Here is a 72,089-nt window from a genome sequence, read left to right on the forward strand (position 1 = left end):
TTCAGGAACTGTTCATGGTGGATCTGCCACCTGCATTTTCTTCTGCTTGCTCAGTGGAGGAGGCAAAGGTAGGCCAGACATAGATCCCACCCTCAGGGAGCCCATGGCACCACCATAAGGAGGAGTCTATTTTGATGAGTGTGGGGGTAGGAAGACGGAAATGGCATGACCTGGCTGCCTGCTTGATTGTGGCACCCAGGAGCAGCAGGGGAAGCTGAGACTCTGGCAGCCAGCCTTGGCAGAAAGTGGAGCACCATCCATGATGGTGCGGAGTGAGGGGAATAAGTCTCCCTTTACGAGTCGGCAAATGACTGATCTTGCTCGGGAAGGTGAGCAGAGAGAGTAAGTTGGATTGTGTTATTAGAGATCATCTTCCTTCTTATCTTCACAAGTTTCCTCAGCACTCGTGAATAAGAATCTATTGAGTGCTGAGCATGATGGTTCACGCCTATTATCCTCATCACTTGGGAGGCTGAGGTAGGAGGATCAGAAGTTCAAAGGCAACCTCAGTAATTTAGTGAGGCTGTAAGCAACCTGGTAAGACCTTGCCTCAAAGTAAAAAATGAAAAGGGATGGGGCTATGGCTGTGGTTAAGCATCCTTGGGTTCAATCCCTGGTTTCCTGGTACCAAGCAACAATAACAACAGAAACTACTGAGTTCTGTAGAATTTTTTCTTTTCTTTTTTCCTTTCTGGTGGAGTGTGTCCAGGAGGGCTGTCCAGGATGGGGTGAGGGGAGCTTTGGATGCATAGAAGCAGGTAGAACTCTAAGGAAGAACTACGGAGGACCCCTGATTTTTAGTAAATAGGAATAGACCATACTCTTCATTTTATAACCAAGCTTAGGAACGAAGTTGATCACCTTGGGTCTGTTAATCACTGTGTCCAGAGTTAACAGTTCCATCTTTGCCAAGAGTCCTATTTTAGAAAATTAAGTAAGGGCAAAGTTCAAAACACCTCCTCCCTCATCTCCCTTAGTACCTTCAGTCTCTCCCAAGCTCAGTTCCGGCTTAACCAGCAATACATTAACTTGGTTTTCCTGTTTATTTATTCTCACTTACTGCCTCTGAGTCATGGTCTCTTCTCTAATGGTTACTGCCTTTGTTACGCATGACCCTTGATAACCATGTCCTGACCCACAAGCAGTTCTTTTTTGTTCCAGTTCCTTTATCCCTGCTGAGGACCAAAGGCAGAGCTAGATGAATCTGGAGGCAAACTTCCCCAAGAGTTCAGGAACTACATGAAGATATTTAAATGCCCAAGCACAGAAAAGATGACAGCATTCGCCTCCCTCAATTATCCAAAGTAAAGGCAACATGAAACCAGACAGGAAGTGTAAGGAAGCGAGTCTTCTCACAATGTCTTCTACTATGATGCTGGTTTGGCAATAGCAAATTCTTCCTGCTCAGACTTCTAAGTCCTTGTCTCCTGGTCCTGGGTTCTGCCTATCTGTTGGGCAGATAACTTTAAATTATATATCTGTGTACATCTGAGGGCAGGTCTATGAGTTTCAATTGTAAGGAAAAGAGAAATCAAGCCGGGGTCATCAGGATGAATCTAAGGGAAGCCAGCATGAAGTTGGTGTCAACCTTAAGAGATTCAGAGGACCCAATAGTCCCAAAAGGGTCAGAGGAGGAGCCAGACAGCAAGGATCTAATCATTTTAAGCTGAATTTACTAAATGTACCTTTTTACTTATTTTGTTATTATAGTCTTTAACTCTGTGAGGTCAGCTTCCAGGTCGTGTTCTTTATCCTTGTTCCCTCTTAGCACATACAGTCATAGGCACTAGAATTCTAGTCTTCCCAGAACATCTGCCAAGTCCCTCCTATGTATTATCTTCTTTACTCTTCATAACAATACTCCAGAATAGGTATTAGTTTAGCTCCTAATTATTAGCTCGTGATTTAGTCACAGATTGACCTAAGAATATTCTCAAGATCACACATTTAGGAAAAACAAAAAAACACAGAGCCAGGATTCAGATCCACCTTTATTCTGCCAAACCCACACTTATCTCTACTAACATGCACCTGGTGTTACTAACATTTAGTTTTAGTTTAGTTTTAAAAAATATTTCCACAAATTGTTAGTTATACTACCATGTATTTTACAAATAAGAGTGAATTCCTATTTTGGTTATCTTAAAAATAAAATAATCAAAGAGCATTCTCTTTTTATTGAAGGACTCTTGGTGCAGTTTTTATAGGAAAGAAGGTGGAATTCGAGGGGACCATCAAAGAAAAGTCAGATCCAAAGATACTGGAGGGATCTTCCTAGACCTGAATTCTGGAGACGGTGCTTACCTTTAATCAAGCTTGCCCAGGGATTTTGTGGTTCAGTCATGGAGAGTGACGGAGGATCTGAATATTGGCTGTTGGCTGGAGCCAGTGAAGAATAGAGGCGTCCATGACCCTACGTGAGTCCCTTGTCCTCGCCGTGGTTCATCTACAGTTAGGAACGGGCAAAGGACACAAAACAAAACAGACCAACGGAAGTTCCTACATGGAGAGTACCAGGGGTGGTGTGAACAAGTCACTTAGGAAGAAGGAACTCTCACCTCCATTACTGCAGTCTTGTCTTCAGACGAAGCGCTGAAGCACGTCTCTCTGGGTTCTATTTCGAGGGGAACCTGAAAACCATTCGACTTTGCCAATGGCGCCTTAACAAGTCAGTCTACAGGGGGCGCTGCGAGGGAGACTGCCAAGCTGGAGGAGGGACTTCTGGCCCCAGCTACTTCCGGTGTCTCTGAGCAGCCTTGTCAACGGTGCTCTTGGTTAGTTTGTATCTGCTCCAAAGTCGGTTTATAGTAACGACACCAGCGACCTCCCAGAGGCCTGGATCTCAGTTCAGGGGCCCTCAGCACTAGTTGAGCAGAGTAACCTCCTCAGATGTCTGAGTTTCTGCTTTTGGGGACTCTCCTACTCAAATTTTAAATTTGGTAATTTCCAACTTGTCCCTAACTCCAATCTGAGTGGTAGCTACTTCCAACAGTTGCTATTGCCCAAATAACTGAATGTTGTCACCTCTTCCTACTTTTGCAGTTATCTACTTTATACCTGGTCAAGTTCTTTAAAATAAATTCTTCAATTCAGGTATCTGGCCAAGGATGCAGCTTTTGTGGAGTGGTAGTTGGAGGAAATGGGGCAGGTGGTGGTGGGGGAACAATATCAACAGCTTTGAAGAAAGTATTTTCCACACTCTGTTGCCAAAACTACCCCATAGGGTTCTCACTGAATCCAGCAACCCATAGTGTAATCCATTGTTTAAATGGCCAAGAACCTCAGGCCCCCAGACCTCAGACCTCAGAAATTAGTGAGGGAGAGCCACATTCTGGACTCTGTAGGTATGTCTACAACATGCAGATTATTAACAGTCATCTTAGGTAAATGGGATTTTTTTTCTTAATGAAGCAATTTTGAAGGACTCTGGTTTTCATTGATTTTTTAAAAGTTTTAGTAAAATAACAATAGAAAAAAGTCCTTGAAGGTTTTTTTTTTTTTAGTGTCTCAATCATGCACTCCTAACATGAGGAGTGACACTCCCTAACAAAAGAAGGCTGGGGCACACCTGTGTGTTTCTATGGTTCCTTGTTGGGTGAGGAGGGAAATGCTTTTAAGTTCTTGTATGAGCAGTGATAGGTTCTTTGGAATAGTTTCATGACAGGAGAGCACAGGTAAAAACTGGGTTGTTCTGATCAAAATGCTTGCTTTCTCAGATATTGCTAACATTTTTTTCCTGCCTTACTCACATGCCTAGATGATTCCTGATTGAGAATTTGCTCTTGACTGATTTATGTAAGCTTCTTTCCTTATCTGAGAGTAGGAAGCCAAAAGGTGAGTGATAGAGTCACCTGCTGCTCTACTTTGCAGAGATCCTAGAGGAATTTGCATCAGTCTTGGACATCTTGTGAATATCAGAAAACATATTTTGGAGGTTAGAAAAAGACCAGGGAATATGGTGTCTACATTTGCTTCCATGGAATCCAACCTGTCTTCACTTGAAAACAGGATCACATCCTTGCTTAAGGAGGAAAGAAGCTGTTAAAGGTGAGCTTTTCTTTTAATTTTTCCTTTCTTTAGCTTCCCATAAAAGTTACTTCTAAACAGGGTAAAATCTTGTGCTTAGAGATGCAACAAAGAAAAAAGGATGCATCACATTTTGTTTCTATCCTTTCAGAGATTTTCCCCCTGCAATATCTGGTTTTCTTTAGTGGTACTCAGTGCCCTATATTATATTAAAAAGGTAGCTGTGATTTGGTTGAGAAAATATTAGACTTGCAGACAAAAATACTAAGGAAGTCCCATATTTGCTTCTTATAGCATGTATGCTATTTATTTTCTGTTTTTCCATTTAAAAAGAGGCCTATTAATATTACATTTTTAAGTTAGTTGTGAAGATTAAATAGGACAATGTAAAGAGATTTCTGGTTCATCGAGGAGATTCATTAAATATTGTATATACACAGCTATGTTTGTCCCTGTGTATAGATATATTTTAAATTTGATGGACTACCTGAAAGGTTACATACCATTTTTGGGATAATATGAAATTGTATTACTTTAAGCACATTTTTAAAAAGGTTGCCTAGGTTCAATATGTGGCCAATGAAGTACATATGGTGAAAAGTATCTTAATATACAGATTGCCAAATAGAAACAAGAAATGTAGTTTTTACTTTTAAAAGGACTTTCAGATATCTAGAACTGGGGCTATGAGTCTGAATTTCATGGATTTTTGTCTCCAGACTTACTGGAAATTCTAGACCTCAGATAAGAGCTACATTCTAGGGTAGTCAGGGGTGGGAGGAAGAATAAGGAATGAAAGATGGGACTTCCTTCTACTAATTATACCTTTATGTCAGCGAATGCTTAGTTCTCTTTCCTTTTCTCTCTCCTGAAGTGGAGGTGGAGCTGGATCCTGATCCTGGTGTGGTCAGCTAGTTGTGGGATCAGGATATAGGTCTCCACAAGAAGCCAGTTGTAAGAGGCTCCTAGGCATGTGTGTAATGAGGATATTTGACCAGAGAAGAAATATATTTTTGCCATCAGTTTGGAGTTGCACTTGACATTGCTGGGAACATGTTCATGATTCATTTATAATTGGAGGCATTTTGTTTTGTCCAAGGAGTCCTCTCTCCTCCACCTCCTCCTCCATTGTACACAAACTCTGTCTCTCATCCTGTGAAAATGATTTCATGGAGGAAACTCTCCCGGCATTATCACTTATGGGCCCTTGGCGGTTATATGCTGCTGGCCGTTGTTGCTCTGAGACTTTCTTTCAGATTGAAGTGTGGTCTGGACTCCAAAGAATTTCAAAGCCAATACTGTAGGGATAAGTTGTACAAGTCCCTAAAGCTGCCAGCAAGGAGGTCCATCAACTGTTCTGGGATCATCCGAGGGGACCGGGAAGCAGTGATCCAGGCTATTCTGAATAATCTGGAGATCAAGAAGAAACGGGAGCCTTTCAATGATATTGACTACCTTCGCCTGACCAGAGACTGTGAGCACTTTAAGGCTACAAGGAAGTTCATACAGTTCCCATTGAGCAAAGAAGAGTTAGATTTCCCTATTGCATACTCTATGGTAGTTCATGAGAAGATTGAAAACTTTGAAAGGCTGCTGCGGGCTGTGTATGCCCCTCAGAATATATACTGTGTCCACGTGGATCAGAAGTCCCCAGAAACTTTCAAAGAGGCAATCCATGCGATTACTTCATGCTTCCCAAATGTCTTCGTAGCCAGTAAGCTGGTTCGGGTGGTTTATGCCTCATGGTCCAGGGTTCAGGCTGACCTGAACTGTATGGAAGATTTGCTCCAGAGCCCAGTGCCATGGAAATACTTCCTAAATACATGTGGGACAGACTTTCCTATAAAGACCAATGCTGAGATGGTCCAGGCCCTCAAGATGTTGAATGGGAAGAACAGTATGGAGTCAGAGATACCTACTGAGTTTAAAAAAAGACGCTGGAAATATCACTATGTGGTGAAAGACATATTGTATATAACTAATGAGAAAAAGGATCCTCCTCCTAATAATTTAACCATGTTCACTGGGAATGCTTATATTGTGGCTTCTAGAGACTTCATTCAGCATGTCTTAACGAACCCTAAATCCCAACAACTGATCGAATGGGTAAAAGACACCTATAGCCCTGATGAACACCTTTGGGCCACCCTTCAGCGGGCCTCATGGATGCCTGGCTCTGTTCCCGTAAACCACAAGTATGACATTTCTGACATGATTTCCATTGCCAGGCTAATCAAGTGGCAGTCACATGAGGGAGATATCAATAAGGGGGCATCTTATGAACCTTGCTCTGGAATCCACCAGCGGACTATCTGTATTTATGGTGCTGGGGATCTGCATTGGATGCTTCAAAACCATCACCTGTTGGCCAACAAGTTTGACCCAAAGGTAGATGATAATGTTCTTCAGTGTTTAGAAGAATATCTACGTTTTAAGGCCATTTATGGGACAGAACTGTAAGATACACTGTTGTGCTACCTGTGAGGCAGGAACATGTGCAAACATGCTATAATTGCTGGGACAATGAAGGGTGGGAATCCAGGGCTTGGGAATCTATGGCATCCCTTAGGATAAGGGGACTACTGTTGGAGTGTAGGTATGTAGACCTGTTCCCTTGCAAATTGCTGCCTTAGGTGAAAGCTGACTCTTCTCCAACAGTTCCTATACTGATTCTAACACAGGGAGGATAAGAACCAGTGTTATTTGGAGATAAAGGAGGAGTGTGTCAGGGGACTGTGGATTTCAGCTGAATACCTGGTGTCAGGTTTTGAACTTTAAGGAAAGGCTGTTCCTAATAAGTCTAGGCTTGGGGGGTGTTAATGGAAAGATAACTTTCCCTTTGGTACTGTTAATTTAAAAATAAATAGCTCCTGATTCAGAGCATTTCCTCTATTTTTTGTCTAAGAAGCCAGAAGTAATGTAAACAGATAAAATGTGTGAGAATTTTCTCATAACTGTTGGTGTCATTTAAAATTTCTAGTGGCTGGCAAGAGAGCCTCCATTAATTATCCCAAAACGGTCCTGGCAACAAGCTGTTTGAATAGCATATTCAAAAGAATGTGGAGAAAGAAAAAAAAAAATAGAGGAACAGAGCTATTCTTTCATTATTGTGACCACTTGTTTTGTTTACATTACCAAATTCATAACTTCTCTACCAGGGAAAAGGTGGGGCAATTTTTAAATGGTTTGACCACTCATGTCTTATGAGAAAATCATGGCACTAATTTTGCCAGCTTCACAGTCAAAATTTATCTGTTTCATAACAGATAATAGTCATTTAGATAAAGTTGCATATAATTTATTGTTACACATTTTTAGTAGGGGGGGGCACTGCACTGTTAATTATATTGGGAAGCAAAAATAAATAAGGACAATCAAGCTAAACAAGGATATCTGACTATTCCATGTGTAAGCCTCTTCAGTCAAAACTCCCTTTTTTTACTATGTGAATGGAAGTGTTCTTTTTGTGGGGAGATAACAATGATGTGTGAAAATGTTACTTAGGGAAACGGTTTCCTTTCTGAAACTCTGGAGATAATTGCTGGCTATGTGTCATTGTAATGGGCAAGGGGTACTACAAAAATATAGTGATACTATAAAAAGACAGTGGCCTTTGAAGATAACACAGCTGATCTGCATACAGTATGTTCCAAAAAGGCTTTTTATATACAAGTTAATTTGTGTAATTTGAATACTCCCATTAATATGTCATAACGTCATCAATGTGTTTCTACACTTCTGATTGTGATTTAAATAAGGTTTCTCTTAATCAGCAGTCAGCTTCGTCTATAGCCCATGTACCTCTCACGTAGTTCCTGTGTGTGACTCTGAAATTTTGATGTATGTTAGTGATTCCTTTTTGTAAGGTGGTTCTCCATTGGTAGTGGGCATCATCATCCCCAACTTACCTGCTTTGCAATACTGAGTCCTCTTTACCTGCTCCCAGTCTCACTGTGGATATGCTGAAGGATAGTTACAAGTGCAGTGTTTGTGCCCTGTGAGGTCTGTTGCCAGCAGTGGTAACTACTGGCATGTATGATGTTCCTCAGCCCTCCTCTGAGGTGGATGGAAGTACCACTGTGGGAAGTGGACAGAAAAGCATCCTTAAGTACACTTATTCTGAGAAAAAGAACTCAAGTCTTTGGCCACATAGTCAACTTAAAACTTTCATGTGAAATGTTATAATTATATAAATAAATTTTAAAAATCAACATGTGAACTTGTCATTTGGATTGTGTGTGCGTGTGTGGCAGGGCGGGGGGGGGGGGGGGGTGGTGGTGCAGGGTACAGGGAGTTGTAGCAATTTTCCAAGCACTGAAATTTTCTCTAAAAATATATTCAGGTGAATAGAAAGTGCTCTTCATTTAATAATATAAGGTCTTCATATTATAAGACTTACATTTCTCTGTTTGCTTAGTGTATTTTGGAATTCCTACAGTTAAACCAGCACATATGTTGATTTTTTTCCTTCCTGTGGAATCATACCTGCTTCTTTTAATCTTTCTCTGAAAGGACAAATATTGTAATGAATTGAGCAAGTAGGTTTATATCATCGTTAAAGGTTTAAATTGATTTGTACCTTTCTTCCTTTCCTTTTTTTTTTTTTTTTTTGTTGGTACTAGAGACTGGGGATTAAACCCAAGGGGGCATTTTAACACTTTGCCACATCCCCAGTCCTTTTTATTTTGAGACAGGGTCTTGCTAAGTAGCCTAGGCTGGACTGAAATGTAGAATTCTCCTGCCTCAGCCTCTAAGTTACTGGGGTTACAAGTGTGTGCCACCACATCTAGTTTTAATAACTATAGTCTTCTTTTCATAACTCTTATTTTTGTTGCACACACTGATCACTGTAATCTTTGCTCTCTTTGTGAAGTAAAAAAATTTTAACAGGAAGAAAAGACAGTTGATAACTTTGGGCCACATGACATAGTTGGAGAAGTCAAGCCATTTTGATTAAAAATGGAGAGAATACTAAACACCTTGCCCACTTATCTTAATTGACCCAAAGATCTATTCTTATTCTTCCATTTAGGCTGTCATTTACCATGAAGATGAATAAGATACGGGTTTTGCCTTTATGAAGCTTAGTGTACTGACAAGCAATGAAATAATTTATTCATGCATTCATTCCACAGATATGAATTGAACTCTTATTATATACCACACCTAGTTTTTGACACAGGGGATACAGCAGTCAACAAAACATGAAAATTCCCACACTCATGTCATTCACATATGAGCAGTAAACCGAGTATAAATAAATAATTATTAGAAGAGAAGTGTAGAGAGAAATTAAAGAAGTGTTAGGGACTTTGGGAAGGTAAGGTGGGAAGAAAGGATGCTTAAAATTTTAAATAAGGTGGTCAAAGGGGACCTCAATAAAAAAGTGACATTCGAGCAAAGTTCTGAAGGAGATGAAGGGAATGATCCTTGAGGATAAAGGAGGGAAGAGCATTCTTGGCCAAGAAGAAAGATTTATAAGGCCCTAAAGCAGGAACAGACCTGCCATGTTTCAGGAACAGCAAGAAAGCCAATGTAAATGGAACAGAGTGAAGGAAGAGTTAAGAGGGTGGTACAGTGGAGGGACACTGTGAAGGCCTCTGTAAATCATGTGGACTTTTTATCTTCTCCAAGTGAAACAGGACCCAATGGAGGGTTTTGATCAGAGGATATAATTAACATTTTAAGGGGATGACTGACTAGCTGTTGCACTAATAATCTGGTTGGGAGTGAAGAGTGGAAGCAAGGAGACAATCTGGAGTTTGTGGCCATAATACAGGAACTATACAAGTGTCCTGGACCAAAGGAGTAGCAGAAATTATGGAAGTGGTCAGATTTTGAAAATATTTTTGAAGGTTTAGTTTGAGGATTTGCTGGCAGATTGAGTTTGTTTATGAGAGATGGAGGAGTCAAAAATAACTCAAAGGGTTTTGTCTTGTTTCAAGTTGCCATTAACTAAGATGGGAATTTTGTGAAGAAAGAGTAGCTTTTTAGGGGGAAGATAAGGATTTTGATTTTGAACATGTGAAATTGGAGATGTCCATCAGACATTCAAGTAGAGATGTATAGAGGAATATGAATTCAGGAAAGTCTGGTTTGTAGTGCTTATGTGATATTTATCAGCTTACAGAGCACGTGAAGTCATGAAACTGGATGAGTGCCTATATTAGTCCATTCTCTGTTGCTATAATAAAATATCTGAAACTGGATACTTTATAAAGGGGTTAATTTAGCTCACAGTTTTAGAGTTATAAAGAACAAAATTAGATGGCCCCATAAATGCAGCCTCTGATGAGGGTCCCCTTGGCTATATCACATCATGGTGGATGGCATCATGCTGGGAACACAAGTGAGAATGAGAGGTCACACAGTAAGACAGGAAGGCCAGAGAGGGGAGGGCCTAATCTTATACTTTTAAAACAACCCTCTAGTAGGAACTAACAGAAGGTCTCACAAGAACCACATTAATTCTGGGGGGAGTGCCCCCAGTGACCTCCCATTATGCTCACTTCTTAAAGATTGTACCACCCACTGCAATAGGGATCAAGCTTCCAACATGTTAACACTTAGAGGACACACTCAAACCATATCCAAACCATAGCTGAGCCACAAAGAAGTCAACATAGAAGAGGCCCTCAGATGAATTCTGGCACTTTCCAAAATGCAGAGGTCAGAGAGATGAGAATCCAACAAAAGAAAGTTGAAAAGGAGCAGCTATTGAGGGTGGCATTCTGGGTTGAGGAGACAGTGTTTCAGAGAAAAGGGAGTGATGACTAAAACAGAACATGCTGGGAATCACTTAAGGTAAGGATGAAACGATTATTATCTTGAATAATGTGGAGGTGACCTTGATAACATCACCTGATTGGAGGTGATTCAAAGAGAATGTTGGAATAAAACTGGATTCAGTGAGTACAGATAAATCATTTGAGGAGTATTACTTTCAGGAAGAAAAGGAGAAAAATAAAGTACCATAATAGAAGGTTAAGACAAAGTTGTCTTGACAATTAGAAAAGTGGTAACATGTCTGTATGTTGATGGGAAAGATACAGTTGGAGGAAAAGATGGGGAATGAGATGAGAGGCTTGCCATGTTAACACCCTTATAAAAGAGAGGGATGATCAATGCACAGGAAGAAATCCTTTTCTTCGATGGAAGCACAAAGAGTCGGCCCACATTAATAGGATGGAAAGCAAAGTGAATGAGCTCAGTTGTATGTGGTGGTGTGGATGTGGCAGTGGAATTTAGTTCTTTTGCTTTTTTATTAAAGGAATTTTTTGGTACTAGGGATTGAATCCAAGGGTTCTTAATTACTGAGCCACATCCCAGTACTTTTTGAGATAGAGCCTCACTAAGTTGCTTTGATTTTGAACAAGCTGCTGAGATTGACTTTGAACTTGTGATCTACCTGCCTCAGCCCCCACATCCCAGTCCCTGGGATTACAGGTGTGTGCATGCCACCATGCCCACCTTTTTCAATTAACATGTTATCTGATATATAATATACATGTGAAAAAAGTACAAAATCCCAAACGTATGGCACAGTTTTATGAACACAGCAGCATAACCAGTCCCCTAGAGAACAGCACCAGTACCCAAGGTGCCTCTTCTGTGGTGGAAGTTGCATTTTACATCACCTGAAATAGTGAACAAGGGTTCTAACTGCTCTACATTCTCACCAGCATTTTTACTTTTCTTCTTTTTTGATAGTAGCTATCATAATGGGAGTGAGGTGGAGGTTAACACTCTTAAAGATGGTTTTATTGTCCCAGGCTGTGTAATTTTTAACAAGTCTAAGATCCATTATCTTTGTTTCTGTAAGTACAAGTGTCTTTTACCTCTCTTTTGGTTTTGGTACTGGGGACTGAACACAGGGCACTTATCACGGAGCTACATTCCCCATTCCTTTTTTTTTTTTTTTGGCAATAGGGTCTTGCTAAATTGCTGAGGCTGACCTTGAATGATCCTCTTGTCTTCCACATCACTGGGGTCATGAGAGGATAACTTTATTCTTTATCTATAAAAATGGAACAAACTTTTTTCCAAAGTAATAGTTAAGACTACTCAGAAGAATATATGAAATACATATAGCACTTAGTCTCTTATAGAACAGTAATGCTGGCTACTATTTTATAAAGAAGTCCCATTTCTGTGCAGCCAAATGTTAGCTTTGGGTATTTAAGAATGACATTATAAATAATCTACTTTTTCCCATCTGAAAAAAGGGAACTATGTGTAGAATAAAGAACTGTTTAACATTTAAATAGGTAAAAAAACTATTTTGCCAAATATTACTACCAACTCTTCTCAAAAGGTGACTTTTTATCCCTATACAACTGGTTAAACAAATATTTAATTACAGATGAAATGGGGTCAACCACAGAATAGAGAACATCAAAATCCTATTCTTAAAAAATAATAGATAGCCAAGACTTTTAAAATTTAAAATAGTTGGTCTTGATTCATCTATAGTCAGCTGCTAAATTTCAGTCACTCATACCTGGAGCCTGATTTTTTTTTTAAGAAATACCCCATTCTTCATTGTATTTTCCTACTTTGACTAACAAGGGAAACTTCGTTCCTTCACATAAACAAAGATATAAAAAAACAAATGCCACACATTTTAGTAGACTTTTTATTTGAAGTCTAATAGTTGGTCAGATGTAGTTCATTTAAAAATGTACGAAACTTGATCAATTTGGCCAGTTCCAAGAAATAATTTAGAAACTAATTTATGTTGTTTGGAATAGGTTTTTGAGATCATTTAACTTTTCCAAATCTAATTGTATTTAAGTTTCTCTCATCAATGATTAGTTTTATACTTTTAAAAAAGGGAAGTTTCAGGCTGGGGTTGTGGCTTAGTAGTAGAGTGCTTGCCTTCCATGTGTGAGGTACTGGGTTCGATCCTCAGTACCACATAAAAATAAACAAAATAAAGGTATTGTGCCCATCTACAACTAAAAAATATTAAAAAAAAAGAAAAAAGAAAAAAAGTTTCAGCTGGGTGCCATGATGCACATCTGTAATCCCTGCGACTCAGGTGGATGAGAAAGGAGAAACTCAGATTTGAGGCCAACTCAGCAACTTGGTGAGGCATTGAGCAACTTAGTGAGACCCTGTCTCAAAACTAAAAAAGAAAAGCTATCAGTGGTAGATACCCTTGGATTCAATCCCCAGTACCAAAAGGAAAAGACAAAAAAAAAGGGGATTTTCTTAGTAAAATTCCATTCATATTTTAGTTTTGCCCCGCTAATGCATCAGATAAATTTACAACTGACAAAACTAATATGACTTTATTGAAATGACTATATTTTCTAAGTTATTTGTAAGGAATATGGTGCTTTTTAAAAATGTTTGTCTAATAACTTCGCAATGTCTATTTGAAACAGCTCCACCACTAATTATTCACATTGAGTTTTAAAATGAGTTTATTAAAGAATGTTCTTAAGAAGGCAACAATTTTTGATTTGTCATTAAAAAAAAGGTATGTTTCTTCATGCTGTATAATAAAGGTAATGTAAGAGAATATAGTTATAAGCTTCTTTTTGCTGGAATTCTCTGATAGTACAGTACAGTGTAGTCATTTATGCAATGCTAGAATAAATTAAAAAAAAAGTCTCTTCTTTGCTTCTCTTCAAAAAGTGATGAATAATAACAGAAGATGGCCTGAAAAAGTCAATTTTTTTTCTATTCATTCTGTAGTATTGGAGCCAGTATCTAGGAAACAGAGAGAAAGAGTAAATTCAAGAAAGAACTTACTTTTAAATTTAAATATTTTAAGAATACTGATTTAAAAAACAAAAAAGAACTAATGGTGGTGGTAGTTTGGGGGCAAAGAGAAGGAGGCTAAGCTGAAGAGGGAAGCTGACAACGGAAGTGCCTTGAAAACGTCAACAATTTTCTTTTTAAGACAGAGAAAAAGACAACATTTTGCTCTCCATGTTTATGCTAGAGAGAAAGGCAAGCTGTACTATATTTGGTTCACATAGCTGTTATATAACCACATATTTTTCAGGTCCTCTATCTTCCCAGTGAGCAGCAGATCAAAATTCTAGCTATTTTTTTTTCTGTTTCTGTATTAGAAACTCAGCTTTATTTCAGAAAGCTAACTTTAAGAATAAAATGGACTTACTTTATAGTAGCACCTTATTTATCTGGCATTACTGAAGAACAGCATTTTATTAATTACTTAAATGTACACAGCTACCTGTAAATGCCAAACTATATTTTAATTTGGGTAAAAAAAAATATTTATTTTCTGTTGATATACAGCAAAGGGAATACAATCTAAGCTTCTCATAAGTGCTCACTTTTTTATTGTTGTTGAAGATAATTACTACACTTTGCTGTGAGGGAAGCTCCTCAGAAGTCACTGTGATAAAATGAGGGTGATTTGCTGCTTTTTATCCATTGAAGTTTGGAGAAACAAATAATCTTGCATTTTTAAGCAAGACTAACACATTCTTAGGACCACCAGACAGAAGTGCCTGTGAACAAAACACATACCTATATACATGGATTCTTTGATATTAATTCTTCTCAGATGCGTTTTTTACTTTTTTGGTTCTAAGCTATGGTGTTACTTACTATGTTGTTACTCTATTAGTTTACCTTCATGCTGTTCAATAGGATAGCCACTGGCTAGCTATATATGACTATTTACATGTAAATTAACTCAAGTTAGCTAATAAAATTAAAATATGAAGCTGCTTATTTGTGCCAATTACATTTTAAATGCTCAACAGCCAAGTGGGGCTATTAGAAAATGGAGACATAGAACATCTTCATCATTAGTTCTACTGAGCAGTGCTGGTATACATCAACTCCTTTTGACAAAGGCCTAGGAATTACAAAATTAATTGCCAAATTCCATAGTCAAGTAAAATATGAAAAATTACACATTATCTGAAATGTAGAAACATATTTATCTTGTGATCTAGAAGATAATAAATCAGAAAAAGAAAAAAAAATCAAATATATAATATCAAACATACAATAACACTGCTCCTAGCAACAAAAAATCTTAATTATCTGATGACTGAATTAAGAGGTCAACTATGTCCTTAGTTCTTAGAATGATTATTCCTAGTTAACCTGAACAGTACAAGTCAATGTAACATTGCTAGTTTCAGAGATTTTCTGACATCCAGAGGCTATTTTTAAAAAACAGGGCTGAAGGTATAATTTTATGCAGCCATCAGATATCAGGTTGAAGAGAACAGTTAACATGTGTGAAAAATGTTAAATTTACAAATGTATCTATAGTGCATACATGCATTATTATAAAAGAAGGTGATGTTATTGATGTTTTTCTTTGATGTGCTTATGTGGATTCTCTACATTTCTTTTCAGTGATTAGGTACTTCTTTTGAAATCTAAAGTATGTAAAATGAAAATCCCAACCCATAACCCGAGAAATGAGGCTATTACTTTCTACATTTCTGTTTTTTTTGCTTCTCAACTACCTGTCTTGCACCGAGTGTGGTGGCACATGCCTGTAATACCAGTGACTTGGGAGGCTGAGACATGAGGATTGCAAGTGTGAGGCTAGTCTCAGCAACTTAGTGAGGCTCTAAGCAGTTGAGCAAGACCCTGTCTCAAAATAAAAAAAATAAAAAGGGTTGGGTATGTGAATCAGTGGTTAAAAACTCCTGGGTTATATCCCTAGTACCAAAATAAAAACAAATACATACACAAATAAAATAAAAACGCCCCCATTTTTGGAGAGTGCTAGTCTTTTCTATTTAATTTCAGGAACAGTTAGCTGCTTTATTTTTTATTTTTTTGAGTGTTGAGATTTATTAATAGTTGGGGGGCACTGACATAACAAAAAATATTACAAAAAACACCCCAAAACCTATTTTTGATTAACATTAAGCACGTTAACAAACATCATGAAATGTATGTCCATTTCATGGACAAAAGTTTTCCTTGGTAGACTGAGAATTCATAGAAGACAATATAATTTACTAGTCAGTCTACACCCTACCTTGATTATGAAAACATTATTCTTCTAAAAATTTGCATATTTGTTTATGCAATTTTTTTCATTTTTAAAATTTGTTCTTTTTAGATATCCATGACAGTAGTATATTTTGACATACATACATGGAGCAGCTAAATGCTTTAAACACAAATGATTATAAGTATGTACATATTTAAAATACAATTAGCAAAAAGGAAATATGTAATCATAGAACAGAGAGCAGAGATATACAGCTTCTGAAATATTTAAGAATCAGAACAAGTACCTAGGTCTGCAGTGGAACATTTACTTGCATAGACATAAACAGATAAGAGGAATGGATTTACCATTATAGCTGCAAGGTTCTTAAATGTGCTTTAAATAATCCACTTCTAAAATACAAAGTGTATGGGTATCTAGCAACATAGAAATCCTAGGACAAATTGTCAACATTAAATAATACATCCTTAAAGAGAAAGGTGGTTTTGAAAACCTGATAATTACTTAAAATTTGCTACTGAAGTGAAGAAGAAAAACTTAATAATTTGTTTCTTTTTCCTTAAATTTTATCTGTGTAAGTAGTCTGTCATGTGAAATGTATACACACACCTAAAATCAGTAAGAGGACTGAGATCTGGAATCCAGAACCTAACTGAGACAGAAGCCAGGTCTTTAATGGGAGTTGATTAGTTTGCTGTTTTCCTTTATAAACTTTTTGAGTATGTTAAGATTGTCTAAAGACTCATAAAAACAAGATTTCAAATAGCAATTAGTTAAACACTTACTTTTACCATCACAGGCTACAATTTTCACTTTATCCACTTTAATAAGTTCTGTCACCTCTCTGAATTCAACATCATTCAATACAAAAGTCCACACATTATCGCAGAATCTGTATGTATTTAGAGAGCCCTTTAAAACAAAACACACAGGGAAGTGTCATTTTTTTTTCCCTTCATATTTTTCTCCAAAGCAATTTAAGAGAACTTAGCTACTAAGAACATAATATGTTTAATGCTTAGCTGCTTAAGATTTTCCTTAATTTTAAACCTATCTATCTAAAAACAAGTAAATGAAAGGAAAACCTAGATAAATTTGCTAAGAGTTAAAAATCATTTTAATTGGACTATTTCTGGCACTATAAAAAGGTCTGCAAATTACCTGAAATGTAAATAAGTGGTATGAAAATCTAAATTTGTATTTCTACTGCCCTCATGTGGCTAAATTATGAAAGTCCATGTGAATTTTTTGGTAAATATTTTTTAAAACCTATTTTACTGTGTATATTAATTCTTCTAATTTGTACAAAAGCAAGGATTTCTTAGAGACACTAAATAAATTTTAATCCTGTGACTTAGCTCATATATGTATCACTGTATTAGCCACTATGAATTCAACATTGTCTTATGCAACTGATACTCTACAAAGTTTTTTTTGTCTCGTAAAGGTATACCTGAATATTAAAAAAACAAACAAACAAACAAAAAAAACATTTCTTATAGAGTGTGGTCAAACTGCAATAGACATCAAACATGCCTGTAATCTCAGTGGCTAGGGAGGCTAAGGCAGGAGAATCATGAGTTCAAAGCAAGCCTCAGCAAAGGCCAGAAGCTAATCAATTGTCTCTAAATAAAATACAAAACAAGGCTGGGGATATGGTTCAGTGGTCAAGTACCCCTGAGTTCAATGCTCAATACCATAAACAAAACAAAACAAAAATCACCCTCACCCAACCCTGATGTATACAGACATGCACACCCATTAAAATTTAGTATGAAACAAGACACTTAAATTCCTAAAATCTTTAGTTCAGGAAAAGCATTAAACATAAAAAAATGTTCTTTGAGGTATTATTTTTAATAGCTGGATTCAATTTAAAATGTGTTATGTATGAAGTGAGAATGGTCAATTCACTCACAGTGATGGCTGTGAGTGAATTAGTTAAGAAATTAAATAAATCTGAATAATCACTGTTACTACACTCTGCTGGAGCTCTGAGATTATAATGATAAGCATTGGTCCCTGCCATCAGTGAGTTTAGCAGGGAGATCATTAAAACAAATATATAGTGTAACAGTGCTATGAAAGAGTAAGTTACTGGGTATGATGGGAGCAAAGCAGAGATGCTCAAGAATATGGAAGACACAGGGCAGAGAAAGTTTCTCTCACAAGGTAGAGGGTAAGTTGAATCTTGAAGAATGAGTAAGAGCTACTGAGGAGAGGTGGGGAAATGGAAAGAAGACTGACACTTGGAATGAGGTGGGAGATTCCAGAAAACAATGGTTTAGGAGGTACTAAGGGGAAGGAGACCATGAAGATCACTTAAATAAAGCCTTTGCTCTATTCCAATTTTGCTTTTTCATTGCTTTGAGGTCAATCAATGAAGGACTTGAAGAAGAATCATATGATTAAATCTTTTTGGCCATGACAAGAATGGGTTGAGGGGAATATAGCTGGAGGCTAGAAGACTAGAAGCCAATGCCTCTTAGAGGCAGCTGAATCAGAGAGGTAAAAGTAGCTTTACTACAGTAGTATCAAGTGGGACCAAAAGAAATGGAGAGATTTTGAAAGGTAGAACTGACAGAACTCAACAATTATGGATATGATGGAGGGACATAAATCTATGGTAATTCCCAAGTTTCTGACTTGAGCAATTCACAGAAAAAGCCAGTTTGGTAGGAAAGTTAAATTTGGAACTTACTGAGTTTGAAACTTATTGATGTTCAGCAAGGGGACATTAAGGGGCAGCAAGAGACAGTAAAGAAGCATGAGCATATTAATTTTACTAAGGCCACATGACTAGATGAGATCATTCAAGGACAGTATTTGGAGGTTGTGTATAATACTGAGGAATACCTATTATTGTGGCGACCGGAAGAAAACTACAAAGAAATCTGAAAGAAAGAGGGTAGGGAATAGAAGAAAGTGTAAGTAAAAATTCTAGGAAGTATAGGTTTCAAAAAACCAAAAACAAATCAAAATAATCAATGGTTATCACAAAGTATGTTATTAAATTTATGAAAAAAAACTCATCAAGAGCAGTTTCAGTGGGGTGGTAAGAAATGGATGGAAAATCATTTATGACATAATATAAGGTAAAAGTCATCGCTGGGTATGGCGGTGCATACCTATAATCCTAGCAACTCAGGAGGTTGAGACAGGAGCATTGTGAGTTCCAGGCCAGCCCTAAGCAACTTAGTGAGACCCTGTCTCAAAATAAAAAATAAAAGGGAGGGCTGGGGATATAGCTCAGTGGTAAAGAGCCTCTTGGTTTGATCCCCAGTACAAAAAAAAAAAAAAAAGTAAATGTGACAAAATATATCTAAGTTGGCTGTGTCAATAACTTGAACAAAGCATATTACTAGGATTTAAAATTAATATATGAATACTCATTTTCAAATATAAACAGAATTTTAAATGTAGTGTGGAATGAAAAACTTAGATAATTATATGTTGAAATTTCTATTAGTTGTAATATAAATACACGTACTTCATTTGGTTTGATAAAGTAAAATGCTATAAAATTTGATGGTGAAACAATTTTATTACGAGCTCTCCTATAATTAGATTAAAATAACACAATTAAGCTAGCATATTAGCTAGATAACCTTTGAACCAATAAGTGTTTTAAAAAACTTCAACAGCCAGGAGTGGTGCTGCATGGCTATAATCCCAGCAGCTCAGGAGGCTGAGGCAAGAGGATCATAAGTTCAAAGCCCACCTCAGCAACTTAGTGACTCTAAACAACTTAGCGAGACCCTGTCTCAAAAAATAAAAAAGGGGCTTGGGATGTAGTTCAGTGGTTAATCACCCCTGAGTTCAATCACTGGTACCAACCAAACAAAACCCAAAACAAACCAAACAAAAGCCCCCCAAATTTAAAACATAAGCCAAGTATGGTGATGCATGCCTATAATCCCAACAACTCAGAAAGCTGGGGCAGGAGGATTGCCAAGTTCAAGCCATCTGCAGCAACTCAGCAGGGCCTTCAGTAACTCAGTGAGACTTTGTCTCAAAATAAAAAATAAAAAATACTGGTGATGTGGCTCAGTGGTTAAACACCTCCTGTGTTCAATCCCCAGTGCCAAAACAAAACAAACAAACACAACAACAACAACAAAAAACAAACCCACAAGATTAGGTAACATAATGTAATTTTTTTAGAATAATTTGGTGAACTAAAATCCCTAACATGAAATAACCTTTACTGCATAGAATTTTAAATATTTTTCTTTTTCATTGTTTTTGAGAATCAATCTATTTAGAATCTCAAGTATAGTATAAAAACTAAAATATTAAATTCATTCTTTATATTAAAAATATTACATCTATCAAATAATATTTGGCTTTGGTCAAATATTAATTTTAGCAGTCATTCAGCCAAATTGTACCCTCAATGCATCTCTAATAAACACACACACACACACACACATATATATATATATACACAAATTAAAATAACATTTTAAAAGTTACCTAATACATGTTCATTACAGAAACATCAAAGAACAGGGAAAATGAAACTGTCAGTGTTAAAAGATTACTTTTCTTGATCATTAAATCTTTTAATTTTGCATAATTGCTGATTGTTTTTTTTCTTCCAGTGCTGGGGGATTGAACCCAGGGCCTCCCAAGTCCTATCCCCAGCTCTTCATTGCTGTTTGAAGCTCAGTACTATGTTTAAGTGATCACTACCTGTATCTGTGGTCATATAATCCTCATATGCACACAATGACTCTAAAAATCCTAGTTATATATACTAGATCAATGTGAATTTTCTCTATGAATAATTAATCCAGTTCAAGTTCATATATTTTGATGTTTTTACTACACACTCAAGGGTTATTTTTCCTATAACATCCTACACAGTGATCTCACTTATGTGGAATTCATATAGGATTTATAACAAAAAAAAAAAAATTAACATGCTACATAAGATTATTCTTGCTAGGCCAGCAACAAAATCATAAATAAAAAAATTTAAATGTAATCAAGCAATGTGTCTTTAAAAATTAGATATTACTAATACATTATACCTATTCTCTTTGTTATATACTACACCAAGCTAACCAGAATGTTATTTGCGAATATTCTGGACTTAAAAAAAGAGATTAATTCTGTTGTATCTGAGGTAGGAGGCAGGGGTAAAGGATAGGATGATGAAACCTGAGTTACAACAGTAGCAGTGATGGGGCGGGAGAAAGAAAGGAAGGAAGGCAGGAAGGAAAATTAAGTCCTGGTAAAGACTGAGTACTTAAATCTTTTAGAAATTGAGAAATTTACAAAATTCCATGAAAGAGAAATATAAGTATCATATTACCTGTAAATTTATCTAAAGAGATCTAAACTAGAAATCTACTCGAATGCAGCTAAAACACCATTTAGTCCTTGTGAATCCTATGGTCTCTGATAAGTTGTCTACCATATTTTCTATATGGGTAAAAGTTTAAAGATTAACATGGGTCAACTCAGAAATATAGGGTCAGGTTTCAAATGGCAAACTAGGCAGATTTCTACATGTGGTTCTAGAAACAAAAACTAACTTTGCCAGAATTATTACTGTTAAATATATTTTATAGTCTCAAAGACATAAAAATGACCCATAGATGCTTTTATATATGTCTTTTATTCCAGTTGGTTTTTAGGCATGTAAAATTGATGAATAAGACACTTATTTATATATAATATAAAGTAAATGCAGATTTCATCTCTTTACCAAAATTTAAGTTAAATGGGTCTTTTCTGTCTTGTTTATCTCTGTATTACCAGTATCTACAACAATGCCTGGACCGGAACTCAAAATTTTTTTTCTATCATCAACAAAGACAAAATACCCCCAAATCTTTGTGGTTCTCTTAAATGTAAGGTAACCCATAAATTTTTTTCATATATTCTAATTCTATATTAGCATTATGTCCTATAACACAATACAAGCATATACATATGTTAACTATAACAGGATAACAACCAAACATTATACATTATAATATTATAGGACTCCACTAATATCATAATGTGGTAAGACTATTTCTGTTCTACCATGACTTCCAATGGGCAGGATTTTATTATAAAATCACCACAAAATAGAGGATTTATTCAGCTTTGCATGACTCTTGCAAGTATAAATGATGAGACCAAGCTACCAGAATAAATGGTTATCTACCATTAGTTCAGGTTTTTATAAGCCGAGTCATCTAAGAGTAGGTGGGAGGCAACACAAAGTTACTAGGAATAACTCTGTACAATTTCCTAAAATAGGTGAAGGCCAGAGTTTGAGAAACATAACTGAATTGTAGGGATTACTACACTACTTACCTTCAATTTTTAATTTAATTTTTGCAGGCATTTGAAATCTCAGTAATTCTTCAGGGCAGGTACCAAACATCCAGCTGACTTGTGCAACAATGGTATAAAAATCTAAAGACAACTCTCTCTCTCTAACATTAAGTGGATAAACTTAGTATGGAGCTGATTTAAAATAATTTAGTTATAACAAAACAAGTTCTAAAACTTGATTAGTCATCTCTTCCTCTTATGATTAATTATCATGTAGGGGGTCTCAAAACATCCCTTGATGCAGGCTTCTAGATTTAGGAAAATATCCTTACCCTGAAATTGACTCTGTTCCTGACCCTCTGAGCCAATGCTGAATTTATAGCCTTATCAAACTGAAGAAGAACTTGAAGGGCAAGTTGTGGGGTGATCTGTTGAGACTGAGAGAAAATAAAGGTCATAAATCCTTGTAGGGAAAAACATTAAAGACAAAATAACATACAAATTATCACCTAAAATTTAATTAAGGCTATCCAGAGCTTCTGAACTAGAATCCTTTATTCTCATTTACCATAACTGACAATGAAGAAGCAAAGCCTTTTACACTATCTTGACAAAATAATTTTGAAAAGGAAACATGCAGTAATTTTACAAAGCCAGAATAGAACTTTGACACACACACACACACACACACACACAGATTAAATCTTACTGAAGACCATTTAATATTTAAACAAATGGAAATATTTGATATGTTTTTAGTTGGGTTGTTTAAATAAGAAAACTTCTAAAATTGAAATATAAATTCAAAATTCCAATTTAAATCTCAAAAGATATTTAAATTACATAAAAAAATTTAAAACCAGAGAGAATAAGCCTTTATTCTAAATAAAAAAGGAGTAAAATCATCAATTTTAATTTTTAACAAAATATTCTGAAATATGTTCAACCACACCATTTCATCATTGTATTTCTGTTCTACTGTCAGTATAACAAACAGGAATTTAAGGCTGTTCATCAGTCAGTGACATGCTAAATAGTCCAAGTTTTACCTCATATTTCTTTGCCTGGGATAAGGGATATGACAAAAATTATTACAGCTCTAAATGAAACTGAATTGACTTTTCTGTCTCCCACCTGTATGAGCTCATCTAGGCTTTCCTGAAGACTGTTTCCCAAAGTGGTATTTCTGTATAACTGATATGCCATGGCTTATGAGGAAGAAACTGCTTTTTCTTCAGGTTTGCATTGATGTCCTAAAAGTTTAATATAAAATCATTTAAAAAGATCATACTGTAACATTATAAATAACTTATGCAATAGTCTACTTCATATATTCTAATATAAAACCACAGAACTCTTTTAATTAATTAATTATAATTAGGTATAAATGAAAACCACAGAACTCATAATTACAAATTATAATTTTAGAATTTTAAGGAGTAGTTTTTTCTAGTTATTTTTCTATGATTTTGAAATGACATTCACATCCTTTGAATACAGTATAGATATATTTATTTATTAAAATGTGTCTTTATGGTTTCTTTCAAAACTTGGCCTTTTAAGTCTAGACTTTTTCATGTACCATCCATTCTACTTGTAATCAAGTTATTGATCTAGACATTCTTCAGTGCACCTTTGCATGCCTGCCTCTTTATTTTCCTGCTTTCTTAAAATTCAATAATTATAGAGTGCCTACCAAGAGGATAGTACTGTGATAGAAACCAGGGACAGAAATATGAATAAAGACATACTCCCACTCCTCAAATCTTAAACCCTAGAGAGGGTAACAGGCATACAAAAAGGTTAAATCCAGTATAAAATAAGAACCCTGATAGAGATATACACAGCATACTATGGAGGTTGCCTGTTGACTGAGTTGACTCAGAAAGTTCCCCATTCAAGCCAGACTTTAGCAGAACAAAGGAGGAAAATCATCATATAATGAGAGAACAGAAAAGCCACAGAAGTATAAAACAGTAAGGTTTGTGGTGAACTATAAACCTTCCCATATTATTAGTGCATAAACACGAACATCAAGTAGCAGGAGATGAGGCTAAAACAGAGGGCACAAGGACTTTCTTTGCAAAAGTGGTGCAGGCAGTGAGAATCCCAGAAGCATTTTAGGTAGATCAGACAAGTTGGCTCAAGGGATTAGAAACAGATGAGGGATGGGGACTCAAAAAGGGTGGCAGTAGTATAGACTCAATAAGTACTGAATTTCTACTACATGTCAGGTGTAAGATCCCTGACCTCACAGCACTTGCAGTCTACAAATGGACAGGAGAATATATATTCAAGGAGTAGATAGTTATCAGATAAAACTCAGCAAAACTAATAGTCAGCCTTCAGTCATATATTTTTTCAGCATTTGATATAATAGATACTTATGTTTTCTTGAGACATTCTTTGACTTTTGGCACACCACTCTGAGTTCTTTCCTTCTACCCATTTCACTGGTTACTATAATTCTTGTTTCCTTTTGCAGATTCCTCCTCAGCTCCCTATTCCACCTACTAAACTGCCCTAAGACTCCTTGGTTCTCTATATGCTTTTCAATTTATCTATTTGTTGATGATCCCCACATTTCTATTTCCAGCTAATTTCTCCTCTTGAACTCACATATAAAACTATCTACTTGAAATTGAATAAAAAAGTCAAGTAGATGGCTCAAATTAAATTTTCCAAAAACCAAATCCCTAATACTACCCTTCTAAACTGGCTCTTTGTAGTCTTGCCCATCTCAGTAATTGGTAAACCTAGTCTTCCAGTAAGATAATTAAAAAACCTTACAGCCAACTTCTTTCTCTCTTTTATCATCTTTAATGCTATCACCCTACGTCACAATACTGTTACTAAAATTAATGCAATAGTCCAATATGTGGTCTCTTTGTTTCTCTCCCCGCCTATGCCATCATCATCAAGTCCATAGCAGCCACACTGAAACTTTAAAAATGGCAAATTAAATCACTCATCTATTCAAAACCACCAATAGCAGTAAAAACCACCATGTCCTTCCTATAGTTTGCATGGCCTATATGATATGCCCCCTTCACTACCCTCCTGCCCTTATCTTCTTCTACTCACCCCCTCTCGCTCTGCTCTGGTCATACTGGTCCCTGCTGTTCTTTGACAAGGCAAGCAGTTCTTGCTTGAAGGCCTTTGCCCTGGCTGTTCTTTTGGTTGTGAATTTTCTTCCCAGACATCTACGTAGTTCACTCCTACAACTTATTCAGATTGGTGTTCCAATGTCACCTAATTAGAAAGGCCTTCTGTGATCAAGGAATTACCTTCCTTCCTTCTTGTACTGTTTTATTTGTAATCATGTCAATAACTGAAGCTGATATACTTATTCTGTCTCCATTTAGGATGATCCATGAAGGTAGGGACTTTATATATTTACCACTTAGAACAATGTATTTATTATTACTAAAAAGTATTTGAGTGAATAATGGTGGCATGTCAAAGTACTAATATCAAATATCAGAAATTTATCTAAGGGCCTCACACATGCTACTAAGGAAACTAAAGTGGTGAAAATTTTGACACTCTTACATCCACATCTACCTACCTACCAACATCTGCACTTATATTCTTTGTGTCCCTGTCTGGTCTGTCATTAGTTACCTAAATTCAACCCTTTTACTTTTGCATCAGTTCCTATCCTTTTAATACACTTGAGAATATTGTTCTAATAATTCAGTTGTTCTTTGTTTCTCTCACCTTTCTATGTTCATTTCCATCAGCAAATAAACTGTCTTGGGGGAAAATAAAAAACCCAAACCAAACAAACCTAACTTACTTCCCCTACCAGTTACTCTATTTCTCTACTTCCCCTTTACTGGAAAACTCCTTAGAGTTATCTGTACTCACTAACTCCCATTTCTTTTATTCTCCTTTTCTCCTCAGCTCATAGCCAGCAGACTTTTGTCTCTGGCACTCTAATGAAACAGATGGTGAAGGTTATCACTGGCATTGCTAATCCTCAATCCTCACAGGATTAGAGCATTTGACACAGCTGATTACTCCCTCCTTGATATTAAAGGACCTTTGTTTGGCTTCTGGGACACCAGTTTATGGATTGTCATGTTAACTCACTGGTTTACCCTTCTTGTTTGTTGGTTGATCCTCTTCTCCCTGAATTTTTAATGTGACAAGACACAATTTTCCATTTCTGCTTACTATCTACACCTATTCCTTAGTAATATCTTTTGTTTTTATGGTTTTAAATACCACTTCTGATCATTCCCAAACATACCTACCAGCATAAAAACTTCTCGCCAGTGGATTTAGGTGCATACTCAACACATCAACTTGTCTTTCCCATCTCATAACTCCTTAGTTTTATGGTCTTAAGACAAAACCTGTGAAACGTTCCATATCCAAATCCTCAAAAATCCACGAAGCTTTATCTTAAAAATGCATTAAAAAATCAAACTATTTCTTACCATCTCCACTATTATCACCCTGATCTGAGCCACTATTATAGTCATTTGGATCTCTGATTCCCTGCACTCTACTCCTAACTCATAGGTAGATGATGTTTTAAAAATACCAGTTAGAATATGTCTCTTTTCTTTTTTTACATATATATTTATTTTAGTTGTAAATGGACCTTCATTTTATTTATATGTGGTGCTGAAACTCGAACCCATGCTAGGCAAGTGCTCTACCACTGATCCACAACCCCAGCCACACATGTCTCTTTTCTATTAAAGACCTCCCACAGCTTCCAAGGGCCCTTACAATAATTTGGTTATCTATTATCTCCCAGCCTTTATCAACTACTCATCTCCACCTTGTTTATCCCTCTCCAAACAATAGCTTCATTTCAATTCCTTGAGCATGACAGGTATGTTCCTGAAAGCATCTTTGATGGCTGCTCTTTCTGCCTAGAATACTCTTCCCTACATAGACACTTGGCCAATTCTCTCCAAACTCCTCGACTTCTCTCAAAAAGCACCTACTCAATAAAGCCGAAACTGACCATCATACTTAAAAGACTAATTCCCAAAGGCATTCTAGAACTTTCCTCAGACCCTTTCTTGCTCAATTTTCATGACCTTCTGAAAGTTTAAATTAATATTACTCAATGCATATTCACTTTCTGCATCCAACGGTATGTAAATTTCATCAGGGCACAGATTTTTGTTTTGTTCACTGAAGTAAACTGGGCATCTTGAATAGTATCTGACATATTATGGGAGCCAAATAAAATATATGTTCAATAAATAAAAGAAAGTAAACTTCAGTAAATATAACGTGTGAAGGGAAAAAGTCCCAAAAGGAGATAAAAATTTACAAACTATGAGTACAGAATTTGTGTCACACCCCATTTTACGGCTGAGAATTAACTAGAAAACAATTATCAAGTGTTTAAGCATTTGTTAAATTATTTGTTTTAATGATCTTAGATTCTAAAAATTCCTTAGTGTTCAAATCCTTGAAATGTGGTATGAGCTACAGAAATTTAGTACTCCCTTCTCATTTTGTAGTTTAGAAAATTAGAAGTCTTCAAATTCGAGCAATCAGTTTGAGACCTTCTTGACTAAACCATCCAGTTAAAATTGGTTCCTTTGTCAGAGTTCGCAAGAGGAAAGTTGGAAGGCAGACCTCACGCGACGAAGCACAGTAAGGAGACTCTTAAAGAATGCTTCTCGAAATTCAGCAAAACCCATAGCCGCTGACCTGGACGCTGTAAGACTTAACTCAGTCGGCTAAAAACAGGGTGCTGAGCTGACCACCACCCCAGGTCCGTTTAGCTGGCATCAAGGTGGGGCTGGCGTGCCGCCGCCTCTCCCTCTTCTCTGGCACCAGCCGCGGAGTTAGTAAGGAGCCGCTCCGGGCCCCGGGAACCAAGAACCCTCCAAATGACCCTTGGAGACCACCCAACCAACCGTAGCCTGTTGTGGGGGCGACAGAGGGCGCGGCTCAGGCTTCCCGCGCTAACCCAACCCAGCCCACCCACTACCTGCGGGCAAGGCGCTTCCAGCTGGGGAACGCACAGAAGCGGCGCCGCCAGAAGCCTGGCTGGAGGTGCCCACCGCGCTGACCACCTCTTCAGACGCCGCAGAAACCACAGAGCTGGGCCGACGACCCGGAAGCGATCGCGGAGACGGAAGTGACATCGGGCGCTAGGACCGCCCACCCCGGCTCAGCGCGCCGCTCAAACTTTGCGAAATGATGGGAGTACTGAGAAAATTAGGGCTGGGCTTTCAAACCCTGCAGCGGCGGTGAATCTACCATTTGAACAGTTCACCAGGTGTACTAATTCGTTCATAATTTTTAAAGAAGAATCTCCACTATTAGATGCGATATTTAAAAAATGTAGGGCACTTCCATTTTATGTCTGGGTTATGTTCAGTGTAATACTGTTGAAGACTTTGAAATACTAAATTGGAGACTAATTCTGAAGATTATAGCAGGGCGCCTTTTAACCATTCAATATAGGGCGGCAATTAATCTAAACCGGCAAGATTTTAGTTTGTGATTAAGAGTTTTAATTTGGGAGACACTATTTAAATTTTATGACTAATATGCATGTCAAATACTCCAAAATTTCAAGTCCTCATAATAATACCAAATTCCTTTAGGTGTTCATCAGGGCGTATCAAATCCTAATTGCATTAAGCTTAGCAGTTATGTGCACAGCAAATTGCCACTAAGTGGCTGAGTTGATGAAGGAGATAAAGTTCAAAAACAAGCGCGACCAACTGGAACCTCTGAACAGGTTTATTATTTATTGTTTTTATTTATGCCATTTTCATTCCCAGAACAAAGCTGTTCTGTCTCATCTTTGTATTCCCTATTAATTAAAGTAATTCTAAATGATCAAACGCAAAATTTAATTATAGTTTAAATGTTAAAGCTGGTTGAATTTTTCACTCCCCAAAGTAGGAAGTATCCAGACTACATAAAGAAGAGTATCTGAAAATTAGATATTTAAGTAAAAAAAATGGTAGCATAATGAAAGAGAAAAACAAATGCAGTCATTCCAATTAATTTATTTAAATTCATGCATGTTGCAAAAATATGTGCAACAGATCAGGACACAAGTTGTTGTACTCCTAACAAGTCAAAGGGAAAAAAAAAATTACATCTTCTTAGCAAATCATGACCAACTGAGTTATTTCTCACCTGAAACACATCAACAATTTGCACATACACCTCAGAACTGAATTTCTCACACTGTGAAATGACAGTACTAAGCTAGTCAACATCATCCTGGGCTGGGGATAAGCTCATTGGTAGTGTGCTCTTCCAGCATGCACAAGCCCTGGGTTCAAACTCCAACACCACCACCACAAAAAAAAAAAAAAAAAAAGAGAGAGAGAGATAATGAGATCATGATCTTAATAGTGAAAAGGTCACATTAAATTGTGAACTTGTGGTAATTAAAAATATTTTTGAACTATATCAAAGTCAATTAGTATCTAACAAACTGAATCATTCCAAGTGAATATAATGAGTGCCCCAAGGACTTTGCAAATCAGTGACTCTGAAACACCATTACTTACTAGCTAAGTTTATGTAAACAATTAAGCTACTGTTAAGTCGATATTCAAAAAGTGCGGAGTAGCAGCTGGTAATTAGTTTTCAAGTTCCTTCTTTGTCAAACTGTGAAAATGCAGAAAGATACTGATGCAAACATTTTAATCATTTGTAGAATGTCTTGTAAGATAGTTATCTGAAGCATAAAGGCATGTCACACTCTAGTTATGTGAAAGCAATGAACTCTTTTGATTTTCACCTGGTGCTTAATTTGTTGTTCATTTTTCATTTAGTTCTCAAAAAAATATATAGTTGCAACAAAGGTGTCCTTTCAAATTTTAGTCACTCCTTACTATTCAACAAACTATTTTCAATTACCATTTAGGACTTTAAAGAAGTTACATTACTAGGCCTCCCCAGTGATCTGATTTTAAATTCATTCACAATCTCAGGAAGGGGAGTTCCCCCAGGTAATTCTTTTGTACTAATTTAGAATATCCAGTAGATAGTACCTCACTTTTCTCCCCAGTTAGTCTTCTCATGCAGTCTAAGTTCTCCACACTTTCTCCTAGCAACTCCAACTGCACCATTCCCATTCCCTATGACAAGATAAACTCTTCTGGGATAGAACTGTGGCTCAGTGGTAGAGCGCTTGCCTAACATGTCTGAGGCACCAGGTTTGATGCTCAGCACCACATAAAATAGATAAATAAATAAAGTTTAAAAAATTAGAAAAAAAACCTCTCCTATTGCAAAACAGGCCTTTTAAGTACATTAATTCATTTACTTCATTCCTGAGATTTATTTATAATCCATTTTTCAAGGACATGGGGAAAAAGGCATGAAAACAAAATGGAATGGTGTAGCCAATCTCTAGTGTCATCCTATCTCAGCCTGCCATCTGATTGAGCAATGTTAACAATTTTCTATTTAGCATACAGGAAAGGGAAGGCTGAAGGTACTGTGTCATCTTACATACAATATTACTAACCTCATCAAGAAACTGGCTTGTTGTACCAGTTAAGTTCTAATGCTAATTTAACTATCAACTGAAGAAATTTAAAAAGCCACTTTTACATTAAATCAAACACATTTCCAAATTCTCTGAGCTCTCATATAAACAGCTAATACTGAGTTTATACAGTTAGTTGAAAGAAGTCTATTAAGAGACAAACCCTTTACCTTTTTTAATTCTGGAATTGCAGTTGATGAAATTCTAGCTATATTTATTTGTTAATCAGATTTCAGTATTCAGTGCAGTGTGATGTCCCTTACGGAAAACTAAGGTTTATCAAATTTAAAACCAGAAATAATGGTTCTAAACTTTAATTTGAGCACTCTACTTACTAAGCCAGGATTCAAACTTGCTTCTATATGAAAAGAAAAAGCAGAGGAAAATATGAATTCTATTTGTAGGTTTTACCAGCTTTATCCTCTTCAATCCAGTCTTGTTCATACATTGTGCATAGTCCATAGGTTTTCTGCTGGATACAAATAATCAGCTGCCATATATATATAGTACTTTTCTTAGGAGAGACACATTCAATGGAATCTCCGATAACAGCTAAATCTTTATTCCTTTATAAAGGTTTCCCTTCTTTTCAATAACACTGGTAGACCCTATTAGAATCCTATTTCATTTCTCCTCCTAACCCCTTGAGTTAGACTATTAAAAGCTTAAATGTGGGGTTGGTATCATGTCTCTCCTTGGTGCTTGCTTAGTACTATAATCAAAGCAGAATAGAGGATCAAATTACCTCATACTTTTTTAAGAGAAACTTTTGGTTAAAAAGGTGCACTTAGAGCCAAAGACAGTGACAGAATATTCAAACCAGTTAAGTTAGTTCCATGACCTTGGCAGAAAGTTAATAAATTATAAGTACTTTCACATCAATCAGCAATGGAAATTAAAATCAAATATGGAAAAATGTCATTGTTCTTTCTGAATTTTAATATTCTGACAGCAAATAGGCTACTTCTGTTGTTAAAAAAAATTGAAACAGACCATTTTGCAACAATATATATTTAGGAACAATTTCTGCAAAAATAAGTTAATAAACACAATAAAAGAACTGAGTGAAAATTATTATGTATTTTTGAAACTGAAGAGCCAAATACTTAATGTGGTGCAAAACCATCTATTAAAAAGCCCAGTCCACTTTGAGACACACAGATGAAAGACTACTTAAAATTGTCTACAAGTGTTATCTAACCACAATTAAATCCAACATCTTTATTCATAATCCCCAAATTCTGAAGGAATAACTGAATAGTTCTTGTCAGTTTATTTCTTCAATACAAAGTGTTTCTAAGATTTCAGCAAGAATAATGGTTTTGGCTTAATTCATTGTAATGACATTAATAAAGGATCTGTCTAGAGCTGCTGGATCCCAGTCAAAAGGCTGCTGAAGAATGCTTCATCCAAGGAATCCTCTAGCATCTCCCATAACTGGACTTAAGTCAGCATGCCAAGTTTAGGACTGATGAGGACAAAAAGTAAAGGAAAATCCCCTTTTATAGCAGACACTTTATATTAAAAAAATGACAATGGTAAAGCCATGATTGTATGATCAGTACAGAAGAGAATAAATCTTAAAAAGCTAAGCACAAATCTACTTCAATTTTGCTACTCTACCCTTCTCTTTTTGTAAAATAGCTTACAGGACATGCTGGACAGCATGACCTTTAAATATGGAGAATATTAAATTTACTAAGTATATGTCACTCAAGTTTATGAAAATTCTGGACAAATCTGTTGTTTTAGAATGATTCTGTGGTTAATTAAGCTCTGTTTGGAGGCACAAATACAATTTATTTCAATATAATAGTACTTACCAAATGAAACAAGGAGTTTACATACTTATCAAATGTTTCATCCCAAACAGCGCAATATAATGATGCTCTAAGACATACAAAATTAACTTAATTTACAGTATTATTGTCTATTATTGTCAAACTCGATTCAACAGAAACTTGAAAGCACATCATATTTGACTAGGTCAAACTACTACTGAGTTCAAATAATTGATATGGAAGTATTTTGGTAAAGTGCCCACAGTGAGAGCAGTTTAAAAAGCAGCCCCTGTTTTCTACAGAAATTGTGACAGTGAACACTCATCACATTCTCTGCAATATCACAAAGCACTCACACGAATTCTGGGGAGTGATACCCTGGACACACAGCTTATTTCACATTAGTGAACAAATCCAAAAATTTTTATAACAGTTCTGACTTTCGGCCAGAAGATAAAATATCCCATATTTACATATGTACAAACCCTAACTTCTAACCTATTAGTTCTAAAAATGGCTTTTTGACTTGTTTTCAGAGGAAAAAGTGTACAATGCACTTGTATTTGTGCTTCTGAATTAAGGAACAATATACATTAAGTGGAAAAAAAAAAAAAAGCTTGGGATGGTACTATCTACTTAAATTATGTACATGATCTTTGGATATTTGAGAGAATCAGTTTAACTGACCCTTGCCTTAGAGCAACTTAATTTTCTAAAGTTACCCAGGAAATGTATTCAACCATTTATAAAATCAAAACATCTAACATGTACTTTATAAAATCATGATCTTATTTACCTGCCTATTCTTCTACAAGATAGGTATACATTAAAAAATTTTGCTCAAAAACATAAAAATATATATTATTTCTTTGACATTTAGGCATATAAATATTTTACTGAAGATGCATCATCACTCAATAAACAAATGCAAAAACTGCTTTATAAAGTGTAGTTCTCTGCTAATTAGCAATATAAAATACAAAATGATTACAATATAATTAACCATTAAAGAGCTAAATTCGAGAGATTTGCAAACCAATACAGCAGTGAATAGCCCCTTGTACAAAAGTCCATTAAGAAAAAGTCAATTTTGTAACAGATTACATAAAAATGCAAGCCAATAAATGCATTATAAATGCAAAAGAGAGCACTGCTTCATCAGCACATTCTTCAGTCTTGTTTGAACTAGATGCCAAACTTACTGTTCACTTTTCGGTTCATCTTGTTTTCCATTAAGTTCTTGATCAACTCTGTTCAACAAAACATACAGAAAATGAGGTACCAGTAACTAAACAAACCTTTCTAAAAGTACCAATAACTACTTTTAACATAGAATATTATTCTGTTAAAAAAACAACAACAAAGCTGTGCAAAGAAGCAGACACAGAAAAAGATTACCAAACATTATTTCCCCATCCAGAAAAGAGAATTTTTAAAAGACAGGACACTGGCAAGAAACATGACTACAGTTTCTTTAAAGACTATAAAATACTTTACATACAAACTCATAAACTTCCTTAAAAGTTCAAGACATAGTGTGGCTGCAGCAGGGATTCAAGGGCTAAGAGATTGGCAACATGAAAAATAACTCCCTCAAAAAAAGATTTTATTTACTGAAATATGAAGGGAGATGGGGGTTTAGCTCAGTGGTAGAGTGCTTGCCTAGCATGCCTGACGTCATGGATTCACAAAGAAATATTAAAGTGTCACTAAAGCCACTAAATCATCATTAAATGATTATATGATCTTAAGTTCAGCAAAAAATGCAGGCTTATTGAAACCTAATCATTCTCCAAAATTTATTGGTACACTTAGTGAATGTCTTTCACTTATGCTGATAAAAAGAAACTATTAAGGATTTAAAACCAAGAAATACCTAAATGTACATTAAAAAAAATCTCATTAGAGATTAGTGGTTGTTTGAACAGAGGCAGTATAAATATTTAGGCCCATGGAGATTTGAAGGATTACATAATTATTGCATAATTATAGACAACCCTTTAAAGACAATATACAACAGTCTATTACCCTCATATATGTAGTAATTTGAATAACTTATGTGGGGACATTTAAAATAATCTGGTATGATGCAGGAAGAGATTATCATACTTGTTTCCAGTACTATGATCATTAGGACCCATTACTATGATCACCTGAATATTAGTGAATCAGATCTAAAAGCTCTGGCCTGGCTGGGTTTGGTGGTACATGCCTATAAACCTACAGACCTGGGAGTATGAAGCAGGAGGATCCCAAGTTTGAAGCCAGCCTCTGAAACTTAGCCAGATCCTGTCTCAGAAATAAAAATGGGCTGGGGGTGTAGCTCTGTACCAGTACCAAACAAATAAAAAGCTGTGGCCTGTTGTAAAACTGGATTAACATTTAAAAATATTCTTTATAAATATTTGAAAGATCTGATAATCATAATTATTTTATTTTTAAGCTGTTGAAACAGTTTTACAATCCCTAGCTACCTGGCCACACTGGCACGGAGTTATTTGAAAGAAACACCTGAGACATTTAAAACTGCTGTACTTCAATACTCACAATACTCAATACCCTTTTAAACACCAATACTTAACATGGAGATATTGCCTTACATAAGGTCTCATACCTAGCCATTATTTTGACTTTAAGAACATTTTTCTGTATTAAAATTGAATTTTATTATTCTCAAACTGATAATGATTTATTATTTTTTAAGGCTAAAGAAACTCTGTATAAAAATTAAGTTACTTAAGATATATGTAATATTATTATTTAAGGTTAGACACAAACAAAGGTGAAAAACAAAATCAAAATAATAGTAATAGATTTCAAACAATGCATTTAAATAAAAAAGTATGAGTCCCATTTTTTTTTCTGCTACTGAAACTACATGACAGTTGATTAAACACTAAAAACTTTAAAAAAGATATCATACAGCCCATTTCATCAACAAAAGCAATTCATTTTAAAATCCAGGAAGTAGCTGGCTTCAAAACATTCTACAATTATAGATTTTATTTTAAATTCCAGCCACTTGTCCGGCAAATGCAAAGCAATGCTTAAGAAAGGAATGAGAAATCAGCATGATCTACAAACACTGCCCACACTCTTGCAAAGTGTCATAGAGAAATTAAACCTATGACTCTATCACATGGTCAACTGAATTCTCACCAAAAGAATGGAAATATATTCAAAGTTAAGAATGTTCCAGTACGTTACTTATAGCTGGATCCAGTTTAGCTTGTCAAAATGATTAATACATATATGATAACCTCTCATCTTAATTCTGAAGATTTATTAAACCATGTTTTGCTAATGTAAATATTTTTTAAAAATCTATAAACAAATTAGATCCAAATTAGATCTAATTAGATCTAACAAATTAGATCCAAAACCTACTTTTCTAAACTACTTTATAAAGTGGTAACTATTTTATACCTTGCCTTTTCATCTTCTATACCAAGATATTAACAGATAACAGTTTGTTATGCTCAAAGCAAAAGTATTCAAAATTAAATTTAAAATGGAAAGCAGAGTGTTTAACTGTTAAATGGTACATTGAACTTTTAGGTATTTTACCACATGTAAAATTTGACTGGTTAGCAGGCTATTTAATTTAAGCATACAAGGAAATCAATGTTGGTTAGCTAAAGAGTATTTGCATTGCAAATATAATCAACCCCAAGAAACAAATTTGATTACTTAAGAAAGTTTGCATACATATTTCAAAGCACTAAGATTTAAAGAAAGGAATGAAACAGATAATCTTAAAAGTATTGGTTATTTTAAATAGCATTCTCAGTAATTTCTGTGGTTTCACCAATAGTGTTCAGATCAGTAACAAAAGAAGAGGGGCTTTAATTACTAACTGGCATTATATTTGGTATTAAAACAGGGTGAATCCAATCATATTCAATTTTAGGACTCTGGATTTTCTATATTTGGATGTTGGGGTGTGTTTATATTTACAAGTGCTATTATCTTTCTCTACAAGCTAACCAACCAATAAAGAAGAGTTAGTCTGTGCAATGCAAATGGACTAGTCTAGATGCAACCCAGTCAAGGTGTGCATATACCTTTTTTGTTTCTTTTTAAACTTTTCTTCTTCATACCTTAGTAAGGAAGAGTTACTTCAGTAAATACACATTATGAGATTAACAAAAACTTAAACAAACAAAATAGACTAAAAATGAAATCATATTAAGTCTCCAGGAAAGACCAAAAATACTGAACACATTATGTAGAAGGTAAAAATTAACTTAATAAATCTGGCATAGACATATTAAAAATACCAAACCTCAGATTAGACTTATACCAATTCTTTTTAGAAGCTAGATGGAAATAAGTGAATCTGGTAAACAGAACAAATTCCGGTCACTGCTAAGTATTAGGGTTAGGTTGATTTAATTAATAATTTATTTATTTATTTAGCAATGTGATTTTTCAAATGCTATGATGAGTTTACTCAAATTTGGAGAGCAACATGTTTAAGTACAGGGAATGTTCTTTAGTACTAACCTATCAGGAAATCATCTCTTAGATTGTAACCAGTCTTTAAAAAGCTGTTATGAAATATGTGTAGTAAGAAATACTGAAAAATATTATCTTACACATCAAAATATAAAGATCCAATACAACTAAAGGAATAAAACAAAACATACTGTTTTATGCATTCTGGTATGCCAACATATTCCATGGGAACAAGTTCCGCTAGTTCTGCCAAATTAAAGACGTATCTAATTTTTTGGCTGAATTTCGAGCTATGAAAAAAAATAAAAACAATTACCTCAGTATTTCTGACTATGAGTACTGACAAGAAATTTAAATAAGGAATTTTTTTCTACATGAATAAAACTACCTAATAAATGGTCTTGTAACAGCCAGGAGTGTTCTGATAAACCAAGAGGGATGCACAATAATTAGGGATTTTAGGTTTTTCCGTAACCTAGAAAAAAGGAAAAGAAAATTATAAATTTCCTACAAATTATAATGCTTTTAAAGACATATGCCAGTTTATACAAAATAACTGAAATATATCATCTCAAAAGTTCTCATTTATGTATTAATACTTTTAAAGACAAGAAAACATTCTTGAACTATAATGGTTCCTTCTACTGCTATGAAAAAAAAATTATTTCATTTGGCCAAATTTATGTATATGTATATATGTATATATATATATAGTATAGAATGTTATTAAGTGTCTCCTAGCATTCATTCACTGGTCTTCAGAACTTGTCAACCAGGGAAAGACTAATATAGAACATAAAAAGCAAACTATTTTTCTTTTTCAAGACTAGGGAGAAATTGGTACTAATTTCTTCAATACCATGAAAGACTCTGTGCAGGCAGAGGTGGGAGGAGAGATAACTTAAGGAACACCATGAATCATATCTAATGTGTACACTTAAGGGCTAACATTGTGACTAAAAGTTAAAGACATTATACAAGACCTCTTTAAACAACCAAATTAAAATGTTTATTTATCGGGCTGGGATTGTGGCTCAGTGGTAGAGCGATCGCCTCACACAGGTGGGACCCAGGTTCGATCCTCAACCCCACATAAAAATAAAGGCATTGTGTTGTGTCCATCTACACCTAAAAAAATTAATATTTAATTAAAAAAATGTTTATTTATCATGCATATTTCACACATAAAGTGATCATCAAATACATATATATTTATTTAATTACCAGTGTGAACCAATGCCAAATTTAGGTACCTATTAAAGCAATTGGAAGATTCAAGTTCCTTCATTAGCACAGACAACTAATTCCTGAGATAATATACTCTACGTATATTTTGGAGTTTGTTCCAAAGAAAAATTAGAGCTAAACTAGTATCTTTAAGGAACATAAAACATACTAAGAAGTATAAATAAGGCAACACTCAAAATTTAACAGGAAAAAAACTATGTTCTCCCTCTTTTCCCAAGACGTAAATTGTAGTAAAGTGTTTTAAATGGTATGAGGGATAATAAAGTGCAATCTTAGCAGTTTGTTTAAAGAATTATTCTTTATGGCACAGATCAAAATTAGTTTACTACATGACATTGGGAAATACTGTCTTTAGAAAATAGAGACCTATTATGAAATTAACACTTAATTTAATAAGTGGCTATAGTATTTTTTTTTTTAAACTCTGATACCAAGGATTGAACCCAGAGGTGCTTAACCACGGAGCCACATCCAGCCACTTTTATATTTTTATTTTGAGATGGGACCTAAGTTTGCTGAGGCTAGCTTTGAACTTGTAATCCTCCTGCATTAGCCTTCTAAACTGCTGGGATTACAGGCATGTATCATTGCACCCAGCAAGAAACAGAGTATTTTTAAGTGGGAATCAAATATAAAACTTAACTGAATAAAGCCACCTGTAAAAATTATTCAGTTTTTGTTACCTTCTATCAATTTGCTGATAACATTTTCTGAGCCAACCCAGACTGGGCATTTTTCTTCGAGTTGTTGCACCATTTAAATAAACTATCATGTAGTTTTCTGCTACTAATAGCTCCAAAGTGCCAATAACATACCTGCAAAAATAAATTAACTTTAACTCTTAAATATCACTGTGTAAAACTGAACTAGGTTCTACAAATTATACAGTTCCCTTCTCTCCCACTTGATGAGAACAGACATAATTAAAAATTTAAAACTGCATTAGCTGGCATTATAATTACTTAAAACCAAGTTATTTTTTAGATATAAATATTGAAATATTTATAGATTAAATGACATGATGTTTGGGATCTGTTTCAAAATCGTATAGTGGGGAAAGAATTAGGAATGAAGTCTAAATTGGTAATTGCTGAAGTGGGTGACTTATATATGAAGATCTCATGTACTTTTCTGTATATGATTTAAATTTTTCACAAATACATTTTAAAAACTGCACCCAGAATAATCTCAGAAATAGAACAACTCTTTGGAAATGTAAGAAGTGAGTCAGCTCATTACATTAGGCTTCTGTGGGTAAATGTAATTTAGCCATATGATTCTAAGATGAAAGTCACTTTTTTATATTTATATGTCCTCAGATGTTTATAAAGAAGTTGGAAGAGATATGAGATATACCTTCTAATTTAAAAAATGCCAATCTTTTTGTTGAGTTGGAAAACTACAGTTTCATAATTCCAAAAAGCAATGCCTTAAAAGAGTCAGAAAAGGGATTGTTTATAGTAATTTTTACATAGCTTAAGTTCACTTCCTTAAACTAGAGATCCATTTAGCTCAGAATTCTGTCTAAACATTTTAAGATATACTTACTTAAAGAGATTGTCCATCAGGTATCTATAGTTAGGTTGACCACTTTCAGGCATAAAACAGACAGCAAATACAACAATGGCATTTAATCCATCCCCATAATATCCTGAAAAAAAAATCAAAGACAAAATCACTAGAAAAAAAATAAAAACAATTACCTCAGTAAAACAATTTTACTCAAGATTTTTTTTAGAGGACATCAGTATGATTGATAGAAAATAATCAATTAACACAGTTAAAGAGCCATATTTTAGCAAGTAGACAAATAACATGATATAATCCAAAAAGACTCAACATCTGAAATAAACATTTTATGCAACTTAACAGTTAAAGTGGGTGTTTTCTAAAAGTTAGTTTTATTTTCAACAATGCCTAATGTTTTGTAGAATTGAGGGGATCAGAACCAAGAAAGAATTATATCTCTGACATAATTCTCAGTGGAAAAAAAAGGTACTAATGTGTTTCAACTGCAATATTTAAATATTAAGCTGTATTCAGTAACAATATTTTTGTTTTAACCATCATTTCTATTGTTTCTTAATATGAACTGAAAAGACTGAACATTTCAAGAACATTAGAATCTTCACTAACTTTCCTAATTCCTCAATTACAAAACACATTACGTGTAATTGTCCAATATAATTATTTTCCTGTATAAAAAATAAAGTGCTATTTTTGAAAGATATTAGGTTTAAATCATAAGGCAGGTCTCACAACTTTATTTCTACCAATGAGCTGAATTAACGCATGTTGGACTTCCTGATTCAGATTATCCTGTTTCCTTCATCTGAATAAGATTAAATTAGGCAGAAGAATATTACTGCAAATATTCAAGTGATTTGCTTTCAGATGAATGAAGATTGTAGAAATAAGCAGGGGAATGCATTTGGCAGAAAGTAAATCAAGCAGAAATGATTCTATGTAGAAAATAAAATCAGTTTGTATGTCTCTGTCCAGTGTTAGGAGGATTTAAAGAAACAAGACGTGCTCTATAGAATGATTTGCATTCTGACTTTCTGGCACTATTTACACAGTACCTAGGTAAACTTTTATATATGGTACAGTCAGACCGACAGGAACTTGTACTTTCCTAGCTGTCCCATTTGACTAGAAAATCTCCTAAGGGAAGGAACTAAACTTTATTATTTTTGAATACCCCATAAATATGCAACATGGATGCTCTACAAAATTATAGAATGAGTTAGTTCTCTAGTAAAGCTAAATGGTTTGTTAAGGGCTTTAAGGTAAATTAGGAGTTAAGTTTACTAATATCAATCCAAGTTTTACTAATATCCAAGAAAAAATTTGTATAAGAATGTTCACCAACAGTCATATTCATAAGCAGTCTTATTCATAGTCCAAACTGGAAGTGATACACATGACTATCAAAATGAAAATGGATAAATAAATTTAATTCATTTATGCAATGGGCTAGTATTTGGCCATATAAAAGAATAAACTATAGCCAGGCATGGAGGTGAATGCCTGTATTCTTAGCTATGAGAAAGACTGAGACAGAAGGATTTCAATTCCAGGCCATACTGAGCAATTTAGTGAATTGTAAGAGTGTCTCAAAATAAAAAATAAAAAGGGCTAGGGATGTAATTCAGTGGTATAACATCCTTGTATTCAATACCTGATAGGGGGGTAACAAAGAAGATGTGTGTAAGAACATGAAGGAATCTTAAAAACATGCTGAAGAAGAGTGGTAAACAAGAATGCATACTATTTTTTTTGCATAAAATTCTAGAATAGGCAAAACTAATCACAGGGGTAGACATTAGAGTAGTGGTTACCAGAGAGGGGGAATTCATTGGAAAGGGTTATTAAGAGAATTTTATGGGGCAATGAAAATGTTCTATATGTTCAGGAGTGGGCATATGTAATTATGTAAATATGTGTCAAAACTCATTGAACCATATATACTTAAGATCACAGCATTTTATTCTATGTAAATTATAAATGCATACAAAGGGGAGAATTAATAAACTCCCTGTTTTAGGTGGTATAGAGATAGGGGCAGATGGGAAATAGTTTTTACTGCATTTATTTTGGTACTTTTTGAACTTACTATATGCATATATTAATAATTTTTAAAAATTAATTCATTTTGTTACACATGACAGCACAATGCTATAAATTATAGTTCATATTACACATATAGAGCACAATTTTTTATCTCTCTGGTTGCATATAAAATATATTCACACCATTTGTGTCTTCATACATGAAGTTAGGGTAATGATATCCATCTCATTCCACCATCTTTTTTACCCCCATGCCTCCTCTCTTCCCCTCCCACCCCTCTGCCCTCTCTAGAATTTGTCTATTTCTCCCATGCTCCCCCTCCCAACCCCACTATGACTCAGCCTCCCTATATCAGAGAAAACATTCGGCATTTGGTTTTTTGGTTAACAATTTTTAAATGTAGGTTTTATCCTTTTACTTCAAACCTGTTATGTTCTTAAAACAATATGAGAAATATTTATTATGTTTTCAAAGTTATGCAAGATCTCTGGGGATATTTTCTGAAAGCATACAGAGTTCTGATGTTGCATTAAAAAAATCTGAACAAACTTCAGTAACTTTTACCTCCATGACTGATAACTTTTTTATAGGGCTCAATTGCCTTCATATCAACCCTGTGATCCTGTTCTCCAATCCTGAACATACGCCAGCGTCGTCCATCTTCTTTTTCTTCTGCTGCTGAATATTCAGTGATTGAGCCTTTCCTAATTACTTCTGTTGTTTTGGGTTTTGGAAGATCATCTGTCAAAATAAAAGGGTTTTGAATCACAAATTGTTATTTCTATAATAAAAATCAAGTTATAAGTTAACCACTTCACTATCTAGATTAGTTAGAGATTTCTTTTTTCTTTTGAGATGCGGTCTTTATTGTCCAGGCTGGCCTCAAACTCCTGGGCTCAAATAATCCTCTCCTGGGCAACTGGGACTAAAGGTGTATGCCACCATGCAGAGAATTTTTGCTACACTGTCTGTGGAATTTGAAATATCCCTTCCATAATACAGGAAAAGGCTTGCTTTTAATTTAAGGCCATTTATTCCTTTGGGAATCACAGTTTTATAAAACTTTTTATTGCCCAATTCAACAAAGACAGTTAATCACAGTGCAATGTCTATCAACAAGTTCAGGAAAAACAATTCATAGAGCCATATGAGTCTTTAATACATTGACCCTTCAGGCATTTTCAGATCTCAATTATGATAGCACTGTCCAAACAGTTACTACCACAGGTTACTTCAAGTAACTGAGAGTTGATTTCTTTTTAACACATAAATTAATTCCTCCAAATTGTAATACCAGATAGAAAGTGGTTAACTATTCAATAATCATTTCTCATTTGATCAGTTTTATGAAGCAGAAAAGTATTTATAATATTAAGAAGAATACATGCAAAAGTCTATTTAAATTACCATTAGCAAAAGCATAAGCATCAACGATTAGATGTAATTTATATTTCAAGATTGCAGTAGCTGATTTTTAATGAAATAATGATTTTCAAAATTTTAGTATCATAGTCCTTACCAAAAGATGGGGGGAGGGGAAACCTACTGCATGTTAGTTGTTTGTTTCCAAGACAAAGCTGTTAACGAAAATATCCTTCCAGGAAATGACTACAGCAGCATTAAAGAAAGAAGAGACAAAACACATAGGCAGAAAACTATTTCAGTATCTTATAAAATATTGCTTGTTACTGGACTGCTTATTGAACCAGTAAAACAGGGAAGAAGAACAAAAGACACAGCATATCACCTTCACTGCAGATAAAATACCTACCGCTAAACACTGCTTTGAAAAAAAAAATCACTTTAAAGATAAATAGATATAAAAATTATTAACTATATAAAAATATGTAATAAGAATTGTAATGTATTCCACTGTTATATATAAATAAAAAAAAACAATTATTTAACTCAAGAAAGCATGCAAAATAAAACACATGCCAATTCCTTTGAATTCTAAATAATTAAAATGATAAATATCAGGTTTGGGGGCTAAGAGTATATATTAATTCAAGTTGGTAATTTCATAAAGTAGAGCACTACCCAGGCAACCTACTTTAAAATCACCCTCCTAAGTCTCCCTTCAGAACTTCCTCTCCACACTTTTAGCACATTCCTTATTATATGTCTCTTGGAAGGATTTTTTTCCTTACTTGATCAACTGAAAAAGACCTAACTATCCAGCAATATTTTTTTATGTTGATAAAAAGAAACAAAAATTGGGCATCAAGAAGAAAATACAGCTACATATATAATCTACTACAAACAGTTTTGAACACTATAAAATATTTAGATGTTTGCAGAAATTTTAACTTAAATATATGAACACTGAAAAGAATAACATATTTTGAACAAAATCCTCTAATACATGGGTTTTAGTAGGCTTCATGATAAAAATTTTAAGGCTTATCAAGTATTTCCAAAAGAGAATATAATTGCAAAAACATGTGTTTGTGTGATTATATATATGTAAAGGTAAACATTCATTCATGAAAAGATCAGATACGCAGTAAAACAATTACCTTCCCACTCAAACTCATTACTGTTCTCTGATGGTGTGTCTAAACCATCCAAGTCAATCTCCCCACTTTCATCCAAATCATCTGACAACACAGAGCCATCACCCGGATCCAGTGTCAAGCTAATCTCTGGAGCCATTAGTTTCTTTCTTACTTTATTTCCATTAACTTCTAATAAGCCTGAAAGTGGAAAACAAACACACACAACAATAGTAGAAGGAATGCTCAGATGATCAAGTTAAAAGAGAAACACTTCAGCCACTTTATTCTTGAGAAAAACAATATTAAACAAAATCCCCAAGCACTGATTTATGAAACTTGAAAAAAAATTTTTTTTAAACTGTTGACGGACCTTTATATTTTTTTTTATTTATATGTTGTGCTGAGAATTATGAATCCAGTGCCTCACATGTGATAGGCAAGTGCTTTAACCACTGAGCTACAACCCCAGCCCAAAACTTGGAATTTGATTACTAATGCTATTTTTGGTAGTACTGGGATTGAACTCAGGGGTGTTCTACCAATGAGATTATTTTTATTTTTTGAGAAAGGGTCTCAGTAAGTTGTCTGGTCTGTTATGGAATTTACAATCTTTTGGCCTCAGCCTCCCAAGTAGCTGGGATTACAGGCATGGGCCAACCTGCCCAGTTTCATCACTACTGCTTTTATATCATTGGCAAGAAAACAGTGAGGTATATATGTCTTTTTAAGTAACAGACAGACTTCGCAGTCACCTTTACCACTAAAAAACTATTTCCTCCTACTTGTAAAAACTTCTAAAAACTGAGGATTGTCTTTTTTTTTTTTTGAGAGACAGAGAATTTTTTAATATTTATTTTTTAGTTTTCGGTGGACACATCTTTATTTTATTTTTATGTGGTGCTGAGGATCGAACCCAGCGCCCCGCACATGCCAGGTGAGCGCGCTACCGCTTGAGCCACATCCCCAGCCCTGAGGATTGTTTTTGAGGGTTAAATTCCCCATGCACTTCAAAAGTGTTTTCCTCAATGTTCAATTTATCCTTTGGCTCCTTAGGATGGAGTAAAAGCTCATTGTGGCGTTTTTTTTGTTTTTTGTTTTTGTGTTGATAAAGAAATATGTTAAAAATAACACCAAGTCCATTGGCAGTACAGGTATCAAATTCTTACCAGGCTGGCTCTCTGGTCCAGTTACATCTAGTATATCTGCTTCAATACTATCATCTTCTGGTAAAGGTCTGGAAGACACAAACATACTCTTTAATGCAGAAATTAAAATTTTTTGAAGCTTAAAGATCTGTTAAAAATAAAGCTTATAGGAACAATTACATGGAAAACAGAACAATGCTGTTTCTTAAGATTTGGTAATTTACAAATCAATTTTTTAGAAAATTCTGTTGGGGTTACTTATATGTCTGTGACACATAAAAGCATATATAAATTCTTTATTCAACAGCTCTTATCCAATTATAAGACATAAAAATTATTAAAAAATCATAAAACGATCCAAATGGATAAATATGATGTGGTGCATGATCATCACATAACAAAGCTACTTGCTTACTCACAATGAGAATATGGTAATGCTGGCTACAATCTGTTTGAGTTTGGCATTTCCAAATTACTATCATCATCATGTGCTAAAATGACTCAGTTCTCCCGCCTGCTCCTGCTGTCCATATGCCAATTGCTAAGGTACCTTACTGGGTAGTATGTTTTCTGATCATGATGGCACAAAAAGCATCATTTAAATAGAAGGCCTTTCTTTGCAAAGTGTCAAAGGGGCTAGTCAGATGATTCAGAAGATCCTTGTTTATTTATTTACTAAGTTTTTTCTTACAAACAACTTAAAACTCCCTTCTCCTAGAAGCCTCTCATATTCGAGTTCTAAAAATCCCACATTAGCATGGTAATGGAAGGAGACCCTCAGGGTTATACAGTGGAGGAGGTAGAGAGACAGGAGGGGAGGGGAGGGGAGAGGTGGGGAGGGGGGAGGGTGGAGGACGGGAAAGGCAGCGGAGCACAACAGACACTAGTATGGCAATTTGTAAATCAATGGATGTGTAACTGATGTGATTCTGCAATCTGGGTATGGGGTGAAGGTGGGAGTTCATAACCCACTTGAATCAAAGTGTGGAATATGATATGTCAAGAAATTTGTAATGTTTTGAACAACCCACAATAAAAAATTAAAAAAAAAAAAAGATTAAAAAAAAAAATCCCACATTAAAATATTGTTCATTAGACAAATATTTTGAAACTTAAATGATCAAAACAGTTAAGAAAAATAAAAATTACTTATATGTTGAGATGGAAGAAGAGAATCATTCCCAACTACTGCAAAGGAACTTTCAATTCCCAGTATTTAATAACCACCTTGTTAATACTATTTTTTTAAAAAAAACCTAATATTCATTAAGCAACATCTCAAAAAAAAAAAAATTCTGAAGTTTTGTTCTACATTTGTTTTCATCAAAAAGCAATGCTCACATTGGAAAATCTTCATCTTGCCATTCTTCTTTCAGTTCTACACCTTCCATTCTCAGCCTGGATTCAATGTCAACTATTGACTCCTGATAATCCAGAGAGCCAATATCCTGTGAAAAAAGAAAAATTGACAATAACTTAATTTCCACTTCACATTTTTATTGGCTGTAAAGGTGCAATCTTATACCTTAGTATAATTTTCAGTTGCATATATGCAAATTGTGTCTCAAATTGTGATTTAAATTGCGTTAAAAAAATTGAGGTAAGATAAGAAATTATAGTTAAATACAGGACTGGGTGTAGTTCAGTGGTAGAGTACTTGTCTAGTATGCCCTGGGTTCAATCCCTAGTACTGAAGATAGAGCTTGATTCTAGAAATTAAACACTAGTAAACAATATTTATACTCAAAAGATTCAGCAGAGTCAAGTAGTATGCTACCATTTATATTTTCTTTATAGTTTTGATGCCACAATTCTTGAATCAGTCTATTTAGTAACTTGTCCAGTAAACAGAATTAGGCTAACTTTTGATCTGCTTCATATGTATACCATGTCTTTTCACACAGTGTAACTTTTCAGACTGAACTTAGTGGTATTTTACTGTAAGCAATTATATATTTTAACTTGTGTTATAAACTTTTATTTTAGTTTTTTAACAAAGGGCATGAATGCCCGCCCCCCCCCCCCCACTCCGAATCCTCATTTTACAAAGTGAGGAGTCTACAGATCCTCCCTTTGGTTGATGGAGTAAGTTGATAGAGTACAGAAGTCATGAAAAGTGGCTGGTAAAGAGTGCAACAAAAACAGTGACAAATACAGGCAATGAGGTATATATAAGTATTTAGCTCATTTACATTAGAGTGAATCAGTAGATGAAGTTATTTAAAAAACAGCAGTAACATATTTCTTAAGATCCATGGAATATGACTAGAAGTACTAAAAACAAAGTTAACAAGTAGCTGATGCCAGTAGAAGAGGAAAGAGGGTGGTATGGGGAGAAAGATTCATAACATAGCAAGTCTTTACTGTTTTCATAATAAGCCTTTCTACACTATTTGATTTTTTAAAAACTATGTGTATAATTTAAAAAAGTACTTTTCAAATAAAATAAATGATACCAGCAATACCAGTTGTTCTTCTAAAACAAAGATGTGGTCTTGTTTTATGTTCACCTTATGTCATTACAATACTCAAAGAATATAGTAAAGTCGTACCAAAAAACAGCATTATGTTCCAGGACAACAAAATTACAATGGAGATTTCTTAAAAGTTTTATTAAACTTCACATGTTAAACTAAATTCTGTTCTCAGTCAAGACTGAGAGGGTCTTCCCAGTACACATCCAGAGGAAGGTTTCAAACATTCTCAAAAGGTTTTACATTTTTGAAGACCTACTCACTGGCACAGAAAAAAATGGCAGATGCTGACTTTTCCTCACAAAAATATTTGCTTGGAAAAATTAGTTTATTATGTACAGGAATAAGGAATTTTTAATTCTGAGAAAACAATGAGCCAGGCAATTTGGAAAAATTAATGGGGAAAAAAAGACTTAAAATACAATGACCTTGACTTATTTAGCAGTTTCTGTTTCTAATACATAATCTATACTGTATTAACATCCATTTTCAATGATGACTTTATAGATTTTGTTCTGACAATAATCTTTCTCTGTAAAGGGGATGAGAATCAATGGGAGTGGGGGACACAACTGTCTTACCAAACAACCCCTTCTATTTATATAATGAATTGAAAAAAAGACTAGTTTCTCCTAGATGGTTAAATTGCTAGATATTTCTTAATGTTTTCTCAAGTCTTTGGTACTTGCTCTACAGTGAACAAATATATTTCTCTAAATTCAATATAATCAGAAATGCTTCTCATTATTTTGTCTCACTTTTCTATAATTGGAAAAAATATTAGGATGTTCTGGGTTATCTTTCTCAAATAGTTCAAATAATCAGAAAATATTTAATATTTAAAAAATAACAGCAATGACTGAAAGTTGCAATCAATATATTCCCAACTCCTGGAACACTACTTGGCACATTTCAGGCCTACAAATATTAAGTGGAAAAATACTTAATTGTAAGGTATGACACTGGATAGAAAACTGTTGTTCAGCCTTAGGTTTATTTTGCTTGTTAAATAGGATTCTTGTTATGTTTTACCCTTCAAAAATGTAGTGAAAATACTTTGTAGGAACCCACATATGTGCAATATAAATTTCTGTTGGCAAAATTATTCCTTATTTGTAAGAAGAAATATTTCTATTGTGAAACTCTAGAAGAAAAACCAAGTCTTGTAGCTAATTTACCACTTGAACAAGCTTATCACTTGCAAAACGCTCCTTTAAACAAGAAAGCCAAGTCTTTCAGTTATTTCAACCTACTTATTCAACTTTTACTCTAAAATATTGAATGATGTAATGTTAATACATCTCAGTTATGTTGTTATGGACATTTAGTTTGATGGCTAATTAATTAAGCTAGTTCAACAGAATATGAGAGTGAGAAACATGATTAACTCCACCTTTCAACAAGAACTTTAGGAGAACAGTACATTAGGTAGATAAAAACAATTTCAACAATTCAGAGTACTGTTCTTGGAAGCACTTTATCACCAAGCAGCTGTAAGAACAGGAAACAAACAAGAAAGGAGTTAATGTAAGCACAACCACTTTGAAGGAAATCAGGATACTGCTGACTCACAAGTTAACTGTGGTTGTTTCCCATTTTTTGTTCAAAGATTTTTCTTTTTTAAAGGAGAATGGGGAAATAATACTTTACCATGTTACTTGTGAAAATAACCTAATACAAAAGAAATAATCTGATTTCTCAATAGATTGGTGGTAGTGATAGCATATCCTTATTTATGGTAGGTATCTGTGGAGGTCATAATAATGAATTTCAGTCTTTGACATCAGTGAGATTAAAAATCAAGGAGAGAATGGATTTCCTTCTAACAGCTTCAGAAGGGAGGTATGGTGATAAATCCAACAAAGATAAAGAAGGGAATTTCCACGCATAGCTGAGCAAGCAAAAATCAAATATTAAGATCATATTTAGAACTGTATAGACTATAACTTATAATTGTACTCAGCAATTTTACTATTACGTAGTTTAACACTGCTTCTAGAATAGGTGCAAGTAATGACCATCTCTGCTGAAATCAATTACAGCTCGCAGAAAGAAAACCCAGATAAGTCTTTTATTTACCCATTTAAAAGAAAATGTTTCATTCTAAAATATTGGTATTCACTTTTTAATGAACAGCCTGCATATTTATGAAGACCATTAAGACATGCCTGAAAAAATCCTACGTGTTTGCCTGCCATTGCTCCCCTTGGGATCAGGTAGGTTTCTAAGAATGCAATGAGATCTCTATCAGAAATGTTAACACAAAATTTAAAGAAAAATTGTGGAGTGGTGTTGACATTTCACATAAGTGTGGAAATAAAGTGCAGAATAGTTATGCCACCTACATTTACTAAATTTTCAGTGTGCAGAATATGCTAGAGATGCTCTGATACCTCTAAAAACATTAAAATCTAACACCTGTTACAGAGTTATAATTTTGGTTATAATATAAAACTATAATTTTGAAATATTACTATTCTGCTTCATAAGATGTAAGGTTAATGAGATACCTTTTTATCCTGTCAAAGAGAATTTATCAGATGTATGCATGTGTGTATACACATACATATATATACACACACACACACACTCTTACTATCTGGATGCCTTCCCCCCTTATCACTCCATCAGCCTACAATGGATACAATGGATAGAACAACTGTCCCAAAGAGTGCTTTTCACATTTACTAACCACTTTTGTTTTTTCATCTGATATGTTTCAATCAACAACTTTGTAAGGTATAAAACATTGGTGTTATCATTTTCATTTTATCTTATTTATATGAGTCAAATGACAACACACCCTCCTTCCCAGATATGGACCAGAACTGTTTCTATTATAGCACAATGTCTCCAGTTCACTGGCAACTTTATACAGAATAAATCTGTAATGCCAGATTTGGTTACACTTGGCTTCAAAAGTCCTGTAATGCCTAACAACCATAATAGTTTTTTTTTTGTTTTGTGATAAGCTAGTAATAGTTCCTGTACATGCCCAAGATATTAGGCTGCACTAGAAACTATTATGAAGACTAGAATAAGAGTTTAGAGAGAATGTAAAATGACAAGATCTAAGGAGAAAATGTACAATATAACCAAAAAACTACTAGTTTACAGGAACTTAATTAGTAATTTCGGCTATGACTTCCGAAAGCTTACACATTCACAAATTACATAATTTCTTTTACAATTGCAGAAATTTTTATAAACATTTGGAAAGATACATTTAACTGAAAATACGAAATCAAACATTTGGAAAAAGAGAGCCTAATTCAAACAAAGTTGAGGATGAAAAAAGCAACACTAAAATGCAAAGACACACTTCATTCAACTAATGGGAGGCACCATTGACTACCTTGATGGAACACTACAAAAGCAGTGCCCTCAGAGTTGCCAGGACAGACAAAGGAAGTTTCAAAGAAACCTAATAAAGACCCAAATAAGTTTCTGACTTAATATGACCTGGTCTAATAATTATACTTCGGGAAAATCCAAACCATTTTTTCCTAGATATTTAAACAAGAAAGGCGTGGTGAAAACACGCAGGACTCAGCTTTTCATGTACACACCTATATTTGTTTTAGCTTCCCAGAAGATCTATTTAAGCCCTGGTTACTTAGGCTGTTTCCGTGTCTATCCCCCGAGGGTATGAGGCACACCAGAAGTCCAAGTTTCTTTGTTCTGCACCTGGGCCGACGCTGGTCATAAATAAGGAACCAAAGTTGTCAGTCAGCGCACCAAGGCTGGGGTGGCGGGGGGAGTAGAGAAGAGGGACGATTCCATCTCAGGGACAACCATCAAACGGAAAAGCAGGAGGCGGGTGGGGGCAGGGAACGGGTGTTGGCAACCGCGAGCAGAACCCAGGGCGGGGACCTAGGCTGGGCGGGGATCCGGAAAGCACCTCCGGGGCAGGTTCCGAGGCGTCCCCTACAACGCACACCCCACTGGGTTTCCCCTCCCCGGGGGGCGGTGGGCACACGCCCCATAGGCGTACGCCCCCAGGCTCGTTCCCAGCCCGGACTCGCAGTGCCGGGTCCTCCCAGGCCGCACTAACCCCGGAGGAAGCCTTGGCCCCCTCGTCCTCTTCGCCCCTCCAGGCCGGCGACGTGGGGCTGACGGCCAGGTCGCAGAAGGCGGCACCGAGCGGAGCCCGCTCCCCTCGGTCAGCGGTAAAAAGTCCAGCCCGGTTTCCCGGCCGCAGCTGTAGAAGAGGCGACAGAAGCTGACCCGGACGCAGTGAGATGCCCCAGCGGAAGTGACTACCTCCCGGCCTTCTCTAGGCGCGGCAGCAGGCGGAAGCGGAGGCGTGGTGTCATTTTGAAACCCACAGCGTCGCCCCGCCCCCTGGGCGGTCGCAGGCTTAAATTAACTTGTGCTTGCACGCCCTGCGTTCCAGCTGGTGGGGCCGGTGGCTAGGACGCACCACTGGACTCTCGGTGCTTCCTCTCCTTTTGGTGTTAGCTGGGACGCTGGCTTGCAGTTGCGACAAGGCATTTTTTTTTTTCCTGCTTGTCTCTATTGATCGTCACAATAACTGTGCATTACAAAATGGATAAAGGGGAGGAAAAATATCCGATGCTTCATTTTGGAGAGCTGGACATTAGAGGAATCCTTAGAGTTTGGTAAAATTCCCCAGTGTGAACCGCTTGACAGCAGTGCTTCCCAAATGTGGGGAGCGAAGCCAGCCTTAACTACTTAGCGAGGCCCTAAGCTGCTCAGCGAGAACCCCGTCTCTTAAAAAGATGATGATGGTAATAATAATAATAATAATAATAATAATAATGCTGCTGGTAATGTGGCTCAGTGGTTAAGTGCCCCTGGGTTCAATCACGGTGGACCTCCACCTCCCCCAAGTGTGGGAAGCAATTAGTCTTTTTTTTTTTCCTAGTTAGTTGTGGATCAGACTTTGATAAAACAGAACAGAAAAGTTAAAAAAAAAAAAAAAAGACCCGCACAAAATCCAAGTCAAAACATTTTATTATTAGAGCACGGGACATAAAGTTACTTGTAAAAATGTCGTGAAGGATCTCAATTTCTATACGTTTTTTTTTTTTTTTTTTTTTTTTTTTTGCTGTGGACCAATAAAAAAACAATTCTCAGAAGGGGTGAGGTCTGTGTACCACACTCAGAAGCAACTGTCAGCTGGGACGCCGGCCTGATTCATGGTTTCAAGGAAATGAGATTACTTTGGAGAACATCATAATCCCTCTCAGAAGTTTCATCTACTAAATCTATACAAAAGTCCAGCGGTCTACTATTTGGGCAATTCTATTAGGAAATGAGAATGTCTGAGAGGAACAGAAAAGTAAAAATTCAAATAATTGACCCAAAATGCTGTTGACTAGATTCATGTTGCTTTGGCAACATTTACTCGCTGTTGGCAGTTAATTAACTCTTCTGTGCTTCATCTACAAATGGGGGGAAATAATGCCTACTTCGTAGGGTTTTTGTGAGATAAAGTGATTTGTAAGAATAGTGGTTGGCATGTTGTAATCACATATAAGCATTAGGCATCATTATCATCCTCCTAGTAATTTCCCTAAATAGCTGGCAGAGAAAACAAACTAATCAACAGAGCTTTAACTAAACAAGTTGGGCCATTTAAGAAATTTCATTCTTTGTTGCAGATTTTTCATAATTCCAAATTTTACTTTGTTTTGTAATGTGCAGAATTCCCCACAGGGTGGCAGAAAATTATTTGAAACCATGTAGAATTACATGTTTTTGTGATCTTTCGTTTCTTCTTCATTTTAGTAACTTAAGCATTTAAGCTTTGATCAGTGTTTGGTTTTGAGTAAGCCATTATCCTATTTGTCTTTTCCCCCATCTTGATGAATTATCCACATGTATTGTTGAAACATTAGAAACTATAGGGAAACCAAAATAATAATCACTATTAATACATTTATATATATCCTTTCACATTTGTGTATACATATAACTATAAACTACATATGTTTTCATAAAAATATGGATAATGTACTAATAGTTTACAATGTTATTTTTTCCTTTTAAATTTTTTAATTTGTTCTTTTTAGATATACATGACAGTAGAGTGTATCTGGACATATTATACATACATGAAGTATAACTTATTCTAATTAGGATCCCATTCTTGTAGTTGTACATAATGTGGAGTGTCACTGGTGATATATTCACATATGAACATAGGAAAGTTATGTCCAATTCACCTATTTTCCTTTTCATATAAAAATATATCATTAACTTCTTTTCAGGTCAATAATTATATTTCAATATCATAATATTTATTATAACTTATTTATTAGCAATCTTTTATGGAACATTTTTTTACAGTTAAAAAACATTTCTTGGTGTGTTCCAAAAGTTGGAAACATAGGATTAACTTATTTTCAAATAATAATTATACTTTGAAATAATATGCTCAATATACTTTTCTTCCACTTCTTACAAGAGTCTAACGCAATGGATCCAGTTGTTGATCTGAAAAAAAAAAAAAAGAAAGTTATTAAAAACATACTATTTTCCCTGTATTTTTAGACTTTTGGAACAATGTTGAATGTATTTTTAAGATTACGTATTGTTTCTATATGCCTTCTTAAATATTTAGATTCTTAAAAAATGGAAAAAAAAAGATTCAGGAAAAAAAGTATGGCTTCCAGACCTTAGGTAGAAGGTATCACTTAGAAAGTGGTACGTTAGCTTAGAGCCGCCATCAACCTTTTCCTTTGTGGTTTCTAGCTTTGGTCTTATGTTTAAATAGGCATTCCCCACCCTAAAATTATACAAATAGTTACTGTTGTTTTCTTCTGGTGGTATAATAGTTTCTATTTTTTACATAAGAATATTAAATTCAATTGGAATTTTATGTATATGCTTGTAATATGAAAAGTGGAATCTGACTTTATTAAACTGACTGGTTTGCCTAACAACATTTATCAAAGCATCCAATAATTCTTGAACTCAACTAGGATTCAGCCAAATGAATATTTACTTTCTGAGATGTCATTTTAGGTTATTCACTTCTTTAAAGTAGCCAGTCATTTGATAGATTTTTATTGAACAATATTATAAGTCAGTGCTGTTGGACCCTGAGGATGCAGGAAAATAAGACCCAGTGTCTACCTTCAAAGACCTCAACAGACTAGTATGAACGAGGAGCAAATGAAGATAATAAACACTTGGTGGACTGAGGTGACCTTGGTACTTCTAAGGTACACCTAAATGAATGGAGTTAAACAGATGGGAAGGAGAAGAGAAGAGTAATGTGAGCCTTTCTGAGGGAAGAGATCTTGAGCTTAGTGACAAGAGAAATTCCCGTTTCAGAAGGAATGGCCTATGCAGAGATTTCTAGAGACTGTACACTGTTCAGTTATAGCACAAGCAGTGGGAGAGTGGGTAGTTGTGAACAGACCATGATGAAAATGGGTTGTCAAAGACCAAATTAAAAAGAAAATTTTTAATGGTAAGGATTTAATTCAGAGCTAATATAGTGAGCAACATGCAAAAGCAATCAATCATTATTGTATAATTACACTCAGCAAGAAGAGATTGAAGGATGTTTCTGTGTAATGACATAGTTCTCCTAAGAGAACAGCTTTGAGGGGAGCAATAGTCATTTGACTACGTGCTCTAGTATGTATGTTAAGATTGTTCATGATTTCTTGTCATACTCCATACATAGAAATAAAAGCACTCAGCCAACATCAACTTAAAGAGATATTGAGTCTGTGCCAAGAATTATGGGACGTGATAAATGGTAAAAGGTATCATATAACCTATGCTAGCAGAGAATGACGTTATCAGACTCTGGGGAGAATAGGTCCTTTGCCACCTTTTTAAAAGTTAGAATGACAACAGTGTCTCAGGGTGACTGGTGGAGTGTCATTTCTCTGGGAAGCTGTGTCTGCTATTATATACATGTTTTCTTTTTTTAAAAAATATTTATCTTTTAGTTGTAGGTGGACACACAATATCTTTATTTCATTTTTATATGATGCTGAGGATCAAACCCAGTGCCTCACACGTGCTAGGTGAGTGCTCTACCACTGAGCCATAACCCCAGCCCTATATACATGTTTTCCATTGGGAAGAACCACTGGTAGCCTGGGAGGTATTAATTACTACACACATTTTCTTTTCTTTTTTGATGATGATGATGATGTGTTGGCAACTTTTCCACATGGAAGCCATGGACTGGGTATATATTTTATAACCTATTTCCATTCTCCACCAGGCCCACTCTTCCTTGAAAGTATGAGAATCTTGTTCTACCTTCTGTGCAACACACAGATTCTTGAAAGTATGAGAATCTTGTTCTACCTTCTGTGCAACACACAGATTCTTGGATAGCTCTTTTTGCTTCTTTGTGCTTTGTTATTCCCATTGCTACTCCTTCCTCCTTCATCAAATCAGTCTCCCTGCATCTCTTCAACATTAAGAAATTTTGATGTTCTATTACTCTGTACTAAGAGGCCATGTTGTACTCCTACAAATTGTTTTGGTAAATAATTAAAAGGGCATCTCCTTACGTGGCTTTGTCTGGTGTTCTTCTTTAAGTCCTGCCTGACAGATGACACAATCAAGGTACCTAGTAAGAGGAGAAAATTCTTATCAGGGTTATTGCTAGCCTATGGTACAATTTTATGCAAAATAGTCATCAAAATCCCTTCTGTCTAGATGAAGCACCTTGGGGCATGGTTGGTGATCTGAATGCTACCTTTTCTAATTCTCACATATACACTTTTGCATAAATTTTCAAAATATAGTCTTTACTTCAGGGCAGATAGAGCCTTGCTCCAGAACATGCAGCTCGAGAAATGGAGTGGTCCTTCAGTTGAATGCTGCTCACCTGCTTACAACCTGCTCACCTAAACAGACTGGCCCTAGTTCTCCACTAATATCTTGGAATTGAATGTAATTCTTTTACAAAAGAGCTCCTTTATTCTGTTAATAAAGCATTTTTTGAGGATTTCTTCTGAACATGAAATGCAGTTTCTGGATACATTCATACATGGTACTTAATAATTGCTCACAGAGCTTTCTTCTCAACCTTGACCTGAGATAAATGAGAGATGCTGAAGAGTAAGACATTTGAGATAATACTAAGAAAACACTTGTATAAGTTCAAATTTCAGAAGGCATAAGATGCATTAAGTAAAACTCTTGCATGCTGCTTTCTAAGAATTTACGGACCATTATTCTTGCTTATAAGCATATAAATTCAGTAGTGTTTGGCAGCTCACTCATAATTTTTGAAAAAGCACCACATATCTATCTTTTTTACATGGAGTGAAGATGTCTTTGCTAGTTAAGCTCGAGGGTAAAACTGGATACAATTATATATTCATTTAATTATTCATAACTTGAGCCTGAAATGAATGTGTATATATTTTTCACTTATTCACTTTATAAAATTCAAAACTAAACCCAGCAGCAGTTTTGTCTTTAGCATGGTAACAAGTTTCTACAATGAACTAGTCAAAAATTGTTCCAGAGAGAATTTGTGCTTTCCTATTTCAGAAAGTCAAATTGGACTGCACACATATATTACACATCACCCTTGTGTTATGCTTCCGTATCCCAGAGAGTACTGGAGGGAAGCAACAGCACATATTTCTAAGAAACATTTCCCTGTGCAAAGTTAGGATGTAGCTATTACAGGGGAAAACTAAGCTTATTTGTTAGAGGATTTTAGTGCACAGGACTTTAAAGATTCGACTCACTCAGGAAAATAGCTAATTTATGTTATTTAGCAAGAGTGAGAGTTCAGACTGCAATAGTCATTTCGTTGAGGATAAGAGAGATATGCCTTTTATCTAAGAGAAGTAAGGAAAGACTAATAGTAGTTTAGATTACTCGCTGAAACCAATGGTGTGAACAAATCTTGGAATCCATATTTAAGTCCTCTGTAAGAATGTTTTCGTGAGTCATAAAAAAATGACAGATGTGAGTTTAAAACTATTTTATAAAATATCAAAAATCAGCCATTTGGTTGCTAACATGGTTACTATCTACACAAATCCTCCATACTGCATAGTGTATAATATCTTCTGTCTCAAACAGGGCTCACTACAAAAAAAAAAAAAAAAAAATCATTTTACTTAGTAACTAATGCTCCTGCATTGAGACATGCTATCACTATGATTGGTTTATAATTAAAATAAAGAGTAATTTGAAAAGTAGCACATGATCTTAAAGGTATAAAATATTAGCAGCACTGTGACCAACTATGCTTAGAAATATGTTAGAAATAGTTTCAAATTAGAAAAAAAGCAAAGTTTGATTGATCGATTGATTGATGAGGGTGGCAATGATGATTTTACCGGTGATAGGGCTTTTTAAATTCTTTCTGAGCTGGGTTAAGTAAAAGTAAGAATTGATCAACTGAAGTGACCAGATCTATAGTCAATTATAGGTTCCTCATCCAGAATAACATAGAGTTAGATATAAGACTTTCATTCAGCAATTAGTCATTCACTGCCTTAATCATTTGTTCCACATCTTCAAGCACAATCTTACTTGTTTTGAAAAAAAACAAGTGCATTTCAAAATTTACAAGCGATTGCCAGGTCAATCGGGAATTTTATTACATTTAACAAAACAAAGCACTATGTAGTGTAACAAAACATGACATTCTGTAAGGCAAATGCATTTTTATTTAACACAAATATAAAAACTCAAAGGCAACATTATCTAGTTCACTATTGAAATGGATAAAAAATGTATTTCCAAAATATTCTTTGTTCTAAAAGTAATTCAGTCAATTGAGAGAATCTGATTATTCGTATTTTAAATCATGGGACATCTGTAAATAAATAAAATGTACTAGTGTTCTTTTCAAATATTTTTCAGTACAACTGAGAAGAAAATACTGAAATTGTAACATTAGTTTTCATTTTCATTTCTTTGCCCTTGTGGTAAAGAAAGAGAAACACTGCTAAAGCACTGAATAATGAGAAAAAAGAAGAAAGCTTTGCAATTTCAGATATGCATGTCATAGGAATTTTCAAAAGACCTTTAAATTATAAAATTTAGGTGTTTTTTTTTTTTTTTGGAAAGGAACACTTACTCTTTAGCAGACTACCCATTAATATAAGAGAACATATACATATACTTTTAATATGTATATATGTATAGAGTGAGATGCCGTTTCATTTAACAATGATATTACCAGGCAGCATTCACAAAAATTGCATCTAATATGCCTTGTGTGTGTGCAGTTTGGGGTATGGAGAGGAAGGGGAAGGATTTGAATCAATAATATAAGTAATGCCTGAAATTATATTGTTAGTTTTTCTTTAATTAGCTTATTATACTGATCCATGTTAAATGCAATTATATTTTATAGAAGGGCTTAACACATACACATTATGCTAAAATGGAAGATGTGCTGGCTATTTTGCTACAATCTCTGTGGCCTTGGGCAAGTTACCTAACTTCCTTCCCCTGACTTCCTTTTCCTTATCAGTAATTTATGAGATACCATTGATTCATTTTACCTAATTTAGCATTTTGTCTGAAGCTGTGATCTTCATATCCTTACGTTTTAGGAGTTCATTGAATGTTATATAGATGTTTAAGTACAAACATCTGATAATTTCACATTTATAGTCCATCTTTTTCAAAAAAATTGCATAAAACAACATAACAATTAAAACCCAAACATAATTCCATCCATCATTTCAGATAATAGGGAAGCTACTATAGAGAATCTGAATATTTTTCATAGATACTGACATTTACAGTTTGTAGTTTTGCAAAACATAGTCCACAGAGTCCTGAGCTCACAATCAGCAAATTTACTTTAGAATTCCGATCTGACCACTGAATTTGTTGATCTACCTCCCCAACATGCACTCTGGAAAACAGGAACAGTGAAAGAAGACACGCAATCTCAGTCTCAGCCTTTGCCTTGATTGACATTCAGAATGCCTCCATTTTGAAAACGTAGAGTTCTTTAAAAGTTTGGTTTATAAGCCTGCCACTTCTTATGGTTTTGCCTCAGCGCTGAAATGAAATCATTTGAAATGTGTTCCTTTTTTCATTTTCATATTCTTTTTTGTGTTTTGGCTATTTACAAAGCCATTCTCTAGAAAATTATTTTTTTTTGGCTTAGCTATATATATATTTAACGTATTAATGGAAATATGTATGTTTTTAGGTTCATCTGGCTAGGGTATAATCTACTTCCCAAGGTATCCCAGGAACGTCTTAAACAAGTGATCTTTTTGTTAAATTAGTAATTTTATCTAAAATCAACTTCTTATTTCAATTTATTTTAGGGAAAAAAAAAGTCACAGGTCGTGGTCTTTATTGCTCTTCTTCTCCCACACCCTCATAAATTGGCCTGGTGTTTAATTTTTGGTCTAGGAAAGAATAATTCATTTTTATTTTCATTTAATTTTAATAGTCAAGGAGTAGTCCATAGAGATTGAATAAATTCAATCCTTCTGCAATTAGTGTCAAATTTATTCATTCTGGATGTGGATAACTGAAGAAATACAGATCCTCCCACATACTGGCAGACACCTTTATCAGGTTTAATGTTTTATGTAAATGATCCCACTTGAAAGGAAGCTTGTCTTGTTCCTTATTCCTCCCTTTCTGTCTTTGTTAATTGTTTGTTTTTAAACCTAAGCTTGCTTTCAGCATTCTGGCAGGACTGTGCTGTTCACTGGATTAACTGTGGGATCCTACAGAGATAACGCACTCTGCTATTAATTTTGGCTCAATTGGATAGAGAAAGTAAGTCCCCCCAATTTTAAGAAAAAGTTCCCAACCACATAACTTTTGTGGGATGCTCTAGCAAGGATGATATGATGAGACCTCATGAGGATTAAAATGATGTGGTTTGTCTCCGGTGCAGCGAGCAGATCAGATTATTGTGAGTAGCCATTTGTCTCGCACAGCACAATCCATCTGCATCATCCCAGTTTTGTTACCTAGAAATGACTTTTCTGAGCAGGAATATTTTCCCTCCTGTGGAGAGGCCAAGATAGAAAAACTTACCAAGTAGCTCAGCATCTAAAACATTTAAAATACCCTTTCTTCTTCTTTTCCTTTAAAACCAACATATGGGGTAATATGGTTAATTCTATACAGGTTTTATAATTAACCATCTCAATAGATGAAGAATATAATAGTCTAATACACTACTCTTAATTTAAACACAGACTGGCTATTACTAACCATGACTCATCAAGATTTTTTAAAAAGAAAATTTAGTTATCTCTTGTCAGGTCACTATTTAATGTTACTTTCTATATTTGCTGTGATAAGCATTAAAATCTGTATATTGGTTGATAAATCATTGTTTAGAAGTGTCTAAAGGGTTCAGTAAATGGTATGAAATTGCCATAGAGTAATAAATGGTTATTTGATAATGAATGAAATTGTTTGAAAATACTGTTAAAATGTCAAGTTAAAACATATATATCATTACTCAAAAGGAAGGCAAACATGGAAACCACAGTGACATCATAAATATACTGCAATAAACACATTTATTTATACCAAGGCAAGTTGTAGGTACTTTGTATAAATGCGTACAAATTGATATATGAAGTTAATTTCAATCTGTAAAAGTAATTGCATTGGTTTAACTTATTTAACTCTGCTTACAATAATATTTATTGCAGAAAAAGAAGGTAAAGAAATAAATGATGATAAATAGATAAAATACATAGGAAATGGGAATTGTTTTACAATTTAATTACACTGTCACATAAAATTATCACACAAATACACCAACCCGACAGCAGAAATACATTAAAACTCTATTATCCAATGCAGAGAACAGTTTTTTTGTTGGCCTTTATTTAATTTGCACATTTAAAATTATTTTATGTTTTTCTGCCAGCATAAAGTGTCTAAATAATGTCAAAAAAAGGGGCAAGTTAGGAACAAAATTATTTTATAAAATAAAATTGTACCACTTGGTACAATGTTGTGAAGACGGATATACAATCTAAGAAAAGGGTAATAATCCACATTTCCCCATGAATGATATATTGAAGAAATATAAATTCAGAAACTCACAATAGAAAATGAAGCTAATTGAGTTGTTAGACTTGAGCAGAGCTCATAAGATGCGTACACACATAGTATCTGTACATCTAAAATGACATAACATTTTATTTGGGGTAAATACAAATTGCAAAGATTAGTTGGTTTTACAAAATTAACCCAAACATTTATTTCCTAACGTTTACAAGGCGACGCTAGATGCTATGGATATTATTTCGATTTTCTCTTGAAGGCTGATCATTTGCCCTATTTTGCTGTTTTTAGGTTGAAAATTGGGCTCAAAGTACAGTGTCACAAAAGCTTCCAGTAAATTTTGAAAACTTGGACTCAATTTCTGTGTTTGGTCTTTAATCATCCTAACATTAAAAAAATGCATTTAGTAGCAACTCCACTAGTAACATATTTAGGTTATTAGAGCAAAGACAATTGTATTCATTCTATAATGGGAATACAGAATTTAGTGAGGAGAAAGGGAACATGATAATTAAAATAAACTAGTCAAAGGGAAAAACTCATTGAAGAAATGAGTGAGAATTGAAAATAATTATGAAAGTGAAAGCTCAAAGGTTTAATGTAATTTAATATCAAGTGATTAAAAAAAGTAGCACGGCAATTATTCCTGAGGGCCAAATATTTAGCCTTTGACAAAAAATAGCTTTTTAGATGATTTTAGTCTTTATGAAATAAATCCATTTTTCTTTCTCTCTCATTCTCTCATTCATTCAAATAGAAGGCAAATATGTGGATCTTTTACAGAGTGCAGTCAAATAAGCCATTGTAAACACTTACAATGGCTGGATCATAACAAATTGGAACTATTCTTCTGAGTTGTTACAAAATGCCTAATGGGGAAACATAAATGATGAATGAAAAACTGGAAGGAAGTTTTCATGGACTTAATTGGCCAGACAAGGGCTCATATGAAATTAATTATGCAGTTCTCTGAACTAAAGAAATTTCTGATAATTTTCTCACCTTCAGTATTTGAAACATGTTTACTAGTACAGGTCTTACTGAGTCATTCTGCAGTATTGTCTGCTGTTTACATGTATGCTTGTGTGTTTATGTGTAGGTTCTTAATTATTAATGAATAGGTTCTGTTATTTGTACAGATTTCTTTAATTTTTTTAAATAAAACAAGCAGTGGAAAGGATGAAAGTACAGTTGCAACAACATTCAAATAATTTAAAATTTCAAAAACAATAAAATAAGAACAAATTCAATTTTAATATGTATTTCTCTTTTTATTGCTGTTAAAAGATCATTTTTAATAAGTCAGATTTAATGATTAGATAAATGTAAACATAATTCTTCTCAGAGAGAGAGAGAGAGAGAGCGCTACATTTGATTTTTTCCTAGTGGTATGATATATGGTAACTAAAGTGTATTTTAAATCTTATGGGTTTCTAGGCTCATTTTGAATTTCAGCTGGTGAATTCATTTATGAAAGAAAAGATGTCAAATTTGAAATAGGTAAAATACAATAATAAAGCTAATTCAAACATGACAATGGAAAATGGAGATGCTTAGAGAGAAAATTTAGAGTTTCAGATATTGATGAGAGTAGAATCATAAAATGTTATTCTTAGAATGGCTTTCATATTCCTATAAATTAAATAAATTGACTCACTTCTGAACATTCGGGTCTTCAAAATGATATGTATATACTGAAAATATGATCTTTTTTATTGGCTATTGCTACAAAAGGGTCATAAGTAATGCCAGCCATTATTAGAATTTAGAATACATTATTTATTGTTCTTCAGAATGGACTATTATATGCAATTGTTATTTAAAAAATATTGAACTTTTATCACATTAAAAATGCTGTTAATTTTAAATTCAAATTCCTCTATTCTTAATGGGAGAAATAATTAATCATTAAAAAGTTTATGCCCTTACCTTGAATGTAAAAGTAAAACTCAAGAAAGAACCAATGTAATTAAACAGAAATGCCTTCATCTTTCTGAATATATAAAATGCCATCATACTGCAATATAACTCTTTTGCCTCTCATTTCTAATATCCTCTCGATATTAATGTTTTCACTAAGACAACTATTATTGTTACTGTTCCTACCTGCTCCACCATGACAACAACTTCTCACTTGACATACGTTCCTAAATTGTGTCATTTGGGTGCCTAGGAAAATTTTGGAGCTTATGTATGAACTTGCAAGAAGAAAATAGAATAAATGTTCTTCCTTTTACCTAAGATCAGAGCTGGATCTTATAATCATCCCCTTCTCCCTCTGTTAATACAGAAATTGCATTAAAGACAGGTCAAAGATAAATAGGAGACCACCAGTCATATCTGATTTCATGTGAGTGGAAAGAGGAGCTTAAGAGTGCTTCCACAGAACTTCTGAAGGCTCAACTTGTCTTAGACTTGTGTTTCTATAGTCATAAAACTCTTTAGGGTATGGAAAACAGGGATGAAAGTGCCCAGGTCCTGTGTTTGAGTTGTACTAACTCTTTGAGAATTTAAGCAGCTGCTGCTCCATGGAGCCAAAGAGTGGAGGAGAGAAGTGTGCTACCAATTGGTGCTAAAACCATATTGGAAGTCCTTGTACCCAGTTTCATAGATATGTTGTCTTAGCTTGGCAGACCTTCCTTGTTTATTTTAATTAATTTAATGTATATATATTTCTTGCAGAGGTTGGGGGAGAGAGGGAGGAGAAGGGAGCATATTATTTAGCATACTTGGAACCCAACCTTAAAAATCTATAAGGGTATGCTTGGAGGCCCATTTTACTAGACAGATACTAAAGCCACCATAGAGAGCTTTTTGATGTATTATAATTTTTGTTTTCTTTTTTTTTCTTAAGCTAGATATTATAAAGGTGTAATTTACATGTTAAAATTTATCTCATTAGATGTATGGTTCCACAAATTTTGACAAACCTATACAGTCTTGTAATCACCATTATAATCAATATAGAGAATATTTTTATTATCTTGAGAAGTTCCCTTTTACTAGCCTCTCATTCTTAGACTCTGGCAAATATTAATCCACTCTTGTCCTCATAGTTGTGCTGTTTTGACGATGCCATAGAATTGCAGTCATACAGCATTCGAACTACTGAGTTTTCTTTCTTTCAAATGGCAGAATGTTTTGGAGACTTATCCAAAGTCTCATATATCAGTAGTTCATTCTCTGTTATTGATGAATAGTGTTTAATTGTATGGATCTATTTACCCATCAATAGATGGGCATATTTGAATTGTTTTAAGTTTTTTAAAATGTGTGTGTGTTTGTGTGTGTGTGTGTGTGTGTGTGTGTGTTGGGGATTGAATCCAAGGAGCACTCTATTACTGAGCTACACTGATTCTTTTTATATTTTATTTTGACATGGGGTCCTGCTAAGGTGAGGCTGGCCTTAAACTTGCAACTCTCCTTCCTCAGCCTCCCCAACTGCTGGGATTATAGGGGTGTGCCACCACAACTGTTATAAGTTTTTGATGATTGTAAGTAAAGTAGTTATAAACACTTAAGCACAAGACTTCATTTTTTATACACATATACACATATATATGCACACACATATACATATAGGTATAGATACACTAGATAGATACCTTTGTTTTTCTTCTATATATGTCTATAGATAGATAGGTATCTTTGTTTTTCTTATGTAAATATCTAGGAGTGGAATTTCCAGATTGTGTGGTGTCTTTAACTCCATAAGAAACTACCAAACTTTTCCAAAGTGACTTTACCATTTTTCATTACTTCACTGCAATACCTGGTGTTTCTATTGCTCTACATTCTCATTAGCTCTACATTCTCATTAACACTTGATGTTGTCAGCTTGTTTGGGGCCAGTCTAACAGGTATGTAGTAGAATATGTTGAAACTTAATTAATTTCACATAACATTTGAATTCAATGAAGTTTAAATAATTCTATCTTGTTTTCCAGTTGAGAGGCTAATATTGAAACACACAAAAATCAAATTAAATATTTCAATTGTAGTCAAAGATGACAGCAGAAAAAGATATTAAAAGAAAGTACAGGATTTATTTTCATTGAATTGTTAGGTTAGACATCACTAAAGTAGTCTACTCTGCCTGCATGTTTTGTGGATACCTTAGTTCAGGCTTTTATCATCTCATCTTACATGATCATGTGTCTTCTAGATTCTTTGTACTACAATCAGTCCTTATTATAGTTACTAATTTAATCTATCCGAAACAGTTTTCTTTTGCTACAAAACAAATTTGCACAAACTTAAGGGCTTAAAACAATCATCATTTATTTGTTCATAGTTTTGTAGGTCAGAGATCTGGCCACAGTGTGGCTGGATTCTTTGATTAGGGTCTCACAAAGCTAAACTTAAGGTGTTAGAGTTGCACATGCTTCCATCTGGAGTATAGGATCTTCTTGTAACTTTATCAGGTTGTGGCAACACTCAAATCCTTGAACTGAGGATCCCGTTTTCTATTGGCCATCAACTGGGAGATGCTCTCAGTTCCTAGACATGTGGCCCCTTTCATCTTCAAAAATAGCAAATTCTTATGCTTCAAATAGAGTGAGCCCAATCTCATTTAAGGGCTCACTGGATGAGTAATCTACTACTCACCCAGAGTAATGCCCACCCAGACCTTTCTCATATTCAACTATTCTGGGAACATAAATACTCATGGTTAGGATAGCTCACACAGATTCCATCTACAATTAAGGGAATGAGATCCTTGGGGATCATTTACAATTCTGCCTATCATGTGTAGGAAATAGTTATTTAATTGAGCAACAGTAAACAAATGAATTTCTATGTTGCTCATTATTTGCTGCATCTTATATTTTTCTTTTGGGCTCACTTTTTTCTTTGACAAGGTACTTACATTCTTTAATAATTATTTTATTGAGATTCAGCTTGATTTGTTAATTTTGTATTTTTTTAATATTTATCTTTTTTCACATTTTTAAAAATTTTAAATGAATATCAGTCTTGCATCTATTTCTTTATAGATCTTAAATGTATTTGTTTAAAGACTTAAGAAAAAATTTTAAATGATTTTTCTTCCATCTCTAGTAAAATTCTCTTCCAACAATAGTTTTGTTTGGTTTTCTTAGAATCAGGGTTCTTCCTGTGTTTTAGAATTTACGTTTTCAAACTCATCTAGAGTGGTTTTATATTTTTATATATTTTTATATTTTTCTCTGTTAGTTGCTTATTTTATAGCTGCTTTCATCTGCTCTCCTCCAGAGTATCCAGCTAGAATGCAGTCTGCTGTCAGCTGTTCCCAGCTCCTGTTCTAGAGGATATTAATGATACACAAGGTGATATTGGGTCTGGTCTGGGTCAGGAGGTTGCATCTATCCTTTCTTCCCCTCCAGATGCTCATCTTCCTATAAATCATAACCCAAAGCATCCTTGAGCTGAAACAGAGGAACTCCATTCTTAGTCCTGGCTCAAACAGGGAGTGGGGTTCTAGTCTCCACCCCTTCTTGGGCACCTTAGTTTCTATTGTCTCATGAAAGTGAAATTCCTGACTTCTAAGTGCTTCCAGACCCAGGGTATATTTCAGAGCCTCAGCCTCACTCGACTTTTTAACAGAATTACTCTGATTGCTGAATTGAGAATAGGCTTTGAAGATCAGTGCTGAGATTGGGGGACATAAGGGTGGAGGCAAGGAGACTAGTGAGAAGGCTGATGCAATGATCCGAATCAAAGATAATGGTGGCCCAGGCCAATACAAAGGAGAATGAAGAATCAAGAATAATTGCAAGAGTTCTGATGTGAGAATCTGGATGGATGGTGGTGTCATGCACTGAAATAGGGACATAAGCTGGATCTTTTTCCAAATGATTGAGGTGGTTCTCCAAATCTAGGTGATTATGGGTTTAGCAGAGTACTGACTCCAGCCATGAGGTAAGCATGTTCAGGAAATTTAGTCTCCAGTATTTAAGGTCAGAGTCTATTGGACCAAAGGATCAGAGCTCCCTAAAAAAAATGGGCTCCTCTAAAATAGGAATGATTCATTCTGGGCTGGAGGTGATAAGAGAACCACTTGTTTTTGACAGTGGGTGACTTACTCTAGATTAAACCCCTATTTCTATATATTAAGTGCCAATCTTTTGCCTGAATCCTGTATCTAGTCCTACTGGGAGGGGTACTTTGGCAGTGAGCCTTGGCTCCAAACTGCCCTTGAGAAATCAAAGAATAATTCTGATTTATAACCAAAGTGTCATTTAGGCATATCTCCTTGTAAAAAGTGAAATCAAATGTTGAGGCAATTATGAGAATTATTCAGGCAGACATTTCTTTCTCCCTTATATGGATATTTCATGAAAAATTTTTGGGCTTGTCATTAACTAGCTCATTACTTTAATTAACCACTTCATTATGTAAGTGTAGACACAGCTTTAAAATTATTTATACTGTTTCTTCCTGTGTGTAAATAATTGCAGAGTAAAAATATTAATTTATGAATGTAATTGTATAGGTGATCACTCTGCATTTACTCAGAACTAGCAATTAGCTCATGCAAATCAGATAAGACAAAAGTCTGTCTGATCCTGTTCAGAATACAGGAAGAGTTAATTTGCCAGAATGCCTGCTCCTGGCCCATCTGATTCTCAAAAGTCACGTTCTTGCCTCTGAAAATCAGAAACCGGCCGTATTTGTTGTGAGCTTTATGATCACTCTTAATGCCCTTGCAAACACAGGAAATAAAATGCTAACAAATCATCAGCCATTATCTAATTATATTTATCTAGACAGATAAAGTTGTGGGGGGGAATGTGGATCATATTTTTTTAAAAAGGTCTTTTCTCGTTTGGCAAACAAAGATGAAATTTATAGCTTAATTATTCCTCATAGTTCTGTATAGAGTCTTTTCTGTTAATCATACCCAGGTCCTCAGATTTTCCCCCCCCCTATGAGGTCTAATTGTGTGTTGACTCTCAATTATATCAGTAGCCCATCCTGTGGGGGTAGTGCTAATGGGATTTAAATGCTTGTGAGGTTTCACTGGAGTCCACAGTAGGAAAAAGTTCTGATATAGATAGAATACCACTCTTTCCTCAATACAGACGTTAACTAATACCACTCTTTCCTCAATACAGACGTTAACTAATAGAGAGGAGTACAATCTCCTTGGACACCTTACATTGTGGAAACAGATTAGTTCATCTTCACCAAAACTCATGCTCTGCTTGAACAGCAGCAATTGAGCTGTTCTGATCACTGGATGTTATTAGGACATTCGTTTACTACCTATTTCAAAACATGGTTCAGAAGTTTAATGAAGTACATCCACAGGTCTTTGTCAACCAAGCTGCATCCCCTGGCCACCATGATTGCTTATATTCTTCACTCTTTGTGTGTTTGGGAAAGTTACCTAGGAGCTAGTCTCCCTAAGTTGAACACTACCTTGAAAAGACACAGAATCCAGTGCTTAGAGAAGATGACACTTATTTATTCAAAAGTTCCTTATTTCAATTTTTCAACCCTCCACTTAGTGCAACACCTTGACACTTCCACTGAGGGGAGAGAGGTTGACATTTGGGGAAAAAAATCAAGTTGCTTAAAGTCACTATTCACAGCAGTGATGCAGACCTTAACTACCAGAGGTTGATCCCTGAGTGACAGCCACACACTAGGTATTTTACAACATTATTTCTTTATTTTTAATCCTTTAAGTTTACATTATAGAAAATATGTGTACAAGTTTCAAAAAACTTCAAAGTACAAAAGTATATACAGTGGAAATTTTCCCTGCTGTTTCTGTTCTGAGCCTCTCAGTTCCCCTTCCCACAGGAGCTCATGATACCTGCTTCCTCTACATTTCACTCCAAAGGCACTAAATGTCATCAGTTTCTTTAGAGCTAATGTATGCATCTATATGTAAAGGCATACATTATTTCTCTATCCTTTTAAAGATACTTCCACTTAAAAAGGACAGGGAAATAATGGCTTAGCATCTAAGTTTTCTTGGTGTGACAGTAACTGAACTTTTCAATTCTAATCTGGAAGTCCTGATAAGACTCGGACATTGCCTGAGACAAGACGAAGCCTTGTTCTCTTGACTGTACACTCTCTTCTCTTTGCCAGAACATTCCTCTCTACTCAGCCACTACACTACTAGCCCTCAAAATGCTGACTGTCACTTCCTTTTGTTTCTCTTTTCCTAGGGAGGAGTGGATTTAGTACCTCTAACCCCCAAGTGATGTGTCCTTGCTCAGTGATGGCCTACTGTTCCAAGTTTATCTATTCATTTGTTTTTTCTCTTCCACTATCCTTGAATGAAGACACAAAATTGCTTGATCAATGTTTGCAGAGTGGATTACACATAATAATGTTAGAAACTAATTGAAATAGAATGCTAGGGTGGTTGATTACTATTTTAGAGGAAAAATCATAAAGTGAAAACAAACAGAATCATTAGTGAAGTAAGGATATGTTTATCTTAAATGCAATGAAGATGATTATAAAATAATTAAATTCTAATTATCTAGCATCATAAGGCTAGATGTGTTTAAAAATTCTCAAGAGAATCTCAAAGAATGCTGCAAAATGACAAAATTTAGAGAATGACAACATACAAAAAAATCATTTTAAAATAAAAAATCTGTTAAATTTTGTTGTCCATAATTATCAAATAGTATACAGAGAAAAAAATCACATTGGACTGAATCATAAATCCTGGTTATTAAAGGAAAACAGAGAAAAATGTAAAAGGGTCAAAAATAAAATCCATCTTCTCTTTAAAAGAAGTACACTCAAGTGAGAAAAATAGTGAATAGTAGAGCCACTTATTGGAAAAAAACAAAACAAAATTCCCTATATTCCACTATTCCCTAGTGAATGAGCAGGCTAGAATTAAGTGTTATATTTTTGTATTAAGGATCAAAACTTTGGGAAAAACTTTGGAGAAAACAGCAAGCAGGGCTGGGGATGTAGCTCAATGGTTGAATGCTTGTCTGGTGCGTACAGGACCTGGGTTCAATCCCCAGTATCACAAAATAAACAATAACAACAACAACAAAAAAAAAGCAGCCATTTTCTGAGGAGATAATCTTATACATTTAATTGTCACATTTCTCCTCCAATACCACATTTTAGAATTATATTTAACCATCAGACATGGACATCATCATGTTTTTACTTAAAGCAAACACATTACAATTATATAAACATGCTTCAGTGTCTAAAGGCCTCTAGGTCAGGAAATCCATCTATTTCACTTAGATTTTTCATATTGCCACCAAATTAACCTCTGAGACTGTTTGCTTTGCAATGTGGTTAATATTCCACGTACATTTCCTAAGATGACTCTGGAATCCATCCTCCCCGCCCATTCTTGCTGTTGGGTTCTTGCCATGTCTTCCTCTGTTCTAACCCTGGTCTCCTAACTGTCCTTCCTATCCCTTCTCTTCTCCTTTCCAACACAGTTCTCACATGGCTGCCATGTACAAGGGACAGAATGTCAGCATTTGTCAAGTACAGCATCCTATTTATTTGTTAAATTGTTATTTCCCTTCCCCCTGAGGATACAGGCAAGGAGTTTGTTTTCTACATTGCTCTATCCCTAACACCTAGAGCAGTGCTTGGCACATAGTAGGTGTAAAATAGTGAATTCATGCCTTAGTGTAGAATGACCATTTCACTCCCATCATTTTCTGAAATCTTATTTGATCTGCAATGCAGAGCTAAACCTTCTTAAATGATTTCACTCTGAGCATTATAATTTACATCATACTACTCATCATATTCTGCTTTGCATTAAATTATTTGTGTATAAATCTGTTATTCTATTAGATTGTAATTATCTCATGTGCAGACTGTGTTCTGTTCACCTATGTTTTCTTTACAATGTCCAACATCTTAAATAGTAATGTTAGCTTCAAGCCGGTGAACAGGCTTAGCTTCTTTAGCAGGTGAATATGATTACCCTAAGTGGTCAGATCCAGTGACCTAACTAATTTTAAATGGGTGCAATCACATAATTACATGGGATACAGAAGGAATATAAGGCATGCTGTTGGTCTGCAAGAGGATTACTGTTTAATGGGCAATATAAGATGATTCCATTGACCCAAGCATCAGAAGCATCTGTGTACTTGTCAAAATTTTCTGTGCCCTACCTGAGACTTTCTCAGAAAGAGAATCAAAATTTCTGGGGTGGGGAAGA

At 34.9% G+C, this 72,089-nt stretch overlaps 3 protein-coding genes across 7 annotated transcripts; 1 reads left to right on the forward strand and 2 right to left on the reverse strand.

Moving 5' to 3' along the window:
* The first annotated feature begins 5,187 nt into the window (after positions 1 to 5,187).
* Positions 5,188 to 6,486, forward strand: Gcnt3 (glucosaminyl (N-acetyl) transferase 3, mucin type). Its single transcript, XM_027926191.2, has one exon. It carries the CDS (start codon positions 5,188 to 5,190, stop codon positions 6,484 to 6,486), a length of 1,299 nt encoding a protein of 432 aa, XP_027781992.1.
* A 6,950-nt stretch (positions 6,487 to 13,436) lies between these two features.
* Positions 13,437 to 28,368, reverse strand: Gtf2a2 (general transcription factor IIA subunit 2). Of its 2 annotated transcripts, none has more exons than XM_027926235.2 (5): positions 28,236 to 28,368; positions 23,402 to 23,520; positions 22,600 to 22,704; positions 16,777 to 16,903; positions 13,437 to 13,743 (listed from the first exon to the last, which is right to left on the reverse strand). In XM_027926235.2, exons 2-5 carry the CDS (start codon positions 23,471 to 23,473, stop codon positions 13,718 to 13,720), a joined length of 330 nt encoding a protein of 109 aa, XP_027782036.1. In that variant the 5' UTR covers positions 23,474 to 23,520; positions 28,236 to 28,368; the 3' UTR covers positions 13,437 to 13,717. The 2 variants fall into 2 exon arrangements, with proteins under 2 accessions (XP_027782036.1, XP_027782037.1); XM_027926236.2 differs by having other exon boundaries at positions 28,270 to 28,358.
* Positions 28,369 to 29,248: 880 nt separating this feature from the next.
* On the reverse strand, positions 29,249 to 52,215 carry Bnip2 (BCL2 interacting protein 2). 4 transcript variants are annotated; one of them, XM_027925859.2, is made up of 13 exons: positions 51,999 to 52,214; positions 51,514 to 51,642; positions 46,812 to 46,918; positions 45,492 to 45,559; positions 44,347 to 44,523; positions 42,392 to 42,568; positions 39,803 to 39,905; positions 38,938 to 39,069; positions 37,395 to 37,481; positions 37,198 to 37,296; positions 36,613 to 36,648; positions 33,751 to 33,798; positions 29,249 to 32,235 (listed from the first exon to the last, which is right to left on the reverse strand). In XM_027925859.2, the coding sequence occupies exons 3-13, from the start codon at positions 46,859 to 46,861 to the stop codon at positions 32,211 to 32,213; spliced, it is 1,002 nt and encodes a 333-aa protein (XP_027781660.1). In that variant the 5' UTR covers positions 46,862 to 46,918; positions 51,514 to 51,642; positions 51,999 to 52,214; the 3' UTR covers positions 29,249 to 32,210. The 4 variants fall into 4 exon arrangements, with proteins under 4 accessions (XP_027781660.1, XP_071464435.1, XP_027781659.1 ...); XM_071608334.1 differs by lacking the exon at positions 44,347 to 44,523 and having other exon boundaries at positions 51,999 to 52,215; XM_027925858.2 differs by lacking the exon at positions 51,514 to 51,642.
* Positions 52,216 to 72,089: the final 19,874 nt, after the last annotated feature.

This window comes from Marmota flaviventris, chromosome 2, assembly GCF_047511675.1.
Source record: "Marmota flaviventris isolate mMarFla1 chromosome 2, mMarFla1.hap1, whole genome shotgun sequence".
Classification (NCBI taxonomy): Eukaryota; Metazoa; Chordata; class Mammalia; order Rodentia; family Sciuridae; genus Marmota; species Marmota flaviventris.

Coding starts and splice junctions, on each gene's coding strand:
- Gtf2a2 (XM_027926235.2), bottom strand. CDS start 23,473: ATGGCATATCAGTTATACAGAAATACCACTTTGGGAAACAGTCTTCAG. Junction 22,705..23,401: donor GCCTAGATGAGCTCATACAG/GTGGGAGACAGA, acceptor ATTTTCTCTCAG/TCTCAACAGATCACCCCACA. Junction 16,904..22,599: donor GGAACAGAGTCAATTTCAGG/GTAAGGATATTT, acceptor TTTGTTTTAAAG/GGCTCTCTAAATACATACAG.
- Bnip2 (XM_027925858.2), bottom strand. CDS start 46,861: ATGGAAGGTGTAGAACTGAAAGAAGAATGGCAAGATGAAGATTTTCCA. Junction 44,524..45,491: donor TGGACCAGAGAGCCAGCCTG/GTAAGAATTTGA, acceptor TTCCACTTTCAG/GCTTATTAGAAGTTAATGGA. Junction 37,297..37,394: donor GTTACAAGACCATTTATTAG/GTAGTTTTATTC, acceptor TTTTTTTCATAG/CTCGAAATTCAGCCAAAAAA.
- Gcnt3 (XM_027926191.2), top strand. CDS start 5,188: ATGATTTCATGGAGGAAACTCTCCCGGCATTATCACTTATGGGCCCTT.